The following is a 72089-nucleotide window of genomic DNA, read 5'->3' as shown; positions in this document are numbered from 1 at the left end:
ACTGATATTGCACCATTAAGAGGCAATTGTCCAAGAATGATTGGCCCCTTACAAACAATGAATCAGTAGTTACTATGGAAATGGAGTCAAAAAGAAAACAGCAGTGGCTATTGACGTGGGCAGGTAATGAAATGATAATACCTCACAGATGGAACGGTTGTCAAGGAGTCATTGACCTTGATTCCTCCCTGAGTTCCTTTTTGTTCCCTCTGCACATGGTTGATAAGAGCAAACAAGAAGAGGGCAAGATCAAAAGATCTTGCACATAAACACATGTGTCTCATTACACACATTTAACGTGTCACACACATTTGAAATATTTCCGAATTTTTACCGATACCATGCAATGTGTATCTGTGTTTGAAGATAAACAAAAGTGAGGGTCTATACTTTACTGGTGAGTAAAGTCTACTGGAGAGATAACTCAGATGGTGTTTGCTTTTTATAAAATCAAAAGCAAACAGCAGCCCTTCCTGAACATTGACTATATGTGATTGCATATTTGTCTGGAGGACAAATGGAGAGTCTGTGGAATACAAAAGCCTTATGCTATATATCTTCCCTTTTTTGTTGAGACCTTTTGATGAAATTCAATTTGATGGCCCAAACAGCAGTAAAAAGAGAGGCTTGATGGAGGAGAGTTGAGTCTGAGCCACACAAGCCAGGGTAAGGAGACCTCCCTCTGGGCCTGGCAGCCCAATCCAGTTTATTGATTTTCTGTCCTCTCCTTCAATATCTGGAATGCGCCATACCCAATAGATTATGACAAACGTTCCCGCCAGAGACCACCGATCCTCTAATTGAACTTGATGGAGTACAGCTGAGGATCAAAGGTTGGGAAAATTCAGTGACATAGCAGGTTTCTCTACTCCTCCCAAAGATACTACCTCAAAGTCTATAAAACAGACCGATGTCTCGAGGAAAAAGGTGTCTTCCTTCCATCCAACCATCTCTCCTCTCTTGTCTTCTCCATGGCCATGGACAGCTAGACTTTCACCGCACCGCTGAGCACAATGGAGTCAGTGCTTTACAATAACAACCTCCTGCCAAAAGCACAAAAAAACAAGGCAGGAGAAAAGCTCAGTGCTCTATTTTGATGAAAGTAACAAGCACAGCTTGTTGTAAATAGGCTCTCTGAAGCCTGAGGCAGCTTTTCTCCCCAGGGGACGTGCTTTCTGCATCTCTCCCAGGGTTGCTGTCGCCAAAAGGTTCTCTGTAAGGGAAAAAGGAGGCACAAACAAGAAGTTGCTTCAGCTCTTCTGGCAAGAGGAAATCATCCCTCAGTAGGGTACACTAGCTGGGATTTACCATCCATTCAGATTAGGAATAAGATGTTTGGGTTACAATACACGATAGTGTACGGACCTTTTTGTTAGCTGTATTGGTAGGATTACAGTCCAGGTGCACACAGAGGCACATTGTTAGCTGACTGCGTCGAGGTGTTGAGCTACTGAGGAAAGAGGTAGCGCCCTGTCTGTCTGTGAGCTCTTCCTCCTGATCCCTGATAACTCGGATGTGTGCTTATTCAAATGAGTTCTGCTCCGGGCACCCTCTTGCAAATCAGGTGCCATCCGCACTGGCATTGTCACACAAATTAGAAACGGATGTTTTGGGCAGAGCAGAGGTGCAGAGTCTGTGGACATAGTTAGCCCTGGTTTCTTTGACATGTTCATATCTTTCTCCACACCTCCACAGGAAGCTCTACCACAAGACCAAAATCTCCCTCACCCTTTTCTCCCTTAAGGAGGGAAAAGGAACGTAAAAGATGATTGTCTCCAACCTGCCACCCACATTTGAGAGCGTAGTTTTTTCTTTTAATAAATCTCCTCAAACCTCTCTTCAGTTACCTTTCTCCCCAATGCCTATAAGCCCCTCTGATCCTTTCCAATAATAATGGCATTGCCAGCCAATCTCTCTGAAAATGGGTTCAGCGCATACCTAATCCCATTTAATTACTTAGACACACAGGGCTCAGGACACACTCCTCAGGCGGCGCACCCCCCCCCCTCTGTAAGCATGCCCTGTTTGCACCCCATCCACCTCTTCTCATGAATTATGGATCCCTGGCTGCAAGGCGAGGGGTGATCATTCCGCCTGCTCTGTCATAAGGCTCAGGGAGAGCCTTAGCACAGTGTAAATATGGTGCCTGTCTGGGGTTGAGGTGCCCTATTGTGCTTGGTATTAAAAGCTCACCACTCTCCCTCTCAGTCCCTCTACCGCTGCAGTGCTCACAGCAGGGGGGCAGGGGTAATCGCACAGGCCTTCCAGCACTCTGCTCAACTGCAGCCGGGCTCACGCTGACCGGCATTATGGCTGACAGTCATCATACCTGAGAGGGGGGGAGAAATGAAAAGGAGATGGAAGCTGAAAACTGTAGAAATGGGCTGAATCAGCTCAGTTTTACTGTTGATTTGTCAGCACAAATGCCAGTTTACACAGTGAGAAAACATCAACACTTTCAGCGTGATCGGATGTCAAAGTCCGCCCGACCCCTGTGCTCTGGGTGATGTAATGGTGATATGACTTGAACAGACAGTCCCTGAATGATAAGGCAGTGGCTGTTTGCAGTTTTAACAGGGGTATCTGTATGCTATCTGAACACTCTGAGTTGCTGCTGTTGATTCCACTTGCTGCCACAGCTTTAGCAGCTGAGTAGAGCAGTGGAGCACACTGGATAAATCATGCTGTCCGCTCCTTATGTGCTCAGCTGACAGGATCAGACCTCTCCTTTCCAGCTGCTATCAGATGCTTCAACTGCACACACTTCTGGGCATGATATACCATTCTCCTGTGTCACTACCTGGCTTGAAGCATGATGACATGTTTATTGTGAATAAAAGTCTACAACTGCCTTCGTCAGGATTGTATACATTCACAGAAACAGCGAAATAAAGTACAAGATGGCCACCTAAGGACTCTGTAATTGGCAATGTCACAGTTCTCCTCTTGCAACATAGGAAAAGAAAAGAAAGATGATGTCTTTGTCAGCTCTGAGATGGTTCGATGCTGTCTGTCAGGGCCTTGAGCACATTTCCCTGAGCTTGATACAGACAGGGCTTGTCTCGCTGCCCTCAGCAGCAGACAGACGTCTCATCTTTATCTCTCCAGATTTCTACCTAATCTGTTTCTCTCCCCTTGGCCTCTCTTCATGAATCTGTCATAAATCATTTTTGGATTCTGGCCCCGTTTGCACAGACGGTTTCATAAAGGGAGAGGAATGGGCATCAGATATCCAGACTAAATAGCGATCAAATTACACGGGATATGAAATGCTGTAGTTTGGAATCCATTATACTACTCAATAAGAGTCTTCTCACTGTAATATGTCAGCTCTGGCCCTGAAGGGACAAAAGCGCAGATGGTACTGTATATGTGCAATATGCATATGACTGAACAATCTAATAACTATGGTTGACAGCTGAGTGAACAACATATGAGCTGAGTGCACACAACTTGTTCAAAATACAAGCCTGCCATGGTATTAGTCTTACTGTATATACATCAACATTTGCCTTATTGCAGCTATATAACACAAAGAAGCTCAAAAACACAATAAAACGGTTGGGGACCTTGAAACTGAGTTTGCAGTTGCTTTCAAACCGCCCACAGCAGGTGCTCTTATCCACAGAGAGGGTTCATCTCATGCTCAGCCTTCTTTACTGGTTGCATTGATTCTGCAGGTTAATTGCAATGTTTTTTTGTTTTTTGTTTTTTGTTGTGTTTTTTTTTTTTTTTTTGCTTTTTTCATTTTGTGGTTCACATGAAAACAACTAATTACATTCAATAACAAACAAAAGTGATGATCGCACTAAATGGACAGGACCTATCTGCCTCCATCTGTTAAAACCACTGTCTTTTTTTTTTTTAAAGGGCTCTTCATTTTGACAAGTATCATTGAAAAAATTCCGTCACCATGGCAACCACAGACTCATTGCATTTAATCCACTAATTGGTAACTGGCTCCACAATTGGCTGTAATTGCTTTGGGGAAACAGTTAACCCCTTGGTTGGTATGCAGAGCAAGGCTACTTCTGCCGGCGTCGGACAAAGGCCAGAAATGAAAGATGGTGCAGTGGAAACCTTGTCCACCAAATCCAACCCCCCCTGCACCTAAAGACAAAAAAAAATCTGTGCACACTCTGTCCTCATCATCCAAGCATTGCTAAATCTCCCAGTGCAATATTAATTAATGGGGATGGTTGCCATGGTGATTGATCACCATATTCTCTGTCAGCAGTATTTAGTCAAATGGGCCTTAACGTTTGTTTGTTAATGGAGCAGTAAACAATACTGCTTGAAGTCTTTTATTACCTCCTCAGCAGCTCTGCTAGCACCTGGGCCATTCAACAGCACACTGTACACCCAACATCAGATGGAAGAGAGGAAATCTACTCACTCTGATAAATTCTATTTCTTTTGGCTCTCATGGTTAGAGAAAATGGCAAACATGACAAAATGTGACCAAACGTGACCTAATGTGATGATAGATATCGTGATATATGTAACAATATTGAAGCCATTACAGACTGAAAAAATCCCTGCCACATCTGATGACTCGAAAAAAAATTAAGCGACATTATCAGAGTGTACTCTGGTCAGTACTATTTATTTGGGTGATGTCTAGGTTAGGTTAGGTGATGTAGTCATTAAACTGACTCACACAAATGACTGTGATGATGAAACATACAGGGGGACCAATGGGAAAAGTGCTTTTACGTTAGTGTGTGTGTGTGTGTGTGTGTGTGTGTGTGTGTGTGTGTGTGTGTGTTCACATGCACATATTGGTGTTAGACTATGTTTTAGTGTGTGTGTGTGTGTGTGTGTGTGTGTGTGTTCACATGCACATATTGGTGTTAGACTATGTTTTAGTGTGTGTGTGTGTATGAGTCAGGGCACTGAACAAACCCAAACCCCTTTGAAGAGTGAAAGGCTCAAAGGATGGAGAGGCAATCCGAGAACTTCACAGGCACAGAGGGGAAATTGCCTTGAACCTTGAGGTGTATGAAAGTGCAATTTGTGTCCCATCTGTTCTGCTTCCCTTCCATTAGGAGGAAGGGTGCTCTAAGGCCACCGAGGAGAAAATGCCCCTGTGAGGGTCTCTGGGTACACAGAGGCTCTCCTAGATTTAATTTGCCAGACTAGTCATTCACTTTTCCTCTCTGTGTTATTAGAGCTTTGAATGTTATTACTTTAGTCCTCTTTGTAATTTTTTATAAACGAAAGAACAATGTATAAAAAATTAAAATGTACCTGATAAAAGTAGCTTTTGGATTCATGAATCTGTTTGAGCCAATAAGCAATTTGGACTGTAATATTTCCACACCATATTGACCATCTTTCCAGAGGAGATGGGAACACTGGAGAAGAGAGAATGAAAATGAGAGCGAGACAACCCTGCAGCTCTATTGAGAGAGGAGTCTCTCCACCTTCACTGAATTCTGTCTACTGTCATACCACTCTGCAAAGTGGATGGATCGACTTCCTTAACTTTTTGCCCTTTCTTCAGAGGGATTTGCATGACAGAAGCCAGGAGAGAAGTTTGTTGCCCGGGTAACGGATTGCCTCCATTTGCAGTTGGAGCAGAGGTGTTACTAGAGGAGTCTGAAACCATGGCATCAGAGATTAGATGGGCCCAAAGGATACATGTTTGTCAGAGCTAAGGTAGTAGAGTGCATTACTGGCACCAGAAAGAGCCACTATCATCGATTCAGATTTGAAATATAGCTTTGGAGGAGAGAATCTTTGAAGTATCACTGGTGCATTAGGTCAACTGTTGACCATTTCCGCCTGCAGGGATCGGCACGGAGATTTACATTTGAATAGATACAGTATCTCGACACCTTTTACTTTAAATAGTTCAAACTGGTGAATTTAGCATATTATTCATGCAAAATCTGTGACAGGAATGTTTAAAGTTACTTAATTAAGTTCCAAGTATTCCAAATGATGCATAACTATTAGTTTTACAGACAAATTAAATATGGCCATGTCTAGATACAGGGATGATTGTTGTAGGAATTGTATGCATAATGGACAGCAGAAGACTGGGTGTTCCTACAAGGGCAGCTCTTGCTATTGAATTCCTGTTGGGAGCCATAAAAGAGCTGTAATGGACTGGAGTGGCCGTAATTGTGCCCCTTTTAAGGTATTTTTTTTTTTTGTTCTATTTCATTTTAGTCTATTTTATTTCTCCCAGAGCAACTACACCATGACTGCAGTAAGATGTGAAACTGCATTTATTGATTAACATGTGTGTCTGTGAAGAAAATAAGGGGAAATTTTACTTTCTTAGTTTGCATTTACGTTTAATAATGACATGTATGTGTTTCTCAGTGAAAACTAGGAAAGTACGCCTTCACATACAGTAAGCTCACACTTGTATTGTGAGTAGTGCCTGTGTTCTTTTACTTTACTCAATCATGGCATTTTTAAAATATTCTATTAAAAGAGAATACTAGGAAACTCTTTTTTAAACGGTCATGTCAATTTACATCTTTCTGCACATCATGAAGAAAGCTTTTTTTCTTCTTTTAGGTGTGGTCTCTTTGAAGGAACACATTTAAAAGGAGTAAGGTCATAGGTGCAGACGCCTCAACCCCTTCCCCGCTGATATTAGCAAATCCTAATGGCACCTTTCAGTGAAACGCTCATCTCGACAAATTGATTTCCATGTGTGAAACAGAGAGTTGTCCCCGGAGACAACAGCTCCTAAAACCCTCTTCGCACATATATGCTGCTAATTCAGAGGAAAGGACATAAAATAAATGTGAAATAGAAATGGGGTTGCATTGCGAGAGAATATTAACAAAGGGGTGAGGTGGGTGCGTGCAGTTGGCGATTAGAGCCACAGTTTATGTAGAGGAGAGTGCACACAGTCCCTATTGCCAACTGTGAAACAAATGGCATCTAAATGGAATAATTCAGTCTGGGGGAGAAAGATGTGGGATTTGCACACAAAGACTGACTGACAGATATAGTGAGAGGAGACGCAGCCAACCTTTAGCAGAGCTGGAGAGGAAAAACAGTAAATGGCAAGTTAGATTAATAGATTGGCAAGGTCTCACAGAAGATGGGATAATAATTCACCAAGCAAAAGAAAGGGAGCTTTTTTGAGGTCAGAGTTGAGTGAGGAGGAATGATGAAGATGGAAATATGAATACTGAATAATGCAGTCCAGCTCCTTCCTTGAAACAAAAAAAGGATTAAGAGAGGTAGAAAGAGTCAAAGGTCAGAAGCAGTTGTGGAGAAAGATAGAAATGAGTCAGGTGGGTGTAGAAGAAAAATCTGTGAAGGAACTGAAGCGTATTGGAGACAGAACAGCTGGAGAAAGAGGAGTGCTGGACAGAGGTCAAGGTGTTATTATAATCCACATCCAGCACCGACCATCTAGCTTGAGCATTCACCTCTGTCTGTGTGCCATCTAACCCGCGGCTGACGTGCAGACATGAAGCTGCAAACGGACATGTAAATGAACACCTGGATTCCTGAGAGCTTCTTTGGATCCAGTTCCTTACACTGTAATTTTAGCTTAACAAATACAAATCACTCTGAAAGTCAATTATGTCATGGTGGAATGGGAAATGGACTATTTAATTTTTACAAAGCAACCTCTAACTCCGGCTAATTGCATACTTCTTATTTCGGCTGGTTTCTCCTCCCTTGAGAGTTGACTGCATGTTTCTTCCCTGCACCAGCTTTGTGCTCCCAGATTTTCCTCTGATTTCATTCATACTTTGTGCTTTGAGCTAAAATGTCCTGTTGGGATTGTTAACTAGCTTCCAACACAGACTTTTAACCTGCTCTCTCATTCCTGGTTATGTCCAAACCCTTTATTTCCTACGATGTCTTTCATCTTATTTTTGAGAGATCCTTTGTGTCTCTGAAGCAACCTCTCAACACAACTATTTGTATGTGAAAGATGTTGCTCTTTGTGATGGTGAACCCACAGATAATTATAACTACAATCTGCTGTTTCCTTTAGCATCACAGCGCTTTTTTTTTTTAGCATCTTTCAGTTCATCTTTTTGTTTTTACAACCTGCAACTTTACTGTTTCCGTTCACTCTCTGTGCTTTCAGCAGCATTGTTTTGAGACAGAGCCGGCAGCTATTCTCAGTAAAAATACTCCAAAAATCCATTTTGTATGTATATGCCCAGCACCAAGCAGCATACAGGTGAAGTTAGCAACCAGCTGGTGAACATAATGGAGCATTTAGCAGCTACAGAGCTAGACATTTCCTTCAGGAGTTGGTGGAGACCAAAGCAGAGCTAAAAGGAGAGGACATGCTATACTTAGGCTACATCCACATTGATAGATTTCATTTTAAAACATATCACTTTTGTTTAGTTTTCCAGCCCTTAAAATGGAGACCTTTAGAAATGCTGGTTAGGACTGAGCAATTAACTGAAAAAGTATAAAAACCGACATTTAGAACCCCTCACCTCATGTCGGTTAATTCGGTTAATACTTCCTCCGAATGCCCGAATGCACGCGTTCATGAACTGTCCCCTTAAAAAAATACTACCTTGTGTTCGCTCATCTGCCTCCACTCTGTCCATGTCCATAGCCCATGTTCCCTCAAAGTAAGGATGCCGATATGGATGACACGAGCGTTAACACTGAGCCCCAGGCTACTTTCACACTACATGTCTTAGTTTTAAAACGCATCACTTTTGCTACATTTGCACCTGGTGTCCACACTGCTCCAGAGTTTTCAAGCCACTAAAACTGACAATTCTGGAAACTGCTGTCACAGGAAGAAACTGAGACTTTTGGAAACGATGACAGACACACATGTCTCACCTCCTGATTGGGTCTTATCAGTCAGTACAGTGGTGAATGCAACATGGATAGCGACCAAAGCTAATACCATTAATTTGTTTAATCACTTGGAACACAGTCGCATTTGCCGAATATGAAGATTGCATGGCTCGAAAAAAGAGAGAGACTGATAAGCACCATGTAAACGTTCATTAATCATAATCAAGGTAAAAGTGAAATAATTGTGACATTGATTTAAAGTCAAATTACCCAGTCCTACGGCTGGCACTGTTTGAAAACTCTGAGGGTGTGTTTTAGTGTGGACGGGCAGAAGCAGAAGCAGTTTTTTCAAAACAATGACAGACACCCACGTCCGGTCCATGATCAGGTCTCACCAGTATCGTCTACCAGTGGCGTTTCTTGTTTGTAGTATTTTCTGCAACTAACCACCTCCAGAGTAGACAATATACTTCTTGTTCACACCGCCAATGAATGAGAATGGTCATGTGATATGCCATTTATTTGGATGGAAATTATTTCTGATATGAAGCTAAAATGTTTGTCTGGACGGAGATTGTCTAAAACATATTAGTGTGGACATAGCCTTACTCTCATCAGGTGGCCAGAAACATGACTTAGCATCAAGGCTAGTGTAACTGCTGTATGTGTAAATAGGCAACTCTTTGTGAATAAGGAGGCCATATCAAGCCCCAAAGTTAAAATGTGTTTACAGCTTGTTTCCACTAAACTAATTGTTGATTGTTTTGGTGATTTGTGGGCAAAGTGAGACTATCAGTTTGGTAGAAGTGCAGAGTCAAAAGTCACCCAACTGAATTAGTATAATGTCTAAACATACGTCTATAACATTTGCCATTGGCCACCATAAGCTTCTGGTCATACCAGACCAAGATAAAACCCCAGTTGAATAAGATTGGGTGTGTTTGAGAGGAAAACTATGTTATTTCTTCTCGTTCTAAATAACAAACACCGTCTTCTCTATAGTTGATAGAAAATCCTGTAAGAACGACAAATGCATTTATAAAGGCTAAAAACAACAAGCTAGGAAAGCTTAACATCATCATGGTCATCATTATCATTATCATAATTATTGTCATTATTGTCATCATTGTCATTATCATTATGTTTATGCCTCCTGTAGTTAAAACTCCCCACTTTAAACTATAAATGTCGTAATCATTTCAGATTCTCAATTCAGTTGCATTGTGGACGATTTGTACAGAGTTAAGTAATTGGACCGAGAATCCAATGAGAGTTTCAACGTGGTGATTGCTTCCAGGAGACAGCGGTACGTAAGTGTTGTGGAGAGGCTGTCTCTAATGTGATTAGCTGTCTGTTTCAAATTAAACACAAGCCAATAATGTAACTAGGGACAAAGTATCCCATTGTCCTGAGCATCCCTACAGATATCCTCACTTCTCTGTTTCTTTCTTTACTCTGACAGCTTTTGTTCCGCCTTTCATTTCCAGCCCTCGTCCTTTTAAGAGACAGACAGTAAAGATGAGGTGAATGTGTGTGATTGTGTACTATATGTGTGTGTGTTTTGGGGGTGCAGGGTGGGTGAAAGGAGGGAGCACTCAAATCCCAGTGGCTCTGGGGAGCTGTCAGAACTGATAGTGCTCTATCACTTGCGAACGGAGGTGCAAAATTGGGCAGAGCTGAACACTGTGCAGAGCAGAGGATGATGGTCCCTCTGTCCACTGGAGCTAGACTGACTGAGATGGAGAGACATGGAAAGTGTTCAACCAGCTGCCTTGACAACTCGAAATGAACAAGCTTAAGCAATTCAAAATGAAAGATGAAGAATTCAGAATACAGTAACAGGCAACAGGGACGGACAAAATCCTCTGAATTTTTTTTTGTCCATTAATGCAAATGCAAATGACCGACTCTGCAGCTTTAAGGCTGTTATTTTTAACAGATGGAAAACACTACTTTAAAATAAGTCTGCCTAAAACATTAAAACAATATTTAAAAAAAAAAAAAACCTTTTGTAGAGTATTGTTTGCAGGTAGTATAAAATAAAATAAAGTACTATATGGAAATGGTATAAGATGAACATCAAACTATGCAAAGCTAAGCTGCAGTTACATATGGTTGAGAGCTGCAGGAAAGGTTAGTAACCAGTTCTTGAGATGGGATTGTTTTGTGAAACTGAAGACTCGTTGATATGGTTGAAAACTCTCACAAAGGCTTGGAAGCAGGCCTTGAGTTGAGATGGTTTTGTCAAACTATTTTCTTGCAGTTTTAATGTATTTTTTTGTTTTTTTTAAATGTTCCTGCAGCTCTCTCACTGCTCCTCCAGTTCGCATCACATTGTGAGACAAAGTGTCCTTCAACACCACGCTCAAAAATCAAGTAAATCAGTTTGTGTTTAATCAGTATACTTTTGTGAACACACTACATACTTGAAATGTGGTTCGAATAAGTATGTAGTAGGCTATGGAAGTGGGGCATAGTGAAGGACTTTAATCAACTTCTATTGAAATTACAGTCACATATTCAGAAGATTAAGGTATCTAATTAGAGCAGAGATCATCACAATCCTTCATCACTGAGCAGAGAGGAACAAGTAGGGATAGAAATCTGATTTAAAATGGACTTTCTTTGCGTTGTTATACCCATGTTGATTATATAGCCTGTGGTTTAGCTGTTCTCTCAGTGACATCTCTTTAACTTAAACAAAGCGGCCCGTCACCTGTCACAGACACCAGTGCTAAGCTGACCCTGCATTGTATGGAGAGAGGGGAGCTAGAACACGTGAAGCTCTCAAACAACAGGAAGTATAGCTGTGTTCTTGGCAGATCTGCCTTAAGCAGCTGCTGTTAGGAGAAAAACAACCGCATAAATATACAATTCGTATGTGTGTGGTCACATGAAGGCTTCCTTGATAAACAGCAGCATCAGCCAAGTTGTTTAGTACTTCAGCTTTTGTTGGATGCTGATATTTTTTTATTTTGATATTAAGGTGCAAAATATTTAACTTGGTGTAAAATATGATTCATCTTTCGCACATTTGTATTACTTAATAAATAAAAGAATATGGGTAAGTGTGCCTTTTTTTAATGTGCTGCTGGGAGCTGCAGCTCGCACAAAGGTGCTGACAAACGCCATGAAAGGTGTTAAAAAGGGTTTTATTTTCTTGCAGGGTAGTGACAGCTAGATGTAAGAACTTCTGCTTCAAAGCTTTACAATTACTGAAACATAACGTTTTACCTTAGATATAACAAATTCAAATAGTTCGGGTGCCTCCTCTCATGTGTTTTCAGTTTTTATGAGGAGGAAGAGCTGCCATCAGGTTTAACAGGTGTGACAGTGGTCATGCTGTGCCTGACCTTCCCACACTCAAGCACTTTTATGCTTCTATTTAATGGAGACGTGTTAAGACCTGACAATGTGAAGTGAACAACATTTCATCTCTGATCATGTGTGTTTTGTCGAAAGACATTATAATATAAATGCGCAAATGAACATTGTCATTTCTCATTTCTCGTTCAGTCTCTGCTTTTCACACCCTCACGCTACTGCTGTAATTTGATTTAGCTGTTTTTTGGGGGGTTTTTTTTATTGAACTTTGGGCCTGTGAATAGCAAATAACAAATCCCCCCCCCAAAAGCACAGTCATCCCACACATTCGGGGCACCACACATAACCTCAACTCAACCTGTCTGCAAACAGCTTCCTGTGTGTACTCATGTGTGTCTCATGAAGACATCTCTGACTGGTCGCACACAGGAAACCAGATGCTTTCCAGGGTTGAACCAAAACACTGCTCAAGAAAACAGCCTTCCAAGACATAAACAAGTGACAATCTTTGTGTCAAGTCAAGTCAGCTTCACTTAAACTCCACCTTGAATACAAAACAAGGTTGCAAAGCACAGTCACTCTCAACCAACTGTTCAGGAACACCTTGTCCTTTTTTATACATAAACAAGTGACAGTCACTACATTTTTTATTATACCTTGAACACAAAACACTGATACACAGAACTTGACAAAGTTAAATTAAAGAAGAAAAAACACATACACAAAAGAAAAGTCCAAACGTAGACTAAATGGGTGAAATTTCACTTTCTTCACAATAGCAAGGCTGTAGGGAAAATGTTTCTTACTATTTTATCAACCAAATACTTGGTTTCTCCACCACAGTAGCACAAACATGTAGGTCTCCTTCAGTTTCATTGTGGACACGTGATTGCCAGCAGCCAGAGAGGAGACAGATGTTGTAAAGATACCAAAGTTCAGGGAGTAACACCTCTTCGTCTGGGTCTGTGCTGCTGGATTGGCCTCTGATCTCTGTCCTGGCTTCCCCTCTCCTCAACAACATTTGGCTGTCAGTGTAAAGTTTCTGGGGAGACATCTATTTGCCAATTGCTGAGACTTAAAATATTGCAAAAGATGCTTGGCTTTGTCAAGCACTTGCAACAGTGGGATTTGATATATGCTTACTCACACGGTGTTATTGTAGCCAACAGCCTTTGACTTCACACTGAATAAACCGATGATGGTCTGCTGTTGTGCTTACAACAGTTAAAATAGGGATCAGCTGAGGTCTTTTCATTTAAAATGTTGATATTGTCAACAGGACAGAGAAGTCTTGGTTTTAACTGGTGTCTTGGTTCATATGATGGTTTTAGCTTCAGGCCTTTTGCTCTTTCACTAAGCTCTTTGCTTTCATGCTGATCTCTTCTCGCTTCTGTCAAAGACATTTAACGCAACACTATGGAGACTCAACCCCGCGTAGTGCTGGTGTCATCCTTGCAACATTATCCTCTCTTATCAAGCTTTTCGTCTACCACCTTCACTCCGTTTGATACTTCATGCCCTCGCTCCCACTCTCAGTCTACTCTTCCTCCCCTGCCACCTCTGGCTGCCCCTGATCTCATCCTCCACCTCTGTGTCCTCTAACCACTTGACACCTTTTCAGATTCATCCCCATCAGTTGGCAGACAGCGTGCATTTCACCCGGAGGGCACAATGCAGCGATCCTCACGAATCAATGGCAGATAAATCAATGCTATCTCTTTTTTCCATGCCTCTGCTGCCATCGATTTTTTTTTCTGTTACTTTGCTGTTTGTGGAGACTTAAACTTTGCTCAATTAAACTGAGTCCACTTTCAGGAACAAATTGTAACAGCGTAAGGCTTTCAGCTCGGAGACAGTCACTAATGTTAGATCTGGATGGGGCGTACAAGAGCTTTATTTATGAGATACCCCATTCAAACAGAAGCTGCAGTGGTTTTTACTGAAGCCAAACCTGGATTTATTGGTATTGTGAACCCTCTCTCGGATGAGGCATGCCAAAAGCTTGCCTTGATAGTGAGGTCTTTCATTTTGAACCAGAGCTAATACCTTAAACAGAGACAAAGCAAATATCCTTTGATCATATTTACTAAGAAAGAAGGAGGCCCAATTAGCATGTGAATAACCCTTGCTTTGGTGTTTCAGTTAAACGCTCATAGGTTTCTTGGCAGGGAAATATCTAATATGATTTCATATCCAATCTCCAGGCTCTATATCCTGTCATTGGGAATGATTCCTGGGAAATGCATAGACTCAGACATATTATTTTGAAAACTACATTTAATATAGCCGACAGAAAATTATCCACTGTGATATTTCGCTAGTCTCCCCCATAAATAATTCATTGTTTTTATGTGCCCTCATGCTGCCTTGGGGATTGGAACAGCTGAGTGTTTTCACAACGTATTTGTGTCCAATCTTCTGCGTATTGGGCGTACTCTAATCAAACCACAGTAAACATGCCTTGAATGTTTGTTGAGTCATCTGCTTATCAGCTAATCAAATGGCTTATTTGCCTGCCTGCCTGCCTCACAGGAGCACAACAGAGCTCTGGTTGAGTATTTTTCAATTAATTGTTCATCTGTTTGATTGACTATGCAGCCACATGGCGTAGGTGATATGATTGAACTCCACAGGCTTTAATGTATGCTCTATAGGTCCACTGCAGCAGTGAGGCAGAGATGTGATTGGAGCTAATACATTTAAAGGATTGACTGAGCCAAGCGCTCCAATGCTCTGGTAATTTTTACCTCTCTGAGAGCCGCTGTTCACTGTTTTACTATCTGTCATGTAGGTGTAAGACCACATAAAAGCACCTACATGTACATACAGTATGTAACTATTTTTCTGTGAAAGAACTAGCATGAAAGTGCAAGTCATAGAGAGTATTTCAAAGGCAGAAGCCAGGACAGCGACATGGAGCTGCCAGGGATTGGTGAGCAATCAGATAGGGCAGAATTGATGACCTGGCTCAGGATGGATTTCTTGGAGCAGGCTGCCAGACCGAGGTAATACTTTCAGGCTCTTATCAGCACTGGCATAAGCTGAGTGCTGCATCACCCACTTCCCAGCGTCAGCTTATTATGAGAGTCCATGATGTGTGATTGCTTGTACTGCCTTTGTGTGTCCCAGGGTCTGTGTGCACCGGACACAGTTGGCAAGACGTAGAAGAAGAATACTAAAGGGCCTCTGTCATAGTAAACCCTCCGCTTCCTCGCTGTTGTAATGACATTTAGCAAAAACAGGTGTTTTGCAAGGTTTCTGTGACTCATATAAGCTTGAGGTGTCAGTGATGGAATTCTGCAAAGGTAAGTAGCCACAGATATGTCATACTTCCTAAAAGATCCTCTTGCTGAAATATATTTAGGTAATTTAACATTGGAGGTAGTCAGGAGACCTACACACTGTATGTGTGTGAGCGACCCTATGCATGTTATAAGTGCTGCTGCAAGAACATTGCATCCATAAAAATAAACGCTTATAGAACACAATAAAGTCCGTGTCTCTGAGGTTGCTCCTTGATGATCACACAGTTGCCAGACTCTTCATATTATAAGATGTTTATTATCTGTATGGAAAATTTGTCCTACAGGAGTTTCAAAACAATTAAGTTAAATGGCATTTTCAAGTTACCAATTCATAAACAGTAGCTTCATTTAGCATGCTAATCATATTTAATTTTATTCAGGTTGCATAATAATACTTTATTTATCCCTGCAGACCAGCTGCAGAGCAGCATTCTTGCAGCTCGAAGTAATTCAATGTGTTGCTCAAGGGCACTTCTCTGCCTGCAGGTTTGAGCCCAGGTCGTCCCATTAAAGGATGGTGTCTTTAACCTTTAACAAGGCTGCTGGGAAAAAAGGCTGAAACGCTGTTAAGGATAAAAGAATGATTAAAGATCTCAATCTGCATTCTGCCACGGCAATTTATGCCTGAGTTTTTTTTGTTTTTTTTTCCGCGAATAAACAACGTGGTTTCAGACGCTTGGACGCCGAGCATCTCTATGGTAACAGTCCTCAATTACCGATGATTGGCCAACCCGTGGGAATGTTTCTGTTCCCTCGGTACAGTGATTGGTCGGTGGGCGGTCTGTGCAGCCTGACAGTCTGCAGCGTTCCGGGTTATTGTCAGTCTCGGCAGCTCGGCACAAGGGCAGGACTGCATCCCGGAGCTGCCTGAAGCAGCTAGCTCTTTATTCACACTTAACCGTTTCTTATTTGGTTAATACACCAAAGAGAGCATCTCGGAGCTTTGCTATCGAGGTTACTCCACAGCCTCAGCTGGAAATCTGAGTCTGAATCGGGAGGCAAGACATCTCAGAGAGGCTGCCGACACCACGGAGAAAGTGACGGACGGAGCAGAGCCTGATCACCGGGATTTTTACATCGCATCGCATCAGTTTAGGATATTTCAGGCAGCTGCTTTGACCCAGCCTTGATTTCTTTCAGGGTACCCTCACACAATATTGCCTAGGTAATATTAATAACATTTGCATGTTACATTTCACATAAGGTCGTCTATAGTGAGCAGGCGGACCACTTTAAACCCATGCGTAACAGCGGAGGATTTTGGAGTACTGCGTAGTAGTTCAACCATCCAGTCTTTCGACTAACAGCTCTGTTATTTGGAAATATCTACAAGCTAAAAGAGGAGCAACCTGGACCTTTTACTTTGTTCCGGAGGCTAAACGTTGAAAACCCGAAGCGCACTCTGTGCGCAATCCTGCCGAGGACGCTCCTGAAATTGCCGACCTGCGCTTTTGCCCTCGACAAAAATTGGCAGCCGAGTCGAGAAAAAAGGCAAAGCTTATTAACTTTGCATGCTAGAAGCTAGAGTGTGGAATCTAATTCGCAGGGTTGCCGGTATATTTGCATTCCATCGGAAGAGGATAAACTTAATCAGCATTTGACATCGACAAAGCGGCTGCTGGATTTTGGAGAACAGAATGAATCCTTTTTAATTTGGACCACAGAAGTATTGGCAGATTGATCAGTGAATGCTACAATCTGCATGGAGTTCTAGTCTGCACTACGGAGCAATTTATGGTAAATATATTTTAAATTTCTGTCTTTCTAAGTCTTGCAGATTTTGAATGTTTCGGGTCATCCTTTATAACCATTAACGTAGTTTCCGTCAGAGCCTCGCTGAAGCCTTTCGGGATGGTAAATAGAGGAACAGCAAAAAATAATGATGTTTGTAAATGCTCCATTTTCCCAGGATGCTGCTCATATAACGATGCCTCAGATTTAAACCCTTTGCTTCCATGCGTGACCCACAATAGTAAAGGAAGTGTTGTAAAAATCGACTTGTTAGAGAGCCGCTCCCGAATGGCTTTAGGAGCTGCTTTGATGTGTAATATTGGTCTTTTCAAGTATGGGTAGCAATTAAGTGTATTGTCGAGGGTATTGCACCGCAGGCACCACAGGCAGGAATATGTGGCACTAGAGGAGTTGCGACTCAGAGCAAAAGGTGCGAATTTCTCATCTGCACGCCCCCGTGCGTCACTGCGTGTGGGGAGGGTGACTAGTGTATGCTGCAATTAGTGATTTTTCACCCTGGTATGTTAATGATATACACTCTATTTTTATGGCGTGCCTGCATATTGTGAGTGGCTTTTATCAAGGAACTCATAAAATTCATGGAGATGTGTGCGTAACGCTGTAAAACTTTTCACTTTGTGCTCGGCGACATGGATGATGCTCTGTGCTGCATTGAGGTCTGGAGGCAATTTGTCATTGTCCTGTGAATTCTTTAGCAAATGTGTCCTCTGCAGCCCAAGCCTCCAATGCAAATAGATTACCCCGAGTGTAACTGAAGTTCATCTTCTGTTTGAATATGAATGTTGGCTGATAAAGTTAAAGTAACCTGTGAACTTTGAACCTTCTGGGATTGCTGAGGTTGCTTTGCAGCATTTAGCATCATCGCTCACACGGCACCTAAACGAGCCTGCACCGTATGCTGACTGTGCAGTGAAAAAGCTGCACACAGTATGTTTTATCATTAGACTACAAGCGTCCTCAAAATTGATCTTCCTCACCACCTCCAGTCGTTCTCTCTCCAGCAGCCCCACAGACAGGCAGCTCCCTGAATGTAATATGGGCCCCTACAGCAGGGCAGGCGCCCCCACAGTCAGGGCACCTGCCTTCCTGGCTGTATTGAATAAAACATCCAGTGATGTATGAGGCAGGGGCTGCACCCAAGGGGGCAGAACTGCCTCATTTACTTCCTCTACTCTGCGCCTCTGACCTGCTGAGCAAATTGTGCTCATATTAGCTCTGCGGCTGCTCCTCACCTAAACAAATAGTCTTCCTAGCATAATGCTTGCCTTAACTCAACATGATGGTTGGACAAGGCAGGGGAGAACGAAATGGCAGAAAAGCTTTAATATCTAGGTCACTGAATTACCTTTTGGAGTTTGTAGCTCTTGTTTTGCCTCTTTATTTCCTGGCTTGGTGTTAGATCTTTTGTTTTCCTGTGACATTGGAACTTTAAGGGTCCTGCTGCCGTCTCAAGACTTTACACACTTTTCATTCCTCTCACTTTCACCATGTTTCCTCTCTACAATCACCTGTCTAACAAAGGCAAAAGTCATCAGTATAATCTGGAAAATGACTAGTGCTTTGTTGGTTGAAAACGTGTGTTGCATAAACGTTAGTCACACAAACAGTTAATTGCTTGCTTCTTCACTTGCTGACGAATTTAAGAAAGCCTAAATTACGAAAGTAAAATCTGATCTGCTGTAATCATTTATGCCGCCAACTGTCAGAAAGTGAGGAACATAGCATCGTATTAACAAAAGTAATACGCTAAGAGAAGCCTGGCATTTTATCAATTTGCAACTCAAATTGCATATCATTTTGATTGATTGATAGTGTTTGGGTTCCTTACTGTATTCTTTGCTTATTAAAGTGCCTGCCTGAAGTGAATAAGTGAGCTCCACTCATGAATATCGTTAAAGTCACTGAAGTTTAATTTCCTGCGCTGTGTATTAATCTTTTTTAATCCCTGCATGGCTTGATTGTCTCAACACCTACCCAGAGGCAGCAAAACTCATTTTGGCACTTAAGATGACTAAAATAGTAGATACACACACGTGTGTGTGTGTGTGTGTGTGTGTGTGTGTGTGTGTGTGTGTTACTAAAGCTCTACCCACCCCCGTAGTGTCTAAGATGTGCATGTCCATTCTTGTGTGGTCTCTATTTCTTTTATTCACACAAATGAAATAACATTACTAAAACAGATTTACCATCCACAGGCTTCGTTTATAGAATGAATAATCCTGAAAAACATTTTCTTGTCCTGTCAAAGAAAAGAAAGGACAACCCTTTCTAGATTAGCCGATATCCTAGAAAAGCACAAATGTTCTTTCTTGGAAATATCATCGGACACTTTAAGCAACATGAACGTTTTCTCTCAAAGCCATGTCAACGGCAGCTCATTAGGTACCTGATCAAAGTGTTTCATAGCAGGAAAAGTCTCACACAGCCCTTGTTTTACCACTTTTCATGTGCAGGCAAACAGAAATGACGTGCCCTTTCTTGTACTTTGCAATATTACATGATTTGATATAAACTCCATTGTTCCCGCAGCGAGATTTGTCTTTCACATCAGTGCCCGGGATGTGGAGACAGAAAGCGACATAAAACAAAAAGCATTACACATAAATGATTGCGGAGAAACAAACACACCCTTCAGCCAGCGGGCGTGAATGGAAAGAGGTGAGAGCGATGTTCGTTTCCACTGAACATGATGGTGCTGATGAGATTTGACATTAAATGTACAGGGATGGTTCTTTTAGTGTATTTGCCATTAGTGATTGCAGGTAGCACTACCAGTACTTTGTGCTTGACATTTTTGCCATGTATACTTGGCTGCTACAATACATCAAACTGCATACTATTTCTATTCTAGCAGTGAATCATTGACCCTCAGTCTGACAAAGTCAGAGTCGCAGCTCTCATTTTCTCCCCGGTCTGTTGATCTTTCCACTGTGTTGGGGTCAAACACTCAAACACAGACTCTTTTAAATGGTTCAGGGTCACCCCTGGTAAAAGACTGGTTCTCAGGTTTCACTATTTTATTAGCTATATATACTATGAGAAAAAAAACAGCTTTCTCCGTGATATTGACCTTGTGCAAATGAACTAAACCATGGCGTTTTCATGAACACTGGTTCAACTGTGTGATGCCCGGATGAGATTCCACTTGTGCTGTATATTAAGTTTGCGTTACACAAAAGAGAACAAAGATATTCTTCTTAAATTGGTAATAATTTTAAATACATTGCAGGCTTATTTCATTCTATAAACAGGAGCTTAAGTAGCTGCACAAAAATAGACTACAGGCATGTGATTGCATACATGCACCTCTGCAATGTTTCTGATGAGTGGTGTATGTTAGCAAGACTCCATGTGGTTCTCTGCTCTTCAGATCATTTCTTCTTATTTTGGCAGCAGTAAAAGGTTTTACCTGACCACTGTGCTCTGCTCATGTGATCTGATCCACTGCGATGGCGGACATTGGCAGCTCTTCATCAGGCGTTATCTGCAGCTGCTTAGTGCATGATGGACAGTGATGATCCTCTGACCTCCTTCCTCGCTCCCCCTCTCACCCTCTGTCAGGTTGAACTGAAGTCACGTATCACTAGGCCTTGAGGTTAATGTATAGCCTTTAATTTGGAAAGGTTGGGGCGGTTAGTCCATCTTTCTGTTTGAAAACGCTCTTGTGCATGTGAAATATAGTCTGTGTACTGTGGAGTTTATATGTGGTTAATGAGTACAGTAGTATGGAGCGCCTGAGTGCTGTGTAGATTATAGTTTGCTCCATAACCCAGCCAGAAAAGTGAGGGGAGGCATGCTCTTTCCAAAGAGTTCTTGGGGGAAGAAAGAGAATAAAGCAAATCTGACAAGCTCTCCAACAGCGAATTTGCTCTCCTTAAAAACAATGCCGCTCTTGCCTTCCTCATGGTCACATTGATTTGTTCTGGGTGACAGTGCAGGCTGCTGTGAAATCACCCCAGCGCCATTGATCTCAAGGAGAGGAGGAGGAGAGGGAATGAGAGCCTGGCGACAGTGAGCAACATGGGAAAATCCTCAGCGTGCCCTCTTCAACCTTAACCAGTAATAAAATGAAGGCCTTGGTTACTATCAGATCAGCCCCTGCTGTACTTCTTCAGCCACCGGATCGCAGTCTAGTCGGCGCTTTGATTTGTTTTGGAGGCCCGTACATGCTGTTTGATTTGCTATTGTGCCTCGCCATGTTTCACATTATCAGCTGAACTCTTTATTGCCACTGTTTTCCATGCCAGAAGCAAGGCTGTTTTTATCTCATGCAGGCCTCTGATTAATCTCTCCCTCTATGCTGGTGTACTTTAATCTTGAATGGGAGATATCTGATTCTCCTCGGCTATTGAGGAAGATCAAACTTTAATGGAACAAGGAACTGCACATCATCCTAATCTCCATCTCCCTGCATTTTGGTTGACTGCTCTCCCTTGGGCTTTGTAGCTTTCTGCAGAAGCAGGAAATACATCAGACAGATAAGATGTTTTCTCTTCATGCTTTGGTAATTTATTCCCTGTTGACAATGGCCACCACTTTACATCTCTGCTGTTTGATTACCTGGTTGAAGGAACAGCGGGTAAAAGCAAGGAAATTGATTGACACTTTACAAATGGCTATCCTGTATGACCTAAACATGTGAAAGTTTTCCAGAAGCTTTAATTGGGATTTCTTCACAGTTCAGTCCTTCCACAGGAAAATGTGCTATAGCCCTCTCTCTTTTTATTGACATGCGATAGATGGAGCCATGTGTGACCTATGTCATCTGTCTATAATAGCCGGAGGAGAGATACGTTAGCTGCATGGATGTATCAAGGTTCAATGCGTTTGATTACACTACAGTCAATCCAGGAATTAGCTATTGACCGCTATTTTCTCCATTCAGTTCCTCCATATCACTGAATAACAGTGCACATTATGCTGACCAGCATCCAGACTGCGACTGTCTAGATGCATATTGTTGCAAATGGATAACACTTATGGGGTGTCACACCTCCCACAGACGGTTTGTGTCCCTGACAAAAAGAGGCTATTACCCAATTCTAAGGCAGTTGCTCTAAGGTAATGAAATTTCCACTGACTGGAGAAAACAATGTTGTCTGGTCCGGATTGTAATTGCAGAAGCCACCTCACCATTTTCCTGAGTTCAGCGTGAATGCAACACGATTTAATAAAACTCTGGAGATTTTTATCATTTATTGCCAGGACTGGCAGCCGCATCTGGGAGAGTAAGCTGAGGCTTGCACAGATAAAACTCATTCAATTTACTTGTTGAATTTTAACCACGCCGGAGACCATTTACAAGAGAGCCGGCATATGACCCATAGGGAAACATTTATGTGTTTGTGTAGGGCTTGTGCAGGTCAACTATATTGATAATATAAAGCCACCATTTCCTTAATCTAAATGGAGGAGTAGCCTGGAATTTCCGTCATTTTCTCCCATGTTATTATTTGTGTCAAAAAAAGGGTTGAAAATCCGTGGGATATTAGACCCCGAGGCCAAAGAGCTTCTGTGTGCCTGCCTCCACTCACATACAAAAACATAGGAATACTGACATGAGGACATGTATGGACACACACACTCACAGACACAGACACACACCCACACAGACACACACACACTCCTAGCCCTGTTTTATTACCTCCTGCCTGCTGCTGGAATTGCTTTCCTCCCTCGAGTGAGCCAGGCAAAGCCGGCTTTATTGTGTTAACCTATTTGTGTGTCAAGAGCGATTGCAGCGTTCTTTATCTCTGTTTGTATTCGGACGGGGAGACGGCAGAGAGAGAGAGAGAGAGGGAGGGAGCGAGAAGGCGAGGAAGAGGGGAGAGAGAGCGGCGGAGGAAAGGGTGGGGTGGGGGTGGTGGTGGTGGGGGGGTGGTTTGCACAGGAGCCAGGCGAGCCACCGGAGTTAGACGGATGGCCGGTCACCTCGCTCCACTCTGGAGGATAATGACTGGTTGCTTAGCAATAACCCACCCCCACCCACTTCGAGACTTGCATCCAGAGTAATCACTTTTTTCCTCTAAAAGATTTCATATGTAATTATAAGCCCACTGCCGGCCTTTGAAATCTGCCTAATGGGTCTTTTCATTTATTTAGCAGAGTGGGTTGAGGGTGCGAGCTGGAATTTGAGATTTTGAGTGTGGGGGTGCTTATCAACTCCTGGTTGTTGTAGGTTAGAGAACTGTGCATGTGTGTGTGTTTGTCAGCATGTGTCTATATCTGCTTTGTGTTGAGCAGTTGGTGGAGTTTGACCGGGATTACAACTATGGGCCAAAGCTATATTTCCTTCTAGATAGCTGCTGCTGTACGACCTCTGACCTACGTAATGCCGCAGTGGCGACACTGTACTCAAATAGATGCAGCCACACAAGCAAACACATTCACATATTCATGTTTTGTTGAGCGACCAGAGGATATGAGTGCTTGTTTTTGTGAGCTCTTAGTTTTATTAACATTTTTATTGAGTTGAACAAATTGCTGACCTTTTGTGGCGTAATGAATAGCCCGGCCCGCTTAGCAAAAATGAGAGTTTTGGCAGAAGTGACTGGCGTCAATCCAAGCTGTTTAACTCATGATTTGTAGTGTGTTTATTCAGCAGGTGAAAACATTTAATATTGCTGAGTGTTTGCAGCATTTCAATTCTTTTTCAGCAGTTTTTTTTTTTTTTCTTCAAATTTTACTCCCCCAGTCGGGACATTAATCTATATGCTGTCTTTAATCGGTGCCATTCTCCTGCAGGTCTCCATAATTTTAGGTACTGTGTTTTTAAGTGGCAGGATAAAGGTATGATATCAGAACATGACCCCAATTTAAACTGCCTTTCATCACCAGCAGTCACTGATGTTGGCACAAAGTCCAGAGTGGTTTTAATGCTCAGCCAATTATCCTTTCTGCTTTTGAAAATAGATTTTTTTCCTCCCCTCTCTTATGATGAAGTAAAAAATTAAGTTGAAATTCCCTGTGAAGTTCATATTAAACTTTTACTTGTTTTGATGATAAAAAGTCACGGCTGCTCAAACAGACTTCATGGATCAAATGAAATGTTTTGACTTATGCCAGCGTAGCCAGTTGGTGTTGCATTAGACTGTTCATTTTCAGATAGACAAATTACAATTTACAAAAAAAATCTGTTTTGTTATTGGAGCTTCTTTAAATAATGTCAGCCGTGTCTGATATTTACCCATCTGTGCTGTCTCCCCATATCCTGTTCAGTGCCATCTTTCCTTATCCAGGCTCATGCACCATTGCTAAAAGTGACAGCTTTGCACGTCCTGGGAACTTCATACAGATAAACTAAACATACAGCACTATCTCCTACCCCCATCTCCATGGCATGCTTCTGTGGCTGCGTCTATAGGAACAGCTGTCCAGCTGTCACCGCAGCCAGCCAGTCAGCCGCTCTCCAAGGCAACATCTGTAGAGACTGAACGCATAAGGGCAGCCTGCCATTCTCTGCTCGTCCCCAAAGACCGTGGAAGTGTGTCAGGCCTTTTGGCTGCACATTATCACTGACCACATCAACCGTATCGCTGGGTTTTGATTGAACGTTATCTGCTCCTGTGCCGCTTAAATAAGCTCTGCGAGGCATCAGACTGTTATTTTTTTGTCACTAACTTGCAGCGATCTGTTACTGAAGCGATTCGTATTATCACAACAGTTCTTAGAAACAAAATGTGTGACTGTACAGCCAAAAGAAAAAAAAAACACACACCACATTATCGTATCCATTAATAGCCATCTGCCTCTGCATGGATGTGTGTGTGTGTGTGTGTGTGTGTGTGTGTGTGTGTGTGTGTGTGTGTGTGTGTGTGTGCACGCACGCGCGCGCACTTGTGTGTGTGTAAACAAAATCCCAGCGAGCAAGGTGCAATGGCCTGGAACTGACGAGAACCCACTGGGAGAGTCTCTCCTTGATGTAGCCCCCCCCCCCAAACTCCCGCTCCCCCTCCCCACCATCTTTTCCTCCTGGCAGTGGAGCGACAGCGAGGTGGGTGGCGGCGGCAGGGAGGGGGGCACAGAGCCATGTGAGTGGGGAGATGAACAGAGCTGCAGTCCCCTCTGTCAGCCACAAACTAGGATCAGGGAGATCGCATGGGACTCTCTCCTGGGATGAGCAAAGGGAAGAGGGGAGAAAGCAGCTGTTCAGAGTTTTTCTCGTACTTCTTCAGCGGCTCACTTGTGTTTTTTTACCCTCCCTGTCGTCTTCTCTCAGGCTGTCATTAGCTTCTGTCATGCTTTTTTTTTTTTTTTTTGGTGGATTTGTCTTTAAAGGAGGAAACGCTTTGAGTGTTTCTGTAGACATGGATGAGATGAGAATTTGCACTTTGAAAGTGTTATAATCATTCCTGTGCCTCTTCTTGAATGTTTTTAGGAACCATTAAAGGACTTGATTCCTTCATCAGTCCTCTTGATAACTGAGGGCCTCTCAGGCATACTGTGCCTCTCCCCACAGACAGCTGCAGACTCATACAGGCTCTGGGCGAAGTTTGATGGATCCTGTTTACTGGAGCTGAGAGAATGCCTGGGTGTCTCAAATTAAGTGTCACTTAAAGCTTGTCTTTTAGTCAGCTTTCCATTTTGTTCTCCCATCTCTAGTGACAGCACTGTGCTGCCAATTGTAACAGGGTTTGAGAGGAAGACATTTGGTGATTACACATTCTGTCATGATTGAGGGGTGAAGCCAGCAACTTGAGGCAAAACCAAATTCCATATGGCTGCAGTGAAATCTCTCCACCCATAGTGAGTTACACTCAAACAGCCCCTGTCCTGATGACAGGGAAATCGCCTGCTCATGACTTATCGTTTTATCATTCAAATTTACCCCATTGATGCTTGCTGCTGTGATTGACAGCTGGGCTTGAAAGCCACAGCTATCTCAATTGAGCTGCGGCAGCCAGTTGGTAACCGTGACAATGGTCTCTCCTCTTTGCCTTGTTTTCACACTTTTTCTGCTGTCACAGAAACCTCACTGATTGCTTCTCTGCCAAGACAGCATCCTATTAATCTTTTAAATAAGGGCCGCAGCCCAGCAGCATTGTTTGCAGAAAACCGAGAGGACCTTGTGAGACCACACTGAAAAGGGAAAGGGGGCGACCGGGTCTGAATCTGTCTCATTATGGCGAGAAGGCCGAGCCTCCTTAAAACCAACAATATTAGAAATCTCCTGTGCTCTAGCTGCTGTGGCGATAGATGGTGCTGAGGTCTGAATATAACCACCGCTTTCTGGCCCCACCTGATAACTGTGTGGGCTTTCTTGTCTTCCGTCACTCTCAGCTTTGCTCTCCAGGTGCATTCTGTGCTTTCATCTGCATCGCGGCACTCTGAATAAAAGCCTCTGTGTTTATGGCCATTTTCTTTTTCTGTGCACTTATTGATCCCTTTCAGTGTGGTTGGAATAGGCTTTATTTTTTTCAATTTCTGGGCTCAAACAACATAACAGCGGCATATTCTGAAATGGCAAACCATTGATGTCTTGTGATGTGACCTAGGGAAGGAAGAATAACAGCTCAACCCTTTGTCCCTCTGTACTTAGCTGACAATTTGTTTGAATGAGACACAAACATGAATGAAATAACAGTATCCTTGCACAAACCTATGTTGTTGTTTTTTTTTTTCCCAACACAGAAAACACTATCTCGCCTCGGTCTTGAAAAGGCTTTCTGCACTTTGATTTCCATGGACGAGGCTTTTGCGTTTAATTAGGTGTGATTTGTGAACATTTCCCAAGTGGTAGGAAGTCTTTTTTGAGTCTCTGTCTACTTTCTTGTCAAGTGGTTGTTAATGGAGAATTGCTGCAATGCTCTTGACACCTTCTGCTTTGTAATGAGTGCCTTCCTGTGCAGAATAGCCCCATAAACCAAACCTTTCAAGGATGGGGAACATGTGGCGGCAGTTTTTGGCATCTCAGTAGTAGGGATGTTTACGCCATATAAATATAGAAGTTATGGGATCATTGTGTACTTTCCTCATGCCTTTGTCTCCTGTCTGGCCATGGAAACCCAGCGAGGCAGGGCAACTTAGATGACTAATTGACTCCCAGGTCAGAGCCACATGATAGCAAGCCTGCTGGTCAATGGAAATGGATATACTTTCCTCTACAGGGAGCTACGACTGCTTTGTGATCATCTGTGTGAGCACACACCCATGCATGCAGATATGCATGAGCTTGTGTGTATGCATCTATACATAGCTGTTCATCCTCTGTGGCTCACAGTTGCTCCTCTACTTTCAAAACACAGGAAATCAGTCCATTAATAATGACTTCAGAACAATATAACACCACTATTTATATAGGCTTAAGTCTGGCACTCCTCTGTAATCTCACATGATGCTGCTGGGAGAATATTGAGAGTTTGAACAATAATATGAAGCAAACGCTGATGTGAACAAATGTTGAAGCAAAGCATTTGTTTTTTAATTATGTGCTCTAATAACTAGAAAGAATAGCGGCCTAGTTTTGTAATATTTGACACCAGTTTTAAGCGTATCCACTTCAGTGTTTTATAAAAAAATGTCCTCAGGGCACTGCAACTGTTATGCAGTGGTAAAGGTTTTCTCTCCTCTCCGTGTATAAAGCCACACTGAAGTGCTTTTTCGTTTTTTTCTTTTTTTTTTTTTTTATCAACAATGAAGTTCTCTATGCTTTACGTGCAGTTTTTTCTGCACAAAGACGAGCGAGTGTCTGTAATAGTTGGTCCTTGGAATGTGTGTTAAACTGCGAGTGTGTGTTTCCTCTGAACATGCGAATGTGTAAAGGCAGGGTTGTCTTTTTGTTCTTGTTTGCAGCTTAAACACAAATATTGCCGTCCCAGATTCACACGCAAGCGCCCTCCACCTGAGCCTGATCCCCGGCAACCAGCCCCAGCGCCTCGCATGCAGCCACGAGCCTCCTCCCCTCCACCCATCATCCAAAAAGAGATTCTCTCAGTTCCTCCGGTTTCAAAGCGCTCGCATAGCTCGACTGTGTCGAAGCATGCCCCTCCTCCCTGACCCCCCTCCTCCGAGAGACAGCACTCTTGACCTGCTGCCCCATTGTTTCCAGCGGGGATGGATGGGGAGCCGCCTCTGCCGGCGCGATCCTTCAGTCAATAGCGGCTCCATCTGTTGACTGCGTGACTCTGGGTTACAAGCGGGGATTTTGCTCCGCCTGTGCAGGGTGTGAAAGGAGCTATCTCAGGGGGCTTCCTGAATAGGGTTTTAAAACTGCAGTAGCAGGGTGTTGTGATGCCCCTCACAACCCACCCTTCTCCCCTCTCCCCTCCACCCTTCATCAGCCCAGCACAGCCGGCTGGGTGTGTGCAGGATGAGAGGCCTTCATTGTGCCTGTTCACAGGCCCCTAGGCAACAGGGTCACCTTGTCCCCTAACAAATGCTGCCCTCAGTGGGATTGTTGGCACTGTGTGTGTGTGTGTGTGTGTGTGTGTGTGTGTGTGTGTGTGTAAAGGGGGAGTGGGTATTTGAGTATAAGAATGCATCATCAGGAAGAGGGCAGAGGCCTTGGTTGTGAGGACATTTATCTAACATCTCCCCCTTTCACATCAAGGCCTATTCAGTGCAACCCTTCTGCATCAGGCTTTCAAAGCACATCACAGATAGAGAAACACTCTGGCCTGCTTTACAGGTCAAACTGCTCTCACTGAGCATTTACACCAACAAAGCTGCTGATGTCATTTTCTATTTCTCTTGTATATTCAGCTTGGAAAGAAAATAAAAACCCCTTTGAAAACATCATCCGTGTTTTGTCTCTCATGAATTTGAGTTCCTGTCTCTTGAAATGGTGGTGGAGCGCTGCTTTGGGCCTTGGAGGTTGGTCTGTTCTATGGTTCATCCTCTTAAACAGAGGGTGTTTGTGAACAAAAAGAAATCTGTGGCTGTTTTGACAGCTGCTTCACCTTCAGTAATTAATGTTGAGATTGCCGTCTGCCAGACATTTGTGCTCAGGTCCTCTGTCTATCTGTGCGGGAGTTGTTATTTGGCATTTCCTCTTAGGTGAAAATAAGCAGGATCCTGCCCTCTGGGATCCCTTTCTTTCCCCTGAATAAAATTCCCATCAACTATAAGAAAAGCTGCTTTTAGAGGATTTAGTTTTGGGAGATACATTCTTTTATTGCAGTACAGGTCCAAATAGTTTCACATACAATATTTATCATGTCGATGCTGTTATAAGCTTCTTTTCTCTCTCCCATGCCTTAACTTGCTTTCGACAGTATAAATAAGTCAGTTGCAGTTTAATTCAGTTCTCTTTCTTTTGTTTGTATTTAATGGAGGGGTCTTACTCTTGCCAGGAGCTTAGTCCTGAAGAGGCACAACTGAGCAACCTCATCCCCCCTGTTTCCCGTTCCTTTCTTTTATCACAGAGCCACAGTCAGCCACAGCTTGGCCACTGGGGCCCGAACCCCTCAGCTGTCAGAGGATGTCCCCAACACACCTTTACCTCAGTTAAGATGATTTAAGTCGCAGGATCGCTCTCCTCATGTCTTCTGCGTGTCTTTCACCTCCACCTCTCTCCTCAGGCTGAAAACAAAAAAGACGGAGTGAGCAACAGTATCAGACAGAGAAGCAGGCGGTTGGTGCAGGCGTGGAGGCCCCTCACCAGACAACACGGAGTTAAAGGAGGAGGGGGCTGTTGAGTGGAATGAGTGGAGGTAGAAAACTGCAGTGACAGCAGAATGAATAAATTGAAAAATTCTCTCATTGTAAATTGTCTATCGCTCATGACAAACGATCTGATAGACGAGCGGCCCGGGTTCCCGACGCATCCGTCCCAATAGAGCTGTGAATAACTGGTCTATCTCCACACTGCTTAGCACTGGCCCCGCACTTAATAATTCATACAGTGTGAAATATTTTCCCCGGTACAGATATGCCAAAGAGCTGCCGCCAGCAGGCGGGGGCGGTGAGGGGGGTGTCCCTGCGGTGCTAATTTGGGGGATGGTGACGTGCATAGATTTCTAAGGGGGCTATAGTTTATAGGAGACGCCTCAGACACATTTGCTCTCCTGCATACTCTGCCTGTTATTGGAAAGAGCTGAGCTGGAGATGCAGAGAGTGAGAGAGTGCAGATGACATTTAACTCATGGCTGATCTGCCTGGAACTGGGAACACAGAGGCGAAATACATTTCCATTTAAGCTGACTGAACACAGTTATCAGTGACTGTGGGGACAAAGGGAGGCTGTAAACCTACTAAGTAGTTTTTGCTGTTTGCCCCGGTGAGTGTTGTGGTCACAGTTGACATCAGTGGCAGCAGGTGTCTGTGGACACCTGGTTTATGTCTCCTGTTTCCACCAGGTGACTCCTCCTGCCTCAGGCTCCTTCATGAGCTCAGCAGCCCAAAGCAGCTCTCATGGTCCCTGACCTTATTGTCCCCTTCATTCACAGTGCTGAGCTCACACCACCTTATTCTCCACAGCAATGGACCCAAAGCTATAATGGTCTCACTCGCATGTGCGTGCACTCATGTGTTCAGAAGTGTGCTCGTCTGTGATAGTGTCCTTATTGCATGTGTGTCATTTCTGTGCAGCGGTCCTGTGTGGTTTTGTCTGACTCGTTCCGCAGCTCAGTTCTGTACAAACTGGGTTTTTATGGTTCGCATTCAGGCCCTGATACCAATTATGCAAACTATTAAAAATTTAAGGAGGACAGTCTTTTATAATTTAATCCTAAAGTAATAGATTCTATTAAAAATGCATGAGAGGAGCTTTATAGATGGAGCTAGAATTAGTGTCTATCAAAGACTCCAGTCAAGGATGCAGGGGGAATGGGCAGCAGGAGTGGTGGTATTGCCTCATTATTCAAATAGGATATGATTACCATAGAGCAGGAGTCCCTCAGAGCTGAAGCTGAGCTCGCTGGCCACTGTGATCACAAATAGGAGGAGTCTAGTTGGGCTCCTCAGAGGCAGATCTCTCCTTTTTCTGGGGAAATGAAACTGGTTTAAGATTTCCTGTTTTAACTTTCACAAATGGGATTGGAAGTGACACGTGGTTTGTTGTGGTTTAAAGAATTCTTTTGTTGAAATACTCTTTGTCTTCTTGGGTTTCTGCTCCCTGGTGTTTCACTTGAGATTGTTTAGTCTTGTCCTTGCTGAAAGCATGTAGAAGGTGTTCAAGCATGAAAACAGGAAGCCTGCAGTGTTGTAACTTAATGGCTTGCGCAGCAAGTGAGAGGCAGACTTTTTACTGGCCTCGCCACTCTTTCTTTTACCCCACAGAGCTTCCTGAACAGGTGAAAAGAAGAGTCAAGAAGTCCCTGTCATACTTTCCTCAGTGTATGTGCTGTTTTTAACAAAGCAACCGTATTTGCACTGTTTAACTTTAGAAAAATTTTCAGTCATTTTGTACTCTGCTTTATCCTACTCAGGCAGGGGAGCGAGCTAAACAGTTTTTCTGCATCACAGGTTTTATAGAGTCCAGATAACAGTTGAATTTCACTCTGTTGTCATTGTGATTTGCTTCAATAATTACAGGTACAGAACTGCAGTGATTCAGATACAAAAACAGCTTCTGAAAAAGGTCTGTGGTTATTAATGTGCTGCAAGAAGTGGATTGAAAAAACCCCCCCCAAAAAATTGGAGCCTCCATGAAGCTTATATGGATTTTAAGTTCTGCCTCTGAGGTATATTCCTTGCCTTTTTGATGTAATGGTTGCCTGTTTATGGAATAAATCCAATGAGCTTAATCGATCATCTCCGTGGAAAGGTCAAGAGGAGAAGCTCTGGTGTTTGAAGTGCTTATCCCATGGAGGAGTGCCAGAAATGTGACACCTCCTTATGAGTGGGCGGTGGCGGGCAGATTAGTGACGGACAGGGTGGCCCAGGGGGAATGATTTAGTGAGATTCAGCTCTAAATACTCTGTGTATATCAGAGAGAGGGAGGAAAATTGTAAGCTGCCTTCCCCCAGTCCCTAATTTCAACAGAAAAGCATATTAGTGAATTAAAAAGAAAAAAATCCAAAAAGAAGAGAGAGAAAAAAAAGAAGAAAACAATGGGGTCACAGTTGGTGGCGAAAAGTGAACAAAAGTTTATTGTTTTTAACCCCCTGTCTACGCTTTATGTTTAATGTGGCTGGAAGTTACCAGTCGGTTTCATCCCTCTGCAGTCTAATCTAATCTGGAGTGGGTGGCTGTGGGCAGCATCTGTGCTCCGAGTTGAAATAGGGCTTTCTCTCTGCCTAATCCTCTATCCAGGGATCACTCAGTAGGGTGAAGACAATTACCAGCCTGCTTTCTCATGCTAATGGAATCTCTAACTAGATCTTACAGAAAGAGGAAAAAAAAATAGACAGAGGAAGAAGAGAAGCAGGGACAATGGCGCAGAAAGATGACCCAACTAAAATGGGTTTTTAGATTACCATTTAATTATTGATGGAGATCCAGTTGTAAGGCCTAAGGTCGGGATTTGGAGAGCATTTTCTGAGAAAGGAGATGGATTATCAAGTTATTTTGGTGTGTGTGTGCGTGTGTGTGCGTGTGTGTGCGTGTGTGCGCGTGTGTATGTGCCTGTGTGTGCGTGTTGTGGGTGTCGGGTCAAAAAGTTGCTGAGACAGGACTGATGTCACTGACATATCAGCAGCTGTGTGCCTTTCACCTTTTTATCACCTGCCTCCAGCAAGGTGTCTGGAGTGGTTTTAAATTGCATTAATATGCAGGAATTTATAGATTGCCTCCCTTGGCATTTCTGCAGGGAGGGGAAGAGAGTATTACAGTCTCCATCTGCACTAATTACTGGGTCTTGGCAGTGTTACCTGTCTCTTGTGAAGGACAAACCAAGGCACCGAGCAGTAACATGCAGAGCAGAAGGAGCTCATCTGCTGGGGAGTCTTCAGCAAGAGGGATGTCTCCGGGGCATTTTTACTCTGATATGTTTGAAGTGTCGGGAGCCTTGACTACCATAAAAAAAAAAAAAAAAAAATCTCTGCTAGCAACATCAATAAACTAAATGACTTCGTCCAACTTCCTTCATCTAGAGCTCCAAGAGAAAAGCTAACAGGCTTTGCACCTGATTTCACTGACAGTTCCACATTCCCTCAAACTGTTATGGTTAAATATATCAGCATATATCTTCTGTTAATCCTGGTGGAAACTTAAATTGACTCTCTCCGGTGTGTCAGTCACGGCAACTGAAGAATAAATCTTAACAGGTGTACACCAGCCGTGTTTAGCCTTGACATGTAGTTCTGAAACCTGAAACAGAAAACAAGTCTTTGTTCTACCAAATAAATCACAGGAGCAACGAAAGGTATCAAAAATCCTTGAGAGGGAGGAGATAATCAGTCTGCACCTATGCCGTTATCTCTGAGATGACCTCGCTTCTCAATTCTCTCTGTGGATGGACAAACTCGCTGATAACGGGAGCCCTTATCGGGTCGCTTTTGTCATGGAAAGCGTCGGCCATTTTAAATCATTACAACCTGCCCACTTTTTCACTTTCCCCAATCATCGAGTGACACCAGGACCTTGCCTGTGAACACAAGAGATCAATGCTTTAACTCTTTGTGCTTCAGGTTCACCGCTAGGTTTGCCAGGTTTCTGCATAAAATCTGCATAAGTCCTGAGCTCGCTGTGAGTTTCTCAGGTTTCTGTGTTTGTGTTGCTGGGCTGTCAGAAATACTTCTTGGATTGGTGCAGCATGAACATCTTGCTGGTGTTTGTGCCATCTGTGCCTTTAGCCAGCAGGTGATTACCAACCGCAGCCTCACCTCCCACTCTGTCCAATTGGATTCCCTGTGCTGGCATGGCCAGGGCCAGCTTCAAGAGGGAACAGGATGACAACAGCTGGATGGCACACATTATGGAGTAAAGGGAAAGGCTGCCGAGTCTCAGCGACGGAAACTGCAGTGAGGAGAAAATGTGTAGAGAAAAATGCCTGCTTCCTTCCCAGCTAGCTTAGCTGTGAGCACTTGTGTCATCCTCTCTTTTATAGTCCTTAATATCCAGCAGAGCAAAAATGGCTTTGTCACACTTCAAATATATCAAATGAGATCAGTGTCAACATTTCGACGGTGCACTATTTGATTGCCTTGTGGGCTTCACAACACACTAATGTTATGCATGACTGACTATTGGATCTGTGACACCCTCCAGTGAAAGACGGCTGAGTTGTCCTTCGGACCATGGGAATTGGGGTCACCTTAGGCCCTGCAGAGAGCGATGTTTGGAGTCTAGGCTCCGGCAAGTGAGAGAAAAAATCACATTGTTTGAATTTAATTATATTCCATTGATTTATTGAACACCCATTAATAAGCATACATTTCGAGGCAGGGCCATTTAGCGTGAAGGTTTTCTCCCGCTCTCTCTCTCTCTCTCTCTCTCTCTCTCTCTCTCTCTCTGTCTCTCTCTCTTCTCTCGCCCGCTCACTCCATTTCATCATAAATTGACATAAGCCTTTCTTTGAAGTTCAGGAGCCAAGCTGAGGAATGACAGCACAACAAACAATGAACAAAACACAAAAAGACAATGAACACTGTTTGAATATTCAAGTGAGCCACCATAGGATGGGTAGAGGAAAAAAAGAGCCCTTGTTTTATTGTTGTTGTGTTAAGCCGTGAATGGACCTGTCTAGGACAATAAAGGATTGTGTCACATTCGGATAAGAAATTTTGCAATATCAACAATGCTTTACAAATGGTGTGTAATAAGGTTTACTGAGGAAATATAAATCCCAGCATGAAAACCAAGAAAGCACAGCTCATTTTTCACATTTGGCTGAAGTTAGTGTGGAGGGTTTGTGATTTATGTTTGGAAGTCCTGCCTGGTGAGGCGGCATCTGCTACAAAAATCTTTAAAAGAATCTGTTTTGGTTTTTTGGGGGGTTTTTTGTTGTTTTTTTGAGTGAAATGTATTTCTTAATACGACTGTGTATCTGTGTTCAACATCTGGGATGAACTCCACAGCTACCCCTCACATCTGTTCAGCATGTCAAAGCATTCACAGGGTTTGTGGGTGAAAGTGGTATTAGATTGAAACTGATGTTGCTACCTTGCAAAACGATGCAAAACAATAAGACTGCAGCAATAGTTTCCAATGTGGTTTGTTGAGCTTTGTCAGTGGCTGCGAACAGGCCACCTGAGAAGATTAGTAAGACTGGAGCTTGTTCATTGGTGCAGCGTTCGCCCCTGCGTATTGCTGTGCTTCTTCTATTTAAATGCCACCTGTAATGATGGAGAACAATGCTCGTCGACGGCTCAAGACCAAACAGTTACGGCCAGCCGGACACCAGGCTTGTCGTATCAGACATTAGGGTTAGGGTTAAAACCCACTGATTTGCAATCATGTGATTGTATCGTATGATGAATGATCATGAATTAGTATTTAACTAGGAACCTAGTCAGTGGACACGGAAGTGTGTGTAGAACAAATCACAGTGTGATCTTTTTGCATAATAACTAGATAAAGTTAAAATGTTCTCGCCCTGGAACGCGGCCACAACCAAAGCTCAGTTTGTCTGACAATCTTAAGCCAAGCTCTCGATTCTCAAAGTCGCTCGCTGGCGTCAGCAGGAGCGCGGAGACTCAGTCATGTTGTAAGAGCACCTTGTGTTGTACTGCTCTGGACATGAACAGATTTAACTGACGGAGCACGGGCATGTGTCGGGCTTTTCTGTCATGACTTTAGTGATTAGTTAGGGCTAGGTTGTTGTAAGGTTGTTGTGCCCCTGTCCTGTTTTACATCCTATTGCTTTTTGCTGTCTTTTCATTTGTTTTTGTTAATAAATGAAATTTTTTTAAAGAAAGATGTTTTCCCTGAAATGGTGCTATTTATTTATACTCTTGGTTGCCACACAGATTTCCTGTTGCACACTGTTGTTGATGTATAGCTTAATGAGTTTAAAGTTGTTTTCACTTAAACACTGTCATTCTTTTAAAAAGAAGTCAGTGCTCATAGCCTCCGCCACAAGTGACACAAACATAGTGTTACTGTTACAACAAAAGAACATATCAAATATTCCTTTTGCTACATGGCAAACTGGCCCGACCACATGACCAACAGGTGTCAGTCAAGCTGATAAGGGCGTAGCTTGCTGCGTTCACTGCTCACCTATAGTGTAGGTGTAAAAAAAAAAAAAAAAAAAAAAGCAGTATGTAGAGACTTACATAACTGATGCTTTGGTAAATCCTACTAAAAACTGCACATGTAATTCTTCAGGGAATTGGCGACTGTGGTTGTTTCCTAGGATTGCTGTAGATGATGCATTGTTTTCCTCACTAGCCCGGGTGGTCATGGTAATAGTAGAGGAAGAAGCCTGCTACAGTGTTTCAAATAGTTTAAGGCATTTTTTATTCCAAAATGATTCAAGCAAGCAGTGTATGTTATGGTGCTGAACCAGGTGAGCATGACTGCACGAATAAGTTGACAGTACTTGAATGAGCCTAAGGGTCCCATCCACCTAAACCACCTGTAGGTTAGTGTCTAATCAAACTCTTTGGTTGGTAGAGCTTCCACACTAAGTAATTTTCTGTATTAAGTAAATACTACCTGACAGGCCAACTCCAACCCCTCTAAATTCACCCTCAGAATGCAGCTCAGGTAGTGGCTGAAATATATGGTTTAATTCAGTATAATATTCTCAATTATTCATAGGACCTTCAACATTCCTCAACCCAGTATTTGTAAAACATCCACCCAACCTGAGTTTGGTTTGCAGGTTCAAACTCAGAACTGCCTCTGTATGAATTGAAATCTGAATTTCATATTTGCTGCACCTCAGCTCTTTGCATTTTCTACATTTTAAGTGTGGTTGCCACGCATCCATAATGGCTCACTGCTTTGTGAGCCCGTTATTTACCATTAATGAAACCTAGCCCAGCACAAAGATGCAGCAGTTGGCTGTGAAGTCAATTAGTCCTCATCGCTATTACAGGGTTGACATTAGTCTAGGCAGGCGTGTTTTGATTAGAGATGACAGACGACTCGCTGCTATTGGACTGCCAGACATTCCTCACCCTTCATCCCATGGGTGAAGCTATTGAAGCTGACTGGAATATGGAAAGCTAACAGCTGAGTGTTTTTGCCAAAATGCCCTTCATCTGCACAGAACCCTCTTATAAATACGACTGCATGGCACACAAGGCTGTATAAGCCTCAATAACAGCGACATGCTGCATCGTATATATGAGACTCAGCTGCCAATATGTTATTCCAACACTGTATATCATGGCAATAATGCCTAAACTGTAGGCTTTTACACACAATGGCCTTTTGTTGTGCAGGTTATTTATTGTGCTGGTGTGAGGTTGGGCAGAGGGAGTGGGTGAGTGCATCCAGGGGCTTGTATTGTTAGGGAATCAGTGGCTCTTGTTTGTGGAGCTGGGAGGGTTTGTTAACAATGCCTTTTTTATGTCCCAGAGTGCGTGCCTGTCGGCAAACGTCCCCTCAAAATTTTTGTTTGTGTGTTGTTTTGTCGTGGGTGTGTTTGTGTGTGTGTGTGTGTGTGTGTGTGTGTGTGTGTGTGTGTTTGTGTGTGCGTGCGCGTTCGTGCTTGCGTGTGTGTGTGTGTGTGTGGATCAGGGTCGGCGAACATAACCCTCTCATTGTGTGCCATGTCCAAATAGACCAGTTTTATATCAGGCACATGTGAGCGTTAGAGTGTGTGTGTGTTTTGAATATACAGTATGAGTGCAAATTATTTAGTGTGGATGTGTAGAAAGTGCTGAGCCGGAGGGGTTTACTGCCAGTCCTTCCTAATGGAGCCTTTCACTCTCCCTCCATTCATGTGATGGTATGGTGACGGAGAAGGGGGAGCTGGGGATTAAGAGGGTAGAGGCAGTGCCTTGTTAAAGAAAAAGAAAGGGTTTGAGTGTGTCGATTGGATTAACTTGTTTGGGCTTATTAAGAGGGGAGACACAGCAGCTTGTTAAAAGCACTGCATGGGGCGTCCCACAGTGAGACGGCAGGGTCACCATTCAATTAGGCTGAAGCTCCACCCCTGCTCATTGTGGAGGCTGTCTGCCAGGCTCTCGGACCACGGCTGGTCCTGCACTATGAGGGGGAGTTTCACTGGAGACACTTTAACTAAACAGTTAAACCTCTAGAAGCTTGATGGTTGGTTTTCTGTAAAATCTACTGAGAGAAAATATTAGCTAGGGCTGGGATTTGTTTGAGATGTTCTGCTGTACTAATGCTGATGCAATATGTTTCAAAATTGATACCAAAATGACCTATTTTTGATACGTTACTCTGAGAAATATTAGCATGTTTGTAACATCCCTGTCGCTTGACAAGAACATTGACATCAGACAATTCTGGCTAACCACACATTACATGATTTTTTTTTTTTTTGTTTAATGCTATAACATTTTAAAATTCATGCAACTGTGCATGACAACTGAAGTATGGTTAGGGTTATATAAAGCTCATGGTCATGACAAATTACAGTATGGTTATCGTTAGGCAACTAAAGTACTTGGTTTAAGAGGAAAATATCATGATTACAGTTAATAAACATCAATTTCAGGTTGTAACAGGGGATTAAGTTTGGTTTCTTGTATTTAAGTCAGATATGCTACATGATCATTTAGTGCTTTAATATAGATGTAATGCTTATGGGCTAAAAAATAGTAGAAAATTTGAAAATTTTGTTTGAAATCAGGAACCATCTGATCAAAGAATAAACAAACAAGACTATGAATCTGAATACCAAAAAGCACTGAGGTTCAGTACCGAGGCTCAGTGTCATGTTCCTCACTCTTTCTTTCACCTGAAACACGTATAGCTCAAAAAACACACACATACACTCCGTTTATTCACCCATGACCACCCTGTTACACAGGATGCTTATCTGGGCAGACAGCTTTGGGAGCAGGGAGCCATCTCCTCTGATCTCCTCTGGAGTTTAAGAACCTTTTAACTAAGAAATAGCCCTCTGCCAAGCCCACCGCCTCTTGATTCCGGCTTATTCCCTCATCTCATGGGACTGATCTTCCGCCCCCATTGCAAACCCTACAGCAGCGTTAGCAGAACGGGAAAGAGCCGATAGACATCCTGGCTTTTGAGATATCCCCGCACTGGTGTAATAGGAGACCTGTGAGTGGATTTGATGAGTGAGTGAAGTGCAGGTGGTTTTTCAAGCGGCGAGTAAGGCAGCGAGTGCGAGTGCGCGTGCATGTGTTTGTGCTCGCGCACATTCTGCAGCACCTTCACGGGGATTGACCTGGGCATGGCAGGCTGTTTTAGGGCAGCTGGATGATGGGTCACAGGGTTTTGGTTTGGAGATAATTTCCTGCCATTGATAGACATCTGCTAAGTAGTACAATAACCTAATAGGAGGAGATGAGGGGAAAGGGGGACATGACAAACAAGCCAAAGACTTGCTCCTTCTGCCTCGCTCTTAAAGGCAATAATAGGAGAAAATTGGTTCTTGAAATTGAATTGAAAAAAAGCAGGTCTCTCTCTGCGAAGTATAATGCCTCAGAATACATTTGGCGAGCAGCAAATGGAGAAAAATGGAGGGTAGTTACACGATTGTCTTTCATTTCAGAGAGGGGAAAACTGCAGAGGTATCCCCCGTTAAGACTAGCTTTTAGTCTCAATCTACAACATCTGTCCCTTTCCTCTCTCTCAACCACTATCTTTTAACAAATGGGCTGTGAGGATGGACTCGTTGTGAAATTAGTATCCTCACAGAGAGGACACAGAGAAAGGATTATGTGAATAGCCAGTAATGAGCTCAAAGTGCCAGTGTGTTTGGGCCAGGCCTGCCTGTGTGTGAGAGGAAATGGCACTGCAAGCGACCTTTTTTGCTCAAGCACCTGGCGAGAAATAGAGTGGCCCCTCTCTTCCATCTGCAACATGTGCGTTTGTGTGTAAGCGTGTGTGTGTGTGTGTGTGTGTGTGTGTGTGTGTGTGTGTGTGTGTGTGTGTGTGCCAAGGAAGAGAGAGTGAACTGTGGAATTAACAAGAAATTCTGAGTCTGAAAATTAAATTTACTAACATTTATTAAGGAGGAGCATTTTCTATGAACATTTTCACGCTGTCGGGTTTGTGCTAAAAGTGTCTCTTTGTGCTGCTTCTGACAGGGTTTAAAAATACACTTTTGACTTTGAGTGTTAAGTGTTTTATACAAGCCTCGGGGTCTGAGGTCACATTTAATGTCTTGTGAAAAATGTTCTATTAAAATGTTTCCTTATGGGTGAAAGACTGAATTCTTTGCAGGGATGATGCATTTTTCTGTAACACCTGCTTCTGATCTTTAACTATTCACACCAGGAAAACCATTCAACCTTAATTATAGGCAGCAAGATGTTTGTCTATCATGCTTCCTTCCCCCCATTTCTTTTTTTAACAGGTTTTTCTTCAGTTTTTCTGCTGCTCTGAGCTCTGTTTTCAAAAGTTGGGATCTGTGAAATCTGTCACTGTTAAAGTGTAGACACATATAGCTATTAATGAAAACTGATTTAAATTACATTTTAAATGGTACTATGAATGAACATATTTAATCGGCGCAGGATTTGATTTCATGGGAAGAAATTTGACAACAATCTAACTGTTCCTCTCAAACCAAAAACTGTATTGTTTTCAATTTCCATAAGATTCATTGTTCAAGGTCAGATGATTTAACATGGTCTTAAAAGAAGGCAGTAAATTAAATGTATGACATTAAAATAACTATCAACTTGGTTCTTTGATACACTCCAATTCATTTTCAGCAATGAAACTGCACATAAATATAATTTTAATTGTAACTTTTAACTAATCGTACTTTTAAATCATGGTTTTCCACCTTGGTCGATATTGTAGGAACATTTTGTCATTTGCAAAGGTTGTTGTGATTGAATGCTTATATTAGTGGTTTAATATTTGGATGTTTTTCAAGGGTGATCTATATTTTTCTTTATTCCTTAAATGAGCGACAACAGGAGCTGGCACTTTATGAACTGCCATTAATTCATCTCGTAATCATTGTAATTGCTTTCTTTCATATTAAAATGATAATCTATAAAACTAAGTAATGGACTGATGGCAGGTGGCTAAATGTTCATTTAGTGATTCACTGAGAAAATAAATAACAGGGGACAAGCCTGTGACAGGCGCATGAGAAATCATTTTTCAATAATCTGCCACGCATGATGGCAGGAGACGCTGGCGTTGACAGCATAGATGAAATATTTGCCTCTGTTCTTTGTTTTAATATGGGAGGAGGCCCAGATGGAAACGATAGTGTTTCATATCGATGCATTTTGGATGAGAGACTCAAAAACAATGCTTTATACAGAGACAGCCATGCATTTGAGGTGAGAGTGGGCTCCGGCAGTGTTATACATAGTACAGTAACAGCACACGTTTCCTGGAAACCAAACAATATCCGCTAAGTGAACTACAGTGGAGTGAATCTCGATCCTTATCATATAAAAACACTTTCTGGACCTAAATGGTTTGCTTTAGCTGTTCTCATCTGGCACATAATCCAAGTAGAAGACTTTGTAATCAGTCATCATTGTGCTATGTGACATTGGTATGTTGCTGACGAATGATACCCTCCATGCTACTCGATTGTTGAGGGTTCTTAGTGTGGGAGCTGTGGGTTTTCTTATATATATATATATATATATATATATATATATATATATATATATATATATATATATACTGTATATAGATATAGATATATATTTATAACTGTGTCCTGTGTTTCCACTGGGGCTGTGATGGGCTTTTTGAGAGGAAACTGGCAGCAACTGCCTCCCTGTTCCTGAGTGAAGGTGGCTGTGGGGAAAAGGGGGAGTGTAGAGTTGGAGATTTATGGCCTAGAGGGAGATTGATTAGTGCCGTCACTAGCCCTGATGTACGGTTGGCAGTCTCCCCCTCCCAATCCATCGCATTTGCTCCCACACACACACACACACACACACAATGCAGCCATACAGTTGAACACACAGCTACACATACATGCAGACACCGCTCCATCCCCCAGGCCTTTCCTGACAGTCCCCCAGAGCTGTTGCATGTTAAGTTGTAGCAGACAGACTGCTGTTTTCTCAGCATTACCATTTTTTTTTTGCTGTCCATAGATAATGCCATCAATCACCACATACACACTGCCCTGGAAGGAATGTGTCTGAATGTGCCTGAGTGTTGCTACTTTCTGTGTGTGCCTGTGTGTTTGTTTTGAGGACGGTTTCATAGACAGGAGATGTGGTTGAATGGCTGTGTGGATGTGCTGTTTGAAGCTGCGGAGTGACTGGCCTGGGCTGTGCTCTGAACCCGTGTCAACCGTGCTGCCCCAGTGCAGGTGTGTGTTTATCATTCAGCACACAGAGCTGAGAGGCAGGCAGCTGTAGGCATGCTTTCCCAATTAAATCCTGGGTGAGAAACCTAGCCTATCTAGCCCAGAGCCAGCTCCTGCCGGCTTACCGGACACGGCCATGGAGCTTTGACCTCGAATCATCCCGCTTAGCTCACTCAACGTCCCTCTCTTTCTCTGTTTCTTGCTCTTTTTCTGCTGCAGGTTGGCCGCAGAACTCCCCCGGCTGTAGTACTGTGCCCACCTCGCCATGCTGGCCTGTCTGCAGAGGAGGCAAAACCCTCCACCCCAGCACCCGGTGTGTGCCAGCAAGACCCTGGAGCCACCGCAAGCCCTTGGACGGAAATGTAAGTGAACAAAGTGACGGGGAGCAATGGAGGTCAGGAGTTCAGCTCGCTTAAAGCTAAGGAATGAGAGAGGCTTGTGTTTGTCATTTGTATTTAATCTGTTGGTTGTGGTGAATGATGGAAATGGGTAGTTAACCCTGACTGTGAATAACTGAAGGAGAATAGACTTTCCGGTTTGTGTTTGTCACTGTTCCCCTGATACTCTGAGGAATTCTAAACAGTTTTATTCGCTCTGCACTTAGACCTTGGATAGCCATGTTGTTTGGCTACTCATTGAGAGGGGGGCTGTTTAGCTGTGCTGATTGTGCAGTCGTGGCAACAGGGCTGAGCAGACAGTGTTTAACGTGCCTCGCTGGCCCCGGGTGACCCTGAGGGTCTGTAAACATTTACAGTGTCTGGCCCAGGCTGTGCCGGCCGCCTGTAAAGCATGACAGCTGCTCTGTTTGCTCCCCGAGCACCACCCTCTGTCCACTCACAAAATGGTGTAAAGGGACAGAGATGGGCCAGGGTTGAAAACTGTTACAGAGCTGGCAAAACTAGTTCAAACCAGTTTGGGATTAGAGTGCCGCAGCACTCAGGAGTCTGGAAGGTGAATTTCTCTTTAATTTTGCTGAAGCTTTTGGATAAGCCTTTTACAGTGAGAGTCTGTTTTCTGACGAGAGGAAGAAAGGTCTTTCCTCCTTATTGAATGCTCCTCAAGTCTTTAGTGGCCTTTGTTTACATGGCAGGCCTATGAGCTACCTCAAGCCGATTAAAAGGACTGGCGGATGGAGAGCAGGGGAGCACTAACCTAGCAATTTTTACCTCAGCTTAGAGAGGCTTACTGGGAATAGCACTGTGCTTCTTCATCAGTGGGACATTGTATCAGACCTGTAACCAGCCCAGTGAAAGGCTTTAAAGAGACTTTGATTGGCTCTGGGTGAAGAAATGAAACAGTGCCTGCGTTTTTTCTGATCTTCTCACCGGCCAATTAGCTACTTCTCAGCTCAACATCACACTCCAATCGCCTCCTACAGAGGAGAGGAGAGTCAGAAACAGCAAGGTGACTGGGTGCTACCCCCGTCCTCAGATCTGCAGTTGTTTTTGCCGGTCTGTTTCGATGTTCCTTATGGAGCTGTAAAGGTGTGTGTGAAGCAGAGAGGGAACTACAGGGATAAACAGACCCATGGGGGCATCTGGAAAGGGGCAGCTCTTCAGCTGAGTGGGATTCAACTGGGCTCACTAATGGGGATTCAGAGAGAGGTGAGGTGAATGGGAAGACAAAGAGAAACTGTGCAAAATAGAATTAGAGAAGGTAAAGATGGAGAGGAAGGCAGAGAAACGGAGGGAGTCCTCAACAGTTGTCTTAATCGATTCTCTCCTTCCAATTTCGCAGGATTAGCCCACTTCCTCTCAGGGTCCTTTATTGAGGGGCAGCCGGTGGGAGTCAGGACTCAAATCAATAGATAAAAAGAACAGTCTCCAGTCTTCCCTTTGCCCTCCCTCTTACTGACCCTCTCTGTCTGACTCTCCCTCTCTCTCCCTCTCCCTCTCCACCTGTTAAACCCTTTGATTGAAAGACTACCACAGCGACTGACTTAAGGTTCATAATGAGGATGTTTGAACATAATAGCCTCCTTTCTGTCCTTGGAGGGGGAGGGGGGGAGCAAGTGTTGGATTTCCACCAGTGTGCAGCTCTTGGCCTCAATAAGGCAATTGTTCGTCAAGGCCCAGAAGGGGTGCAGAAAGGCAGACAGTGGGTCTGGCTGCAGAGGTGGGCACACTCAGGTCACCATGCTGAGCAGGTCCCCATGATTGATTGTTCATGGCTCAGTTTGTGCCAACATGGAAGGGGGTTGTGGGTAAGGTGACCTGGGTTCTCAACAGGAGGATGAATACCAGAATTCACCCCTCAAAGAGACAGAGTGAGTGAGAGCACAGGAGGGGGATTACCTGTGAGTGAGTTAGAGGTGAGCTGTATAATTTGCATGTGCTGTCCTTTACACAAAAGTTGTGTGTGTGTGTGTGTGTGTGTGTGTGTGTGTGTGTGTGTGTGTGTGTTTGTGGGTGTGAGTGTGTGTGTTTGTGTGTGTGTTTGTGTGTGTATGAGGACTGGGGTGGCAGAGCAGTTGGGATGAGAAGGCGAGGAGGGTTTTAGAAAAAGCCCCTGCATGCAGATTCCGAGTGGCTGCACAGTTCATTGATGCGACTCCCATTAAAAATCCCTCATACCCTCAATAAAAAAGGACTTAACTGGCTCTACCATCAGCTGGAAGCGTTCAGATCGGCTCGCCAGACAATCAATTTCCCCCAAGCGCACAGAGCTTAGCGGGAGAAACGGGAGGCGGAGAGCGGGATGTTTCCATTATCACAGCCCACTCTGTGTCTGGGCTCTGGGGGGGGTGGGGTGGGGTGAGGTACTGTAGAGCGGGGAGGGAAAGGAGGGAGCGGCAGAGGGAGATGGGGAAAGACAGACAAGTGGAAAGGAGAGAGAGAAGCAGAAAGGGAGACAGAGAAGCTGGCTTTTCAAAAAGCCATTGACCGCCTGCCCTTAAAAATATCATATTGGATTAGCCTCACAGGGGCGGCCTTTTGATATTTTTTTCTTTGGCCGTAGAATTAAAAGGAGTGCAGAGCATTACTTGAATTATAAATCATAGGCACTTGCTTTCAGTGCGCCCAAATTCCGCGCATATGTGGCTGCACTCTCCAGCGCCAGCCCCTGTCATTTTTAATTAAATCCCCCCTTATGGGTGACATTTGTAGCTTGCCCCCTCCTTCGTCCTCCCCTCCACGTCTCTCTACCACTGCCCTAGATGGAGACATGAAAGGCAGAAACGGCAGCGGAGCCAGGGCCTCTCATCGTGTCGTGCCCCAGAGAGAGGGCACCCATCCAGACAGATGAGAGAGAAAGGCCCTGCAGGGGGATAGGGGTGAATGGATGCCACTGACCCTGGCCACCCTCGGCCAGCGGCGACCTCCCTCGCTACCCATCTCTTTCCTTGGTCGCCGTTCTCGGCTGTGTGTCTGGAGGTCCGGGGAGCAGGGGTGAGCGTAACAGCCCTGCCCCTGGAGGGGAGAGGGAGGTGCACCAGTCCAGTGATGAGTAACACTGAGATGGCTGGACAGGAGGCCCAGCAGCCCCCACCACTACCCTCCCTCCTCCCCGGCCCAGACAGCAATTACTTTGCCACATGTCAGCTAAAGAATAACTGGTCCAGAATCCCTCAGTTGACTGGTTGATGGGGATATTTCTACCTGGCTATTTTCCAAAATAATATAAGATTTCAGGTTTCAGCAGGTTTTCATTTGTTTATTCATTACTTAGCAGTTACATTTGTGCCAGCGTGACATTTTCTAAGATTGCCATTGTCACACTGGGTGTTCTTTATCCAGACCCACTGCAGGTTCTGCCTTAGTAAACCACACAGCTCACTGCCACTCCCATATTTGTCCTGTGATTGGATCAGACTTTGGGCTAAAGCTGGGCATTCCCTCATGTCTGTAACCCCAGCAGTGCCTGACTGTAACTCTTACACACACACACCCACAGTGATTTCACATACTTTTGGTGGCCTCTCAGTGACCCTAATTAAGACAGAAACTATTTCACATCATGATTAATGCAATTGCGGTGAAATCAAACTTGGGAAATCTTTTTTGTTCCCACTTAAATGTCCTCAGTCAACTGGTGTGTAGTTGAGAATTTGTCCCCAAATCTGCCTTGTAGCAGAGACATGCACGCATGCACACACACATACATGAGAACACCTGCAGCCTTAACCCTCTGTGACACCACCCAGGAGGCCCGAGGTGCCAATCAGCCAGGTGTAGATGAGAAGTTCCCAGAAGGCCTGATATCCCAGGTTCATGCAATGTCAGGCCTGGTTCAGCCCTCTTAGAGCTTGATCGACAGAGACAACCTGGCCTTGTCACACACAGCCTCAGGACATGACATGGAGGTTCACCTGGGGATTGTAGTTTTCCTAATAGCCCTGTGCCTCTGCAGGCGGAGTTGCCAGGGCCATTAGTTTGCTTTGCTTTTAGCAGCCTCTCTTCCTAAGCTCCACCACCAGCGAGAGGTAATATGCTCAGGTAATGACCTCCAGCCACCTCTCTGCCACTGTTGTCTGAGGCGGTGAGAGACATTACAGCTGAATTAGCTGGCAATATCAAATTGCAGCACGAAACTCCAATGGTTGTTATTTGGGGGGGGGGGGGGTTTCAGTTGAATATTTAAAAGAGGTTGCGAGCAGCAGCAGAAATAACAACCTTTACCCTGATTGCCTCAGTACCCTGGAGGTGGGGGGCATAAAGTGGAACTGGGGGAAAGGGAATGGAGAAGGAGCGAGGGAGAGAGAATCTGCATGCACTTGACCTTTTCCCACTGATTGAACTACCTCGTTTCTAACTCCCATTTGGAATTCCACAGAGTGCCCACAGAGATTGTCATTATTCCACAGTCTGCAGCAGGGAAGCAGAGGTCATGAGGTATTTTTCATGGTGAAAGGTGATTGACAGCTATCTATGGCCCCCATACCTCCTTGCGGATGTCTACTTATGCAATCTCATTTTGGAGCTTGCTGGGTTTGCATAGCCACATGAAATATATCATTCACACTTTCATCACATTGCTATATTGCAAAATCCAGAGTAGTAAAAGAGTTGCAGTGTATTTCAGAGAGACGGCCGTGTGATATTGGTTGTACTAGTCTTACCTCATGCATACTACAGCCTCTTCTGTCATGTTGGCGTCTCAGCGCTGGCACACAGAGGATCATTTCCGGCTGGTGGCATCCCACAGTGCCATGCCTTCCCTCTGCCCTCTGCCTTCTGCTGTGAGCACGGGGGGTGAAACAATCTTATTGCCTTGGGAGGTGAGCTTGAGGAAGAGGGGCTCTGCTTTAGTTTTGGTCACAGCAGGATTTGGGTTGAAAAACAGGTTCCTGGTTCCAAAGCCTCTGAGCTGGCATTTGGGCGTCCCAGGTGCAAGGCATCGAAACCCTCTGTCTTCGCCTGCCAGAGACTGGGGGTGGGATGGGGGATGTGAGCGAGGGTACAGAGAGTGTCCGCAGTCCCTTGCTGTCCCACAGGAAATGACACGCAGCCTGTGCCATCTCAGAGCTGAGCCCACCACAGACTGACCAAGAGAGGCAGTGAGGAGGTGTTGCACACTCCTAGCAGGAGTTTTTGAGTGGGATCTTCATTATAAAACTCAAAATAAAAATGTCGCCATGGTCCAAAATTTGGACTCACAAAGTGTGTAAGTGGGAGGACAGGTTGCCGGAGTGAAGATTTCCAGCCTTTGATATCTCTATTTCTGGCCTGTCAGTTCATTCAAATCATCAGGGCACTACAGCACATTTAAAAGTATGGATCCAAATGTTTAGTTTATCTCTCTATATATATGCTAAAGAAATACTATATAATGTTATTATATTGTTTTATAAGTATACAAAAAGAGAAAAGAAAGTTCAGCCTTTTTTCCTTTTCCGGTCATAGAGGGTTACAACCTTACCTACAGTTTTTTTTTGTTTCATAAATTACATCTTCCATATCTGTCCCTGTTATTGTCGACTTTAGTAAACTGGCTCACACATTTTAACCTCTCAGTCGTGATTGAAATTCACAGAAGGTAAATATTGATCAGTGTGTTCGTTTCTAGGAATCCTCTGTAAGGAGAGCCGTTATGCTGGGAAAATGCTTAAGAAGTTATGTGTGAACAAATTAAAACCAAAGAGCCGACAGCAGTAGAGTTTGAGGTTTTGGTCCAAATCAGTCATGAACTTGCACCAAATTTTGAAACCATCCCTGGCTGTGGTTTTGCAGTCTACTCTAATAGTGTAGAGGGTTTGGCAGAGGAAGCTGACCACAGTGCAATGTTGAAATCATTGCTCCAGTGGGACATTTAACTACAGTTTCTGTGGTTTGCTCTTCCGGCTCATTCTCATCTTCACATGCATTGGATGCACCGTCATTTTAGGTTACAGAAATGGTGAGTTTTAGGTTTAGGGCCAGGGCGTGCTTTTTTTTGCTGACCTCTTAATGCCAGTTCCAACTCTAAACCTTCATTTTCTCTCGACCTCAAGGCCTTTGAACAGATTTCTAACAGCCAGTTTTTCACTTCCCCTAGCCCTAGAGGCAACGCCTGTATCTGTAAGCGTCATCATGGAGCATCAAAAGCCTAATTTGTAAAGTTGCTTTTACCTTTCTGTTGTTGCTAGGCAGTGAAAATGTTTTTGACCTACTAGGTAACATGAAAGGAAAAGTATTTCTTAATGAAGTGATAAAACAGTGTGTTGGCTCTGTCTGCCAGCGAGGTGTGACCCAACAAACCCCAAACACCTCTCAGTGATAAAATCTGGAGAGCAGATCCACACAATAAATGTACTGTTTTCGATGTTTCACCACAGTCCAATAGATAGATAAATTATAGTATATTATATATAAAAAATACAGGTTTCACCTTTAAGGAATACTTGAATTAAAACATTGCCTCCAAAACTCCACAGACATTAAATCTTTCAAAACAGCTTTTCATCTTTCTGAAGATTTACCCATGTATGTATCACTTTATACTCCTCTCCTCTCCTCCTCTCCTCTGCTGTCCTCTCCTCTCCTCTGCTGTCCTCTCCTCTCCTCCTCTCCTCTGCTGTCCTCTCCTCTCCTCTGCTGTCCTCTCCTCTCCTCCTCTCTTGCTCTCCTCTCCTCTCCTCTCCTCTGCTGTCCTCTCGTCTCCTCTCCTCCTCTCATCTGCTGTCCTCTCCTCTCCTCCTCTCCTCCTCTCCTCTGCTCTCCTCTCCTCTCCTCTCCTCTCCTCTCCTCTCCTCTCCTCTCCTCTCCTCTCCTCTCCTCTCGTTGGCATGTGTACTGCAGCGGAGTGCCTTGTTGTCTGTGCAGTGTTAAATATTAATTGGGAATCAGTGGAGGACTTGTCTCCTAAATGATAGAACAGAAGGGCCCAGGCTTGCCTCAGGCAGCCTGCAGGCGCCTTTCTTCTTCCATTTACCTGCAGGCCTGTGCACCAGCACTTCCTCCGGTCTGACAGGCCTGCCCAGGCGCCTCCAGCCTCCCCTCATCTCTCCCTCTCTCTCCCACTCTCTCCCCTTTTTTCCCTCCCTCTCTGCTCTCTGCTCTGGTTCCTTTTCTTATCTCTGTATGCACTCACAATCTCTACCTCTGGGGTCCTTTACTCTAAACCTGTGTGTGTGTTTGTGTTGTTACTGTGTCCATTTGAGTTTGTGCATGACTGTGAATGCTGCTGGCTCTTAGCTGTACATGTAAGAAAATATTGTCACAGCGCGGCATATTCTCTTAAAGACAGGACAGGAGGGGGGGCTTGACATAAATCTTTCAGGTCAGGATTTTAGCTCGTTGTGTTTCTTTCTTGGCTCTGTGTCCTGCATTGCTCTCTGCCTCAACACTGAATGGTTTAATCTCTGTTTCCTTTTCGTGATGTTTCCCCATAACTCGACTCACAGTTTATCTTTCTTTCTTCTGTGGGACTCGCTTTATTCCTGTCTATCAGCCTTGTCATCTGCAGAGGTTCACCGAGACAAAACAACCCTGGCACCGGCCGCTCCTTGGTGCACCGGCTAGCTCTAACTTGTGGATGACCCCTCTGGATGGAGTTAACTAAGCTGCAGAGATTTGTTTTGAAAATCAAACCAGTCTAACCTGTTGTTATTTTTTCACTCTGTATCTGTTTGCACTAGAGCACAGCTAGTCACAAGCTCCATTGAAGATATATTGTAAAGTGGTGGGGCTGAATGTAAGATGGAAAAACCTAGAGAAAGATGAGAGGGCAGCGTGGAGGCAGGGATATAAATGGAGGAGAGTAGGGGGTGGGGCTGACTTTGATGCCATAGGAATGAGTTCACAGGCTCATGAGCACAGGCCTAATCGCACATGACAATATCGGCTGGTGTGCCAGTCGCAACGCATAACCACCCCACTGCTTGTGCTGACTCGGGGTATTTGCTGATAAAGCTCTGCTTTCTAGACCATGCTGTATGCACAATGAGGGTGGCCCAGGCAGGCCTGAGGCCTGGCTCATCACAGGCAGCCCACAAACCAGAGCCTCGGTCCCCTCATCTATACAGAAAGCGTCCACTCCACTAAACCCTTTAGCCAGACTTGATTATTAAACAGTGAGCAGTTCTGTGATGAATATAGTTATTTTTCTCCATTTATAATCTATTATGTTGCCCATCCAGGCCCATAAATTATTGCAAACGGAAAGAGCTCCAGAATGAGGTCGTGGCTGTGAGGGGGCTCTGTTCACAGTGTGAAATTTTTAGCGTCGATATTTTTCTATTGAAATGCCCTTTTTTGGGAGGGTGGGGGGGTGGCTGCCATGGGAACAAACATGGAGCTGGTTCTTTTTGTTTGGCCGTTTTGTTTATGTAGTGCAGCGTGTAGTGTGAGGTAAACATGTTGCCCCAGTTTCTGTGTTTGTTTGGTGCACGGGTGTCCCACAGAAGGCCTGACATGGCTACTGCTGGCCCACATTCCTTTGTGGCTCAAAGAGGACATAAACGGCCCACTGATGTTGTTTCTGCTGGACGCTCAGCTAGATTGTCAGTAATGAACACGTGCAGTGATTTGAATGAAAGGGGGATCCTAGGTTTAGTTGTCTATCATAGCATGCATGACAGAGAACTAAAGGCTGTAAGATGTGTGCCTCAACATCTTTCTCTTTTTGTTTTTTCATAAGCCATCTTCACAAAGGGTAGTGCTGATGATAATGTTTTTGATTCCCCAGAGAGGCAGTAGGTCTGCTCTGGTGGTGCCAGTGGTGTTAATGGGGCAGGAATGCAGGACGAGTGCTTTCCCACGCTGTTAGTTTTCTTCTGCCGGGCGTGTTTGAGACGAGGCTCTGGGCCGGCTAGGCTCTGCTAATGCAGCCAGAGTGCAGACAAATGGAAAGTGACACTTGTGTGTGTAGAATGGTATTTGTGGTGACGCTTTGACTACAGATAATAAAGTGTTCACCCTGAGGTAATTTCGCCCGGCAAGCACCCCAGATGAAACTCACTTACTCAGAGAGGGAGACGGAGGAGACAGAGAGGGGGATGAAGAGACAGAGAGGGGGAGCAAAGAGCAAAGGAGGAGCACAAAGAGATAAATAGAGGGGGGGAAAAAGAGGATGGAAAAAGAGAGAAAGCAGCAAAAAGATCAAGAGATGTGTAGGGGAAATTCAACCGTTTGTAATTTCAGTGCTTTATAGGTCAGTGTTGTTTCAGCGAGTGGTGGATTTTAGAGTTCAGAGAACAGAGATGGTTGAGATTTGTCCTTTTGACTCTACCTGATTTTAAGTGTATATCATGTTCATTCACCTGCTTTTTAGAATGAGAAATAAAGAACATGTGCGCAGCTTATTTAGATTTATCTGTTTTGACAATTAACGGTTATTGATGTTGTAGCTACTAAAGAGAAAGGATGTCAGGTTCATCTGGAGGTTTAAAATGTCTGATTCAGTCGTTGTTTGCAGGGTGTGTGTGTGTGTGTGTGTGTGTCTCTGTGTGTGTGTGTCTCTGTGTGTGTCTCTGTGTGTGTGTGTCTGTCTGCCAGGCCATGTGTACAGAGGAGTCCTTCAGGATCAATCAATTCTCAGTAATTTCCCCTACAGCCCATAAAAGCCAGGTCTGTCTGGAAGGAGCATGAGGTTGCCACATCAAACCAGCTAATTAATTTTCATGGCTGATTCAGTAACATCTGGCTTTAGAGATAAATTCTAACGAGAAAATGTAAACATGACAGTGCTCTGGTGGTATAATATTTCACTTTTCTTAGGTGGAAACCTTTTATAATTTGAACCTAATTAGCAGTTTTGATTGGACACATTGTCCACCGTCACATTATACACATATGTGAGACTGTAAAAGAATTATAATATTAATAGACAGATCTTGTTTATCTTCTGCTCCTTCCCAGTGTCATCTGTACCTGTGGACCTTATGTCTGTTTCGGTGTACCGTATTAACCGCACACGTGTACTGCCTCACTGCAGGCTCACTAAATGACCTCATGCTGCAGCCCGTGTGAGGAGGAAGCCAAAATTAGGCTCTCAGTTTGGTATTCCTTCTATCTGCTTGTGTAGGAAATAGAGAGATTAAATCTTAGATGAGATTGGCTTTAATGAAATGAAAGATTAGATTTAGGAGTTTCGTCCAAGGTTTTTTTTTTTTTTTTTTTTTTTAAATCTCTTTTAATGATTAAATCCATTTTTGACATTGTGCCATGTCTGCGTGCCTGTGAAGGATCAGTGTGCAGATTGCTTTAACATTCTCATTATCCTCTTTGCTATTTGTGAAACATGTTGGCAGGTTAAAAGCCCAATATGTGGTTGCAGTATGGCACCCCCTGTTGAAAAATGTTGTCCAACTACTGCTTTTATTTACATAGTGATTCATTCAATTAAATGCATAATTTTCTTTCTATTTAGTGTTTGATGTTTGATTTAAAAGTAACTATATGTGACTATGGAATATGACCTGATTAAGGTTTATTTGTATAGCAAGATACATTTTTTGATTTAGATGTCAGCTGATCAATAATAAACATGAAGAATTTAGAAAGACAGAGAGGAGTTAGGTGAAGAGCACATTTTCTTTTCAGCTGTCTTACAATATGCATTTGTTTGATGATTATGATGACACAAGCAGCCGTGTATTCAGACAGCTCTATCCTCTGAGAAATCATTGCAGTTTGATTTTTATCTTTGCAATTATAGATAGCAAAGGCCTGACAAATAATTTCCTTGATTTTTTTTTCCCCTCCCTGTGTTGTTGCACAGAAAAGATGAGTGTTCCTAAAAATGGCTTTTCTGATATCAAGCAAGCAGCAGGGTTCCCTTTCCCTTCACGTGCACTTGAATTGATTAGCACTCTGGCTGAGGGCATATTCAACATGTCTGCCCCCTGCAAGGCTGCTCTTCCCTGTTGATCACTGGCTCATACATGTGCTTCCTCTGCTCTGTCTCTCCTCAGGAAGCTCCTGTGGGGCACTGAGGCTTTGATTGACTGGCGGCCGAGTCCACAGGACGCCTCTATTATTATCATCTCTACCTCGGCAGAGGGGCGGGGGGCTATGTCCAGGGGGTCTGGCCGACAGCCCCTGCTTTGTGAGCCCAATAGTCAATTAGAGGCAGCACACTGCCGGAGACGAGTGGGATGCAGGGTTAATTGCAGAGGACCAAACAGCTGGCTCTATCAGGGCCCATTGTGTTTGCAGCAGTTGTCACGGCAATTGAGGCCTGGCTGTAATCGCTGACTAATCAGCCCTGTGCCAGATGACACCTCCATTAGCACAAGGCAGGTATTGTTCAGGACGCGAAGCTGCCTCTGGCTCCCCCCCCCCCCCCCCCCCCCCCCCCCACCCCGCCTGCCCGTCGTTTTACAGCAGGCTAACGGAGGTGGAGAGAGTATGTCATAGACCCTGATCCTATCTGCTAAGAGCTAAACAATAGCCACAGGTCAAGGGTTCCTCCGTGGAACAATGCTGTTGAATCTAGGCTGCTAACACATTTGACTGGTCAGACTTTTTCCAAGCTGAGGGATTCTGACGTAAAGGATTTGAAGACTGCTTTATCCATGAATTATTAATTTGATTAACTGAGGTTAAGGGCAAAATGTACATTAGTGGTGGAATGTGGTACGAGACTGTGGAAAAAAGAGGCGTCTTGCTGGCCCAGAGGTCACATACTTGAAGAATCCCCAATTTTTGAATCCTGTTAAGATCCTTTGTTGCAAGCAATTCAGAAAAAGAAAAAAAAATACCATCAGACCCAGCATATAGCTGCATGATGAGCTCAGCAGCTAACGTCTCTTGGCTCACACACATTTAACAGGGACTGTTGCTCTCAGAGGAAATGGCTCGGAGAGAGTGCGGTTGATGTTGCACCGAAGCTGACCCCTTGCTGTCTTTCATCTTTCTGGTAATCTCAATGCCTGGTGTTTGCCCTAACCTCATCACAGACTGCTCTCTTTGTTTGGCCAAAGTTTATGTGTATTATGCACTCGTTGTTCTGTGAAAACTTAATTACAGTTCAACCAAACGCTTCTCTCCCTTCATCTAAACAAGCGCTCTTTTCCTCCTGCTCACCAACGAACATGGTCAGAGGGGATCAAAGCGTGCTGTAAGTAGGCATACAGGCTTGCAGGAGTGAGTGAGAAAACGCTGAGGGCTTTTTGATGTGTTGGAGCATTTTCTCCACTAATAAGAAGAAACTTCTCCAACCTGCTCATAATTTGAGAACACTTGGAACACTAATAAATGGGCATTTTAGGCAGTTCTCTCAGACTTTTTCCTCTGCTTATTCATTTAAACCTCTAATTAAAATGCAAAGCATTCTCATGGTCTTCTGGATTTGGTGCTGCACTCTCACACAGCCTCTGACTCCCTATCTCCTCTCTTTTTTTTTTTCTCCGCTGCCCCCCCCCGCCTCCCCCTCCTCACCTAACTCCCTGCTCTCATACTCTCCGTGTCTGCCTTTGCTTCTTGTGATCAACACAATTTGACCTCTCACTTGGAAGAAGTGCACAGAATTTAATGGATTTTTTACAGTCTAATCTAACCAGTTCCCTCTTTATTGCTGTTTTGTACCCAGTGGACCTCATCTTTACCAGACGCCCCCCCCCCGGCCTCCTCCACCCTCACACCAAGAAAATTAGTTCATCAGAATTCAAAATGTACTGCTGGCTAATTAAAGGAGTGTTAATTGAGTGTTCAGAATTGGGTACCCCCTTCACCAAATGCACACAGATGTACACACACACGCGTGCATACACACAAGCACACACGCAATCACAGTGACAGAACTGGGTACACCAAGGACGTTGCGCTTGGGGAGTTTCATGCCAATCAAAAATGGAGAGAAAGGAGAGTGCCCATCCTCCAAGTGAAATGGGATTTCTAGATCATATCATGGCCTACTGCAGCTCAGTCCGGCTCGGTGCTGCCATGTTATCCTATCCCAGCCTTGCTATCTCTGTCTGACCGCTGGAGAGTGTAACACTGCACAGATAGCCTCTCTCACTGCGTGCATCGTGCTAATGAGGGATGGCATTTAGAGATGTGCTGCTCTGACACATGGGCATTGTGTGCCAGGCACTGGGTGATTAAGGACGAAGGTCAGCCCATTAATTGCCTCCCTGCCATCTCCGCTCCCTGGCGCGTGATCTCTCAGAACTAATGCATGTGTTTGCCTGAGCTTTTATCTCATCTCCAGTGCAGTTCAATCATATTTTGTTTGTTTACATTCCTTTCATGTGAAAGTTTTTTCTTGCTTATTGCAAAAGCAGTGCTAGCCCAGGTTCCCCTGTTCATTTACTATAAGTTGTTTCATGTGCTTGTGAGTGCACATAGCCTCCTGCTCTTAGGAAGGGAAAAAGCATATTCTTCCATCCCCAGGGGAAATAATTAATCCTTACAAGGCTGTCGCATGTCGAAATGAAGCGAGTGTGAAGCATTTAGCCCAGGAGGCATTGCAGGCTGTCGCCCGCACAGGCACCTGTTGTTGTCCCTGCCCTACATTTCATGAGAGAGCGCTGAGCAGAGGATAACAACATGCTCCACTGATGGCAAATGAGACACACAACTGCAGATGCAGGTTTGTGTGCGTGTGTGTGTGTGCGTGTGCATGTGTGTGTGTGTGTGTACTAGTGTATGTGTATGTTTGTGCCTTTTTTCTGTTTTCATGCATTGCGTTTGCATGCATGATCCACGCTGGAGAGTTTTCACAGGTGCAGGAAACCCCCTACCTTATGAGGAGGTGAGGGCTCACACAACGGGGCAGTACTGGCTGCCTCAGAGGGTGTTTATCAGCCAGCACCATCTGTATGCTGTTGCTCATAGCTATGATCTACTGCAGCCTAAACCAATAAGTCACAGAGCGTCAGCCTAAAAAGAGACTCTCTCCTTTAACCTCCATGTCCTCCCTTATAGACTTACTGCTCTGGAGGAGAGAGATGTGGAGACCCTGCACATCAAACACACAGAGTGTGTATGAGAGTGAAATTACGCCCCAGTTTGTGGCCATACTTACTGTAATCAACTTTGCTATAAAATTTATACCATGGAACTTTTTAAAGAAGAAGCTGGAATCAGAAGCATCCAGATGCTCATTTGCCTCCTCCTCCTCCTCTTCTTCCTTTATGCCTGTGGGTTCTAATAACCGGAAGCCTTTGTGGAGCTGAGATGGGTTTTGTAGGCCTGAAAGGCCTCTAATCCCTGTGGCCTGTGAAGTGTGAAACCCTTTGATGCCAGGTTGGTGTGCCAAAGGCTCTGCCTATTGACAAACAAGGGCCAAGCTGGGAAAAGACGGAGGGAGAGGGCTCCCTCCTCTCTCTCAGAAGAAATGCAGGCTCAGGCATGGAAAATATGGACTCAGTCAGTGAGAAGGAATAGAATTAGCCACCCTTTAATGAATTTCCTGGCTGTTTTTATAGTTTTTTTTTCTCATGTGGCAGTAATTAGGTGGAATGATGGGCATATTGCAGCTGGGGGCTTGTAGGGGCGGCAGGGCACAGGCCCTTGATATGCCTGAAAGCCACGTATCTTCCCTCATTTAGACCATGTGATGATCAAAGATGTTTTTTTTTTTGCCTTCATGTAAAGAAGATCAGAAAAAATGCTGCCATTCCATTTGCATGTGGACCAGCAATGTGCTTTGAAATGAGCATGTTTTTCTCTTCTGAGCAAATGAAATAAGTCTTCTGTCAGTTTTCCACTGCAAGTCAGAACATCAAAGCAAATGGCACTGCTGTCACCAGGGAAGCAGAGCTTTGCCTCAGTAAGGTTGGTTAGATCTCAGATAGGCTGGTCTGCCACACTCAGCCTAGCCCATTAGGATGGCACCAGGTTCCCTCACTCTGATTAAAACTAAGTCATTAATGTCTTTTTCTTTTTCTTTTTTTTTTAACAAATTAAATTCTAATTTGAAGTCTAGTGTTTCTGATGTTGTCTGCAGGATGAACCAAACTGACTGGAATAGGTCATGCACTAAATTTGACTTGGGAAATTCATAGTCTCTTGTCTCTGCTGTTAAATTCCCAATTTATTTCTTTTATGATATGGATCTTGTAGATTTAATCATTTTCACAGTGGGAGACCCATAGGGTTGCTAAAATGAACTCCCCATGCTATCTGTAATGGGAGCAAAGGAATGAGAATTGTGACTACTTGGCTGTGGAGTCTCTTTAAAATGATTTTGCAATAGGAAAGGAAATGGAGTGAGTCCTAGTCACAGGCTGCACCCTGCAGACTCCTTGGGTCGCCAGGACATTTGCTGACGGCACAGTTATGGCAGTTAATTTTTGTGCGTTTTGTTAGCTTTTGCATAAAAATGTCATTTTTGAAGGGGTTGCAAGTCATTTGTGGCAGCTGATATATTGCTTGTAAATTGAGTTCTTTTCCCAACCCCCCACCCTTTTTGTTGCACTGAGCTAAGTAGCCATGAAATTGCCTGAATAATGTCGTTTAAATCCAATCTCACCGCGGCCCCTCACCTCTATGCCCAGCCCCCAAACAATGACACATGGTGGGGTTTTTAGAAATTGCCATTTTCCTGTTTGCCACCTCAATTCACAATGGCCAAGCATTGGCTCATTGAGCAAGGGCTATTGCTAGTCTCACTTGCCACGTTCACTGTTGAATTGAATTTCGGAATTGGAGTGGTTTCATATGGTGAACAGTGGAACAGAGCATTTACATGTACATTAATAGCAAAGTCTTTGTGACGGGAGCATGCACCTGCCTTTGTCTGTTCCAACATGTATTATTTTGTTCATTTAAAAGAAAGACATGTAGTTACAATCAATAGCACATGTGCACAAAACACTTTGTCTGCTACTCTTGTTCATTGAAATATTTCATAGACACACAAGGACAAACCATTGGTGCACTTTATGTTTTATTTATTTTATCTGAACAATGATGTGTCTTTTTTAATCCTTTCCAGCATGTGTTCAACTCCAAACCAATTTTTCAGTTTTATCCTTGTCCACATTTGCAAATAGCAGCACTCTAGCGTTCTTGACTTGGCTTGTTCTGATATAGTTCACCTTAACCAGGCTAGTAATTCCCGGTAGATGTTTAATTGGTTTTTTGTGAGGGTCTCTTCATGTACCCCTGGATTGAATAAATGTGGAAATTCTGTGGCCAAGGGTAAGACCCAGTAAGTGATAACACTTATGAATCTCAAATGTGCCACTGCAATTAAACAAGCTTTTATCCCCTCCCTTCCGTCCCTCCTTGCCTGGTATCCAAGGCTAACCCAATTCAATGCTAAAGAGAGTCCGAATTAATTTCACAATGCACTGATTTAACAGCGCCTAAGGTACCAGGCTTTGACAGAATGAGTTTTTAAAAAGATCCATTTGTCTAGGGATGAACTTCCACAGGAGGGTGTGAAAATGAGATGGAAGAAAGCTCAAATGGAGGAGGGGTGTGATGGGACATAAATGAATGTCAGTCCTGATTTACAATTTGCAAACTCTGTTTGGGTTGTTCAGCAGCGTGTCTGCCGTTTGCATCTGGTTTTATTCACCTGCTCTTTTGGAAACACTGACATTTTTCAGAGTGCTTTAGATTTAGTCACTGTAATGCTGCCAGTTTTTTTGCTGTTGCAGCAAAGTGGTTATTGCAATTGATTGATTGATCTGATTTTGTGGTTGCCTTTGCTGTTGGCTCCTAAGATATTTCTGGTAATTAAACCCCCCTTCTGCTGTTCTCTTTTTCTACACATACAGCCATGTGAATGTGTGTGTTTATATCTTAATCATTCATTTCACTCATCCTTTTTCTCCGTTTGTCTTGTAGGTGAGCTCTTGGTGCCCACGCATTCCCCACGCTACCCCACTGCGGCAGAACTTGACGCCTACGCTCAGAAGACGGCCAACAGCCCTCTGTCCATCAAGATCTTCCCCACCAACATCAGGGTTCCCCAGCACAAGCACCTTAACCGGACTGTGAATGGATATGACACCACAGGGCAGCGCTATAGTCCCTACCCACACCTCCACACAGGGGGCTACCAGGGCCTGCTCGCCATCGTCAAAGCCTCTGCCTCATCGTCATCATCATCAACATCCACCTTTGTCCCTACAAAAGGTGTCCTCAAGAACTCTGAAGGCAGACGGACTAAGCTCTCTCCAGCCCACATAGCCGTTGCCCCGTACCCACCCCCTAATAGTAGCACTTTAGCCAGTGGCCACGGCCAAATGGTATACCACACTGGGCCCTCAAAGCCTCCAGAAGGCCCCGGACTGTCAGTTCCCCCAAATGTCACTGTAGCTGGCTCAGTGATTCCTGTAACAGGGGGCCGAGGCCTGGCCCTGCCCGCACAGTCCAACCTCCCCTCCATCCAGAGCATCATCTACCAGATCAACCAGCATTGCCAGGCCCAGGCTCTGCAGCAGGTGTGTCAAGGGGCTGCCACTGCACCATCAAATTCTAGCCCCTCCAAGCAGGGAACAACTGTCATGGGGGTCTCTTCTAGCTCCTCAGGTGGAGGCTACGTGGTAGGAATGGGTCCCCAGGCTAACATGGTGTACACAGGGCCAGGGCTGCCGGCTCAAAATGCAGAGGCGATGAAGACCGGTGTGTACACAGACGGTATGGACTATATTCTTTGGCAGAAGCAGCAACAACAGCAACAACAGCAGCAGCAGCAACAGGCTGTGCTCCGCATGTACAGTGGAGGTAGTGGAGGAGGGGGCGCCATCAGTAAGTCCCCCGAAACTTGTGTTCCAGGGGGAGGGATTATGGCGTCCCAAGTGTCCTCCTCTTCCTCCAGACCTTACCACCTGACAGCCAGTGCCAGCGGAGGAGGCGGGATGGACAAAGTCAGCTCTTCCCCTTTGAACTGCGTGGGTATGCATGGAAATTTCTCAGTGGGTCAATACTTTGCCCCGCCGTGGAACAGTGTGCTGGTGACACCTGACAGTGACTGCTACAACACCCAGGAGCTTTTGGCTACCTCTACAGGAGGGCCGGCCACGGGGCACAGAGAGATGGGTTACCCCCACCATCATCACCACTACCACCACCATCATCACCACCCTGCTATAGACAGCGGCGGAGGCTTGTGCTGCAGCCTGCCCAGCAAGAGCTTGTGCAACACATCAGTGCTGAGCAGCAGCTTGCAATCTCTGGAGTACCTGATCAACGACATCCACCCACCCTGCATCAAGGAGCAGATGCTTGGCAAAGGCTACGAGACTGTGTCTGTGCCACGTCTGTTAGACCACCAGCATGCACACATCCGCCTCCCTGTTTACAGATAGAGGGGGAAGAAGAGGAGGAAAAGAATCAAGAGTTGTGAATTTGTGAAGAAAATCAAAGTTAAAGAACCGAGATGTTTTTTTGGGCTACGAGTGGCACTGCTTTAACTAGTGTGGGAGCTTAGACAAGGGCAGTTGTTGTGCTGTGTGACCCTAGGTTTGGTGGTTTTCAAGGCAGGCTGTGGGAATCCCAAATATGAAAGGTGGTAGTGATTGCCAGTGGGAGAGAAAAGGGATTTCAAGATTCTCCAGATGTTCCATTGTGTGGTTTGCCAATAGGAATTATGGATTGATTTTCTTCTGTTTTTTTGTTTTTGTTTTTTTGTGATTTTTTTTTGTTTGTTTTTGTTGTTGTTGTTTTACTTGCCTGAACTTTTTTGACGAGAATCATAGCGTGACATGAAGTGCATACAGCACTTGTATCCCCCTTCCAAATACTGAGGATGAAGCTACTGTGTAGGTTGTCACTGAAATGGCCTTAAAAGGGCCGAAGTTTAGGGCTGCTGTCAAAATCCAAAACTCTTTAACAGTGCACACATAAACACAAACATCCAGATACTTATACATGAGAAGAATAAGATTATAGGCAGTACTCGGGTGTAATTTACAAGGATCATAAGGTTGAATTAAAAGGATAGTACAATATTAGTTATTATTGCTGTTATAATTGATACATAAATTGCACTGCTTGAATCTTGTTAACTTTGAAGTTTGGAATTGGGTAGTGTGGATATGATATATTTAAGAAACTTGAAAAACTTGAACCTATTTTTTGTTGTTTTATATATTTGTAGGTATATTATATGCATTGGCTGCTATGGGGAAAAGTGTCTCAAATGCATTTTTTTTTTTTTTTTTTTCCAGTTTTGTTTTTATGATTTAATGATTCCTCCTCAAGCTGATGTGCAGTTTCTTATGTCCTGGTGTGAGGCATAGTCGCTGCTTTGGTTCTGTAAGAACCTGGTCTGAGAGTTTCTGTTTTTTTTCCTAACCAACACTGGAATCTACAATAAATCTTGAAATACTTATTTAAAAAGAAAATGTCGCAAAAAAATTCAAGAAAAGAAATGTTACAATGAAGAATGTGATTGGGGGGGTTATCTACATAACCTTACGTGTATGTTAATGCGTGTATGTGGCTGAGTGCATGCGCGTGTGTGCATTTTAGTTTGTGTTCTTCAAAATCCTCAGACTTTTTTTAAAACATTTTTTTATTGTGTCATTTCAAGATTTCTACCACCAAGACTGAAAAGCTGATTCACCAGTCCCGTAAACATCATATCTGAGTAATGTACAGGAGATCTTTTCCAAATCTTGCTCCCTTTTAGTGGAGGCTTTAGATATTCGCTGGAGGTAGTAGAGATCAAGTTCTCACATGACTCCATTATAACTGTAGTGACGGTACTGTAGCCCCTTCCACTGTCAGCAGGTGTTATCATAATGACAGAGAGAGGCAGACACAAATGGAAATCCTATTTTGGGGGTACTCCTCACCCCTGATCCTGCAAACAAAAACAAAATTAAAACAATCATGCCCTGTCCTCTGGCGTCAGCTGAAATGAGACGACGCTCAATGCTTTCCCTTGTCCTTTTCAGCCCCTGGTTGGGATGCATTTAGCCTGGGCCAGTCTTAACTTGATGATTCAGAGCAGTGAAATATTTATAATGACTGTGAGATTCCCTTGAATGTACTGCACTTAAATTACTGCGATGTTTCATTGCCTTGTGGGACTCAAGTGAAAGAGAAAAATTGGATCAGTGCAGCAGTCCTCTGGTCTTAAATTAGCATTTCTTTTGTCAGTCAAATTTCAATGGTAAATTGAATTTATTAACTGGAGAGAGAGAGAGAGAGAGATTCGCAGCTTTGTTGTGGGGAAATACTGGCATCAGTCTAGATTTATGAAGTGCAATTATTATGACTGTATTAACATTTTTTCTCTGAGCTTACACCAAAAAAATGTAAACTACAGTTGTCAATACATTCCCAATGTACCACATCCCTAATCCCTATTCTTTTTTTTTTTGTTTTGTTTTGAGGTGTAAAATAAATTTCTTTAAGAATATATTCAGAGGCCACATCTTGGCTTTGAAGTCTGTCATTATTTTTTAACGTATGTCCTCTAGAGGTAAGTGGAAAGTAAGTGGGCCCTTGTTTCAGCAGCTCTGTGAGATGCAGAGTGGAGCATGATGTGTGATCTTGTACTGTACTGTAGTAGTAAAACCTCTGTCACTGACAAAACATAGTATACTTAATTGACCATCTTTTAAATGTTTACACTTTGGCCATCCAAAGATAAAAGGACAGACAGCATTGTTGGAAATTATTTACCCATGAATCCTGAAGATTTTTTTATTTTATTTTTTTTAAAGAAGAAGCAGGAATTAATGTTTCTTTGATCATTTGCGCTCCATAAATAGACCTTTTTCTCCCCCAAGATAACCCTTGCTTAATCTTAACTATGAGCCTTAAATTTTTGAGCCACTGTCTTTGAAGGCTGACAAAGATTTCAGCCTAAAGAATACCAAGCCCCTTGGCTTAAATTTGCACAGTAAGCCTCCTTAACATTCCAGTGAAAAATTTTCATGTTGTTTCAACAGCTTAATACCCCAGCCACAGTCTGATTCCAGCATATTTTCTGTCTTGTAGAAATATTTTGACAGATTTACAGATACATCCCGTCCCTAAATCCCCTCCGTTTGGCTTCTGCATCCAAGCATTAAACCCTGTCACATGATGTTGAAGTGAAGAGGAGACACTTGAGGCAGTGGAGTTTCTGGTGTCTGGCCTTTCCCACCAGTGGAGGTCTGAAGCACCAGGCCTCTCTGCTAATGGGAATATTGGGTGACGCCTGGCTGTTGGACAGTGCCAGTGGAGAGTATTCATTCACTCAAAGGGTTGAAATCAAAACCCTTTTCAAATAGCAAGGGATTTCCTATTAGGTACTGAGAGGAATCTGGCCATTTCGAGCCAAGTTCAACTAAATAAAACACAAAACGACATGACATGACATAAAATAAAATTATTTTTTTATTGCAAAATTTTGATTTCCAGAGGAGTTTTATTACATGTAAGGTGGTATTTAGTTAATTTTAGCGTCTTTGCTTTGTAGCCACATTTTCTACTGTACAGGCTCCCAACTGTCTGTCCCCCCCAGTCCTTTACACACATTAATGAGCTCCTATTGATGGGATGCATCTTAGCCCTGCATCTCTGGTCCATTCCACTATTCCCGATTTGGACAATGGACGCTTAGCCCATATTAGGATAATAGAATTAAATTTCAAATAGATTTGTGCCTGAGCTGATCCATGCACGGCTCACTCAGCTGCAGAGGCAGAGTGGCATATGGCATGTCATTATCTAAGCCCACCCTCCCCCTGTCCGGGGCCAACAGGGTTCAGCAGTGCTTAAACAAACTGAAGGTTAGGACTGGCTGGCTGGCGCTGAAGGGGAGGACAGCAGGGTTTGTAGAGGAGGGTGGTGGTGGGGGGTTCGGGGGGTGGTGGGGTTGCTAAATCACAGCCTCCACAGCGTCTCAGAGGGCCTCAGCACCACACCATGGCGCCTGGGCTCAGAGGCCTGCTTTAAAAGCTGGGCTGTGTTTGATCGAGGGGATTTGTTTTCTGTTGGATTATACATGGTTGCTCCCTGCCTGGCTGAGGGGCACTGTGCAATGTGACAGATCTCAGCAAAGGAAAAAAAAAAGGGAAGAGAGAGAAAGATACAGGGAGGGATTTTACAGGGGAGAAGCCTCGAAGCATCAGTAATCAGGATAATTGCCATGTTCCTGGTGCCGGTTTCAGCCTCCCCTCTTTGGCTCTGCGGCCTCATATTCAGATTCAAGCTCTGAAGAAACCACCTTTCTCACTGAAAGACTTATTGTGCCTCAATTTACTAAATTCTAGTGAGTAAGAGCTTCATTTATAATTAAGTTTTTAATGCTTGGAAAGTTATGTTGCCCAGGAAATGATAAATTACACCACTCAAACACCATCCAAATGAGGACGTTAAGATCTATCACTTATCTCCGTGGTTACAGACTATTGACTGTTAACACGTTTTCAAGGGCAATGAGATACTCACAAGGAAGGCCTGAGGGCAAAGTGGAGGGAAATTGACTTATGCTGGTTGTAAAAATCCCTTCGTAAATCCCAATAAGTCCATGAAGACCTTAACCTAGTGCAAAGGTCTAGTTGCATATTATGCACCTTAAACACTGCTGAGAAGGAAGGAGAGTGGACGGACCCGTTCAGAGCAGGGTCAGCTCTTTCACTCTCAAAACAGAGGGGACGGGACGGGAGGGGAGGGCAGGGTTAGAAAAAATAAAGGCAGCTGCTCGCTCTGTAGAGTCTTGGCGCTGCTTCTCTAACCTACAGATGACAGAAAGGGTGGGGTGGGGGGTGGGGGGGTGACGTCCCCTCTGCACCGCTTTGGTCAACCTCAGTCATGTCCCCTGGCTGCCCTTGGACCCCTGGTGCTCTCATCTCAGAGTCCTTCCCAACATCCCTCCTTAGTGGCTAAGAGAAGATAAAGTCATGTGGTCAGTCCTCTCTATTTGGCTCCTACCTAGCAAGAAAATACTTTAGTCAATAATTCAGATGGTCCTGGGGAGGCTTGTATAGTTAACCCACCAGCCTTATAGCTGTATTGCACAATATCATTAAAAGATTTGCTGTGTTTTGCCACAGTTAGAGCACATTGCCATCTCTTTAGTGCTACTGAATAAAACTGGATGGGTCACATGTGAGTACCACACAATTTTTTTATTTATTTTTTTATTAAATACAACACAAGTTAAAAATCAGCACAGATCACACAATAAATCAGGATCTTTCTTCCAAAGGCACAGCCCCAGAGCCCTTTTCTAAAAAGGCAGTGCAGCAGGTCGTAATTCCAGGGGCTTACAGCATTTTATTCCTTCAGCGTCACAACTATGTATGTTCAGCTGAAAAAGCTTATGGCCTCCAAATATTCATCTAGTTTATGTGGTGGGTATATTGATGTATCCAATCTAAACACAAAAGTCTGGGGATTTTGCTTGTTTTCTTCCTGTTTCCTTTTACTGTTTGTGTGGCTCTCAGAATGTTCCTGTGGACAAACAGGGCTGTTTTTTCCCGAATGATCTCAAATGCACCAACGCTGCCAAAGTCTGAGGGTGCTGCAACCTTGAGAAAATAATATATATGGAAATGGGAAATCTATAAAGCATCTCTCTTATTGTTCTCCCTGCAGTGTTGTATTTATGTTTAAAAAATGATTTTGTCTCCTCAGGATGAAAAAATGTAAAGGATACCTTGCTTTTTTTTCTTCTTTTTTGAAAATGATAATATATGAGTCTTAGATTTCGAAATAAGAAGTCTGAATATTAAAAAAAAAAAAAAGCTGTAAAATCCTTTAGTCGTGGGGTTTTCAACTTTTGAATGTGCCTACAGCCAAGCATCCCAGTGATTGCTTACCTTCTACCCCCTCTCCAGTTCTGCAATCTCCCCTAATCTCCCCACAACCATCATCTTCAATTTGCTGAAACTGCCACTGTCCCTCCTCCATCCCAACGACCACAGTAGATATTTTGTCTGTTCCCTACTTTTTGTCAATCTCAGGACTGAAATTTCTTTATTTTAATGTAGATGGTTGGTTTTCATTTGACCTCTCCTCTCTTATGTATTATTGTTTGACATAAGTAAATAAAGCAGATGACTTCTATGCCTGTCCTGTTACTATACTCATCAATAGTAGACTCCTCTTTCTTTCTTTCTTTCTTTCTTTCTTTCTTTCTTGGTGTAATAAGTACATCTTCTTAAACCATTTTTAAGACCGCACTGTGAAGACAGTAAGCATATTAGTCTCAGGATTCACTTTGCACATCACCGCCATATGTCGGCCCTCTACAATGCTGTTGTTCACTTGACCTTTTGTCACCTTTGCAGCAGCATATTGTGGCATCATAAGGCATCACAGTTTATGAAGGATGTGTTCTCTGTGCCATCACTGGAAAACAACCTCACCTCGGGTAATCAAACAATCACGAAAGAGGGAAAGAAAAAAAATGGGATAGTAGCCTTTTATACTGTGGGAATGATTGACGTTTCTCCCGGGTGAGGATTTGGAGAAACTGCTCTTAAGCAGAGGCAAAGGCAAGCTAAGTCTCTTTACACGCAATTTACTAAAGTGGCCAAGACAAGGTGTCCTCTTCTGAAGCCTTGATGTTCAAGCCATACAATAAAGGAACATCAGCTGTCTCAGATAGGCTCACCGTTTTTCTGAACATAATTTGTTACAAATCAAAGCACAGCCACTGATCTTTGTCTCTTATTGCAGCTCACACCCCTTTGCTCCATACGCCTCCTCCAAATACACACAGCAATGACAAACATTAGTGCTTTAGTTCTGAATTATATTGTAATTTCATCATTGATAGTCAGTGTTTTTATTTGTAGGATTTTGCCAGCACGGCATGGTCTTACTGCAAATCCAATTTCTGAGGAAAAGCAACACAACATGCACCCAACCTAAATATTTAACAACACAGGTACCTTCAAGAACTCAATATTGACGCTTTGCCCTCTTTTTCTCTCCTCACTCCCAACCTCTCCACCCACCTAAAACATCAGATAAACCATAGACTGATGAGCCAGCCGCCTCCACCAGAGCGTGTGGTACTGGGAGACTGCACACTGATTTCATACACGCTCGCTCAGACAGAAAAAGAGCTCTGTGGAGCAGAAATGCTTCTCTTATTAGCAAAACTCATTCACCTGCACGCCACATTGAGTCCCTGGCAATTTCACAATAAATCATGAGAGATGCCTACAGAGGCCGGGGCAGCAGGCTGACGCTCTGCCGCGGCCGTGCCCTCGCCTGTCAGTTTAGACACTCTGAATCATTTCGGGTTCAGCAGCCTCGTTTCATCTTAGATGAACTGAAAGGTCATCTCACACGCCACCTTACCAATATGTCTCTGGCTCCTCATCTCCCAGTGCTTCCAGTGATTGCTCATTCCATTTAGAAATACCACACCTTAGTGAAATATTTCACTGGGGATCATGGAAGGAATTTCAAGAAATTATTTCAAGGAAGAGAATCAGCAGTGACCTAAAACTGTGAGAAAGCTGCCCCTGAAGTTATCTTTTAGGTCTGAACCTAATTTGATCTTTTAGCTCAGAGAATGATTCAGTGATGATCTCTCCACATCTTTTGCAGTATTTATTTGTGAGCGAATTGTTTGTAGTGTGACCGATATGTATCCAGGTTTCCTCCTCTATGTCAGGCTGCTGGACCTCGGGCAGACTATGAATGTTGCACTTGAAGTCATCACACAGTCTGGAGTGTTGTTTAGTGAATAAAGAATGAGTTGGCCCAAGTCCAGCCCAGTATGCGCTTGAGTCTCATCAGCCTAAACACCTTAAAGCTTAACTGGCTGGACAATAGCTGAACAATTTGTACTGCCAATATCTAAGCTAGTTAGTTTACTTAAGACCTTTGGTTGAGACAGTCAACTTTCTCTCATGTGTGGTTTCTAAATGAGGGCCGTTACAACATGATCCTGCTTGGCTGTCACTTGGTTTGTTGAGACACATTTGTGGCAGTGAGCACACATGCTGCAAGCAAGTGAGCCATTTTGTTAACAGCTCACACTTCCTGTGCAAGTGTGCGGTTCCAGAGTTGCTGACAGTGACACTTGCAGGACCGAGCCCTGCCCTACTTAACAGGCTGCAGGGAGGAGGGCAGGCCAAGTTGTCAGCAGCGCTAGGTGCTCACTGCTTAGATAAACCTGGAGGATTAGTGGCCCAGTTAAAGTTGGGGCAAAGAGGATTAGCCTCTTCTCTGAGGTGGCGAGAGATTCCCTGTGTCCTTCAGCGCTGCTGGCCTCAGAGAGAGAGAGAGAAAGGAAGGGGAGGAGGAGGATGAGAGGTGATGGGTGAGGCCCTAGTTATCGTGAGTAAGAATCACCACATTTTAAAGAGGAAAACTAAAGGTGAGGTGTAATGATGAAAGGGGAAAAGCAATGAACTACTTCATAAATTCTTGCCAGCTTGTGGTTTCATTACGAAGGCAAAAGCCCATAATTACTGGCCAGGTGTTACAGCGAGGTCAATGAGACATGAAAAAAATTATTCACAGGTGGACTGCATTCTACAAACTAACCTATTATAGTGAAAACAGTTAGCACTGAAAATACTACATTTACAGCTATAATTCAAAAACTATATTTTTGTCCTACAGCATCTGCAGGGGTAGACATGGCTAACACTTGTCTTCCTCATCTGGGATCTGTACATGCAACACAGCAGAGGAATTTAGACCTCTGCAGCCATCAGCAGGCCAGAGGAGGAACTACAAATGATCATTTACAGGTGAAGACTGAACAGAGCTCTAGATCCTACTAATGAGTTCTTGAGAATTGGGTTTAATGTGGAGTGTACACTTTGTAAGAAATACAGTGAAAATCATTTTTACACCTGTAATGTCATCAAAACCTTCTCGGAAAAATGATATGGATGGTTGGCCACCAACAATGGAGGATACTTCTTGACTTTCAGTATGGTAGTATAAGATTTGGGTTTTTAATCCTAAAAGCTTCAAAACAACCATGAACATAACTATACCAATATCATATTTGTTAAAGCACAAAAGGAAACTGCAAAACCAGATTAACAAAAAAACATAAAAATCCCATATGAAATTATTCTTTCTTTTAGGCTTCTGTCATTCTGCATGCCAATTATAAAATGGGTATGGACTTCCCTGTCTGGTTGAGTTTGATTATTGGAAAATAGTCTAGGATAAAATAATGAAATTGATGATTCAAATACTGATCAGAAAACATTTTCTACAGAGAAAAAAGATCTCGACTCAATGCTGGAATTGCAAGACAGACTTCTGCATGCTTTATAAAATAATTTCAGTGTTTATTGTTCTATGCAGCAATGTGCAAACCATACAAAAATGCATAGACGTGTCTCTTTATAAAAGCAATGTAAACATAGTGAACCTGTGACCTTCAACAGTAATAAATGAGTGAAAATGAACTGTATGGCCTGTATGGTATCTGCCCTTAATGAACCCTGTCATATAGTGCAACAACACAAATACATGCATATATACAGTAGAGATACATAAAAAAGAAGATGCTGTATAGGGCAAGGAGCCAACTGCAATGAAAACACTGCAGCAAATAGAAGGGAGTACATAATGGCAAGGCCTGAGAGATGATTATGCAAATACCCCAGCTGCAAAGGAACAATAACTCTGGAAATTCAAAGACAAACCATAACACGGAGGCTATTGTCTCATATTTGCACATTTGCTTGACAACTACAACCTGCTCATCATGCCCATCTTGTTCAAAACAATGTCTTTGTATTCGTATAATAATGCACACATCGGAAATTGGCACAGTGTATTGTTTCAGTTAAAATGAAAGCTATGCTGCCTCAGCTGGCAGTCCAAGCCTGAGACTTTCATAGTTTTGAAACTATTTTATTGATACAATATAGAAAATAGAAAGAAAATATAATGTATAACCCCCACACCCCCACAGCCTGAAAAATAAACATTCAAATCAGCATATACAGTTTAATCTTTATGGACACATCATATAGGGACCTCTCAAATATAAATCAAGCAACTAAAAGCTGAATTCTACTGTATAAGTCTATAAATATTTATTACAATATTTTCTTGAGAAAAGATCTATTGCGATTATATCTGTAAATGGCATTTTTATCAAAACTTTTGTTTACACTGCTAATGCAGTGATACAGTAATTATGCTGCCCTTCCCTATTAGAGAACCCATGATACTGTTTTCTGTAACACTATATTGAGACTGGAAATGCTGAAATATTCTGACTCTTAAATCCCTGAGTGATCCGCTTCTGATGTCTGAAATGTGAAAATACAGAACATTTTTTCTTCAATAATTCTTATTGAGTAAAAAGAAACAAATTTTACAGCACACTGTTTCAACAATGCCACTTTTTTCTTTTTTTTAAATCTCAGGGTTAGTGTTGTTGACTGTAGTGTTTTCCAGATCATAGATTGAGTGATTTTCAAGACATTGTCCATCAAGTGTCTCTGTGAGTGCTCAGTCCTCTGTCCTATTACACTGACTGTGCGACTGTAATATTTTCTATACTTTATGTGAACAAAAGGCACATATGATTTGTGCAAATTAGTGCACTTAATGGCAAAATTATCCCCAGAAGAGTGATGCCACTGATGTTGATGGCTATCCACTGTCTCTTTACACGAAGGACTCCACTAGTCCTCTGCGGGTGTCAGCGCCTGCGCGTCAGGGGCTCCATCTCTATCACTGCCTCACGGCCTTTACTTAGCTCCACCACTCGCGGGACCACTGTGGACCAGCGATCTGGAGGGAGAAAAAATGGCTTTAATCTTTATGAAGGAATGACTGTGTGGTCCGTATGAATCAAGGACATATATTTGCAGATGGACGGTAACAAAATTTTGGGAGGACAGAATTGTCCCTTGCAATATTTGTGTGAACTCGTTCACACTATGTTTAGAGTGAAGTCATAGTAGATTATTCCAATGTGTTCTTGATGCCTTACTATACTATGATGTTTTTTGACATTTTTATGCCTTACTATACTATGAAATTTCATGCCTTACTATACTATGACGTTTTATGCCGTTTTTATGCCTTACTATACTATGACGTTTTATGCCGTTTTCATGCCTTACTATACTATGAAATTTCATGCCTTACTATATTATGATGTTTTATGACTTTTTCATGCCTTACTATACTTTGACGTTTTTTGACTTTTTATACCATACTACACAATGACATTTCAATTCATACTTTGATGTTTTTTGGTTGTAAAGAATGTTACTAGTATACTGGTTAGACCTCTCTTTCTTCAATGAGCAGGTTGTGAGTTCAAGTCCCATCTGGGGCCACTCTCTTTGGAGTTTTGCATGTTCTTCTTGTGTCTCTATGGGTTCTCTCAGGGCAATCTGGTATCCTGTCACAGTCCTTAAAAATGCATTTTAGGTTTATTGCCAACTGTCATGCCTTACTTTAACATGACGTCTTATGATTTACTATAGTATGACGTTTTTTGACATT

The 72089-nt window shown here is 43.5% G+C and overlaps 2 protein-coding genes across 2 annotated transcripts in view; one reads left to right on the top strand and one right to left on the bottom strand.

The window, feature by feature from the left end:
* The first annotated feature begins 16227 nt into the window (after window positions 1-16227).
* fam222aa (family with sequence similarity 222 member Aa) lies at window positions 16228-63059 on the top strand. Its single transcript, XM_023413448.1, has 3 exons — window positions 16228-17126; window positions 42589-42731; window positions 59532-63059. The coding sequence occupies exons 2-3, from the start codon at window positions 42635-42637 to the stop codon at window positions 60995-60997; spliced, it is 1563 nt and encodes a 520-aa protein (XP_023269216.1). The 5' UTR covers window positions 16228-17126; window positions 42589-42634; the 3' UTR covers window positions 60998-63059.
* A 6821-nt stretch (window positions 63060-69880) lies between these two features.
* The window catches only part of trpv4 (transient receptor potential cation channel, subfamily V, member 4), a 20101-nt gene continuing 17892 nt past the window's right edge, over window positions 69881-72089 (bottom strand). Inside the window, exon 17 of the mRNA XM_023413650.2 lies at window positions 69881-71366. Coding sequence (XP_023269418.1) covers window positions 71275-71366 — 92 coding nt within the window. The 3' untranslated portion in view covers window positions 69881-71274. The remainder of the gene's footprint in view (window positions 71367-72089) is intronic.

The sequence above is a fragment of the Seriola lalandi genome, unplaced genomic scaffold, assembly GCF_002814215.2.
Source record: "Seriola lalandi dorsalis isolate HSWRI2012SDOR001 ecotype SW California unplaced genomic scaffold, Sedor1 jcf7180002054517, whole genome shotgun sequence".
Lineage (NCBI taxonomy): Eukaryota > Metazoa > Chordata > Actinopteri > Carangiformes > Carangidae > Seriola > Seriola lalandi.
Note: the sequence above shows the minus strand (reverse complement) of the source record. Positions and strands in the feature narration are given on the sequence as shown.

Excerpts from the sequence above, each read along its gene's own strand:
- fam222aa (XM_023413448.1), top strand. The coding sequence starts at position 42,635 with ATGCTGGCCTGTCTGCAGAGGAGGCAAAACCCTCCACCCCAGCACCCG. Across the intron at positions 42,732-59,531 it reads GCAAGCCCTTGGACGGAAAT|GTGAGCTCTTGGTGCCCACG; the intron begins GTAAGTGAACAA and ends TTTGTCTTGTAG.